Source organism: Anthonomus grandis, chromosome 12 (assembly GCF_022605725.1).
Source record: "Anthonomus grandis grandis chromosome 12, icAntGran1.3, whole genome shotgun sequence".
Taxonomy (NCBI): domain Eukaryota; kingdom Metazoa; phylum Arthropoda; class Insecta; order Coleoptera; family Curculionidae; genus Anthonomus; species Anthonomus grandis.
The window spans coordinates 14667446-14739534 of record NC_065557.1 but is presented as its reverse complement, the minus strand read 5'-3'; the positions used below and the strand labels follow the sequence as shown (position 1 = coordinate 14739534).

At 32.0% G+C, this 72089-nt stretch overlaps 2 protein-coding genes across 3 annotated transcripts; one reads left to right on the top strand and one right to left on the bottom strand.

The window, feature by feature from the left end:
• Positions 1 to 24713: 24713 nt before the first annotated feature.
• LOC126743260 (protein tfg-1-like) lies at positions 24714 to 27673 on the bottom strand. 2 transcript variants are annotated; one of them, XM_050450262.1, is made up of 3 exons: positions 27482 to 27673; positions 26900 to 27034; positions 24714 to 25069 (listed from the first exon to the last, which is right to left on the bottom strand). In XM_050450262.1, the coding sequence occupies exons 2-3, from the start codon at positions 26958 to 26960 to the stop codon at positions 24789 to 24791; spliced, it is 342 nt and encodes a 113-aa protein (XP_050306219.1). In that variant the 5' UTR covers positions 26961 to 27034; positions 27482 to 27673; the 3' UTR covers positions 24714 to 24788. The 2 variants fall into 2 exon arrangements, with proteins under 2 accessions (XP_050306219.1, XP_050306218.1); XM_050450261.1 differs by lacking the exons at positions 26900 to 27034; positions 27482 to 27673 and adding an exon at positions 25438 to 25606.
• A 21283-nt stretch (positions 27674 to 48956) lies between these two features.
• Positions 48957 to 50561, top strand: LOC126742981 (uncharacterized). Its single transcript, XM_050449878.1, has 2 exons — positions 48957 to 49028; positions 49094 to 50561. The coding sequence occupies exon 2, from the start codon at positions 49094 to 49096 to the stop codon at positions 50447 to 50449; it is 1356 nt and encodes a 451-aa protein (XP_050305835.1). The 5' UTR covers positions 48957 to 49028; the 3' UTR covers positions 50450 to 50561.
• The last annotated feature ends 21528 nt before the right edge of the window (positions 50562 to 72089 follow it).

Genomic DNA, 72089 nt, shown 5'->3' with positions numbered 1-72089 from the left:
AATTTGATATTTTCAGCAGTGGTTTTCCTACAGCAATTTTCCATTAATTGGGAAATAGCCAATATCTTTATAATAATTTATAATCTGGATTATATACATATCAGTACATGCATGTGTATCATGCTGTATCAGTACATGCCCCCCTAGGAACATCGGACCACAAATTGATAACAGTCTCTTGCCAGTTGGAGGTTAAAACGCAGGATCCTCCGATGCCGCGGAAGGTATGGCACTATAAATCAGCTGAGTGGAACCATCTTCGGGAATTTTATCGCTCATTCTCTTGGAAAGAAGTCTGCTTTAGAACCAATAATATCGCATGTGCAAACCAAATTACAGAGACGATCTTGGCAGGAATGGAAGCTTATATCCCTTTTTCTACTAAATGCGGATCAAACAACAAGCAATGGTTCAACCTAAATTGCAAAAAGGCAGTAAACACTAAAAACGCAGCATATCGCAAATGGCGTCAACATCCTTCCATCGAAAATCGGAGGAACTTTTTAGCCTCCAGAAATAGCTGCAAGCGAATTATTGATGAATGCAAAGAGAGTCACAACAACAGGATCAAAAACAAACTGCTAAACTGCCCAAATGGATCAAGATCTTTCTGGTTGGTATCGAAAGCCGTTAGTCAAGGATTTGCTAAGTCGGCCTTGCCACCCCTAACAGCAGATGATGGTTCTATAGCGGTAACAGCAAGGGAAAAAGCCAACTTACTGGGTAAACTCTTCGCGTCCAATTCTACTCTGCACTCGCAAGGCAAAACACGCCATATTTGCCAAGGGTGAATTCATCGATGGGAGAAATTTCGTTTCCTCAACGAATTATAAATAAAATTCTTAAAAGCGTAGACACCAACAAAGCTTCTGGACCCGATGGAATTCCAGCCCTAATAAATAAAACGTTGTGCAGACGAATTGACTCCTCCCTTATGTAGACTGTTCACGGCATCGTATAAGCAGGGCCAATTTCCAACAAGCTGGAAAACTGCTCGAGTGCAAGCTGTACCCAAAAAGGGTAAGAAGACGATGCCCTTCAATTACCGCCCGATTACACTAGTTCCAGTAATATCGAAGATTATGGAGAAAGCAGTCAACCAACAACTGTTCATATATCTGGAATCATCTGGACTAATCAGCCATCATCAATACGGCTTCCGAAACCTTAGATCCACCGGCGATCTTCTGGCCTACGTCACACACTTGTGGACGGAGGTCATGGAGAAGCACGGCGAGTCCCGCTCAGTCACTCTTGATATTTCCAAGGCATTTGACAGAGTGTGGCATGAGGGACTACTAACCAAGCTCTCCTCAATCGGCATACAAAACTCATTATTGAATTGGATCAAAAGTTTTCTTGAACAACGAACAAACCAAGTAGCCGTCGATGGATACCTCTCCGACAAATTTAACATTAACGCTGTAGTCCCTCAAGGATGCATTCTATCCCCCACCCTTTTTTTGGTATATATCAACGATTTGCTAGGAACCACTGTCAATCCAATCTACAGCTTTGCGGACGATAGCACATCTATTTCCACATTTAAGTCCGCCAAACCAACGACAGCCGCAAGTTCTCAGAATCTTAAGCAGCAACAAGTAGCTTCAACCAATAACGATATTGGAGCAATCTTGGAGTAAGGTGATAACAATTTGGTCAATTTTAACGCTAAAAAAAGGCAGGCTGCAGTATTTACGATAAAGACTAACCTTGGTGGCCCGGAGCTGGTTATGGCAGGGAAAATATTGCCAATAAAATCATCTTTACATCTTCTAGGAGTCGAGGTCACCAACAGTGTGTCCTGGCATGACCACGTTGCCGAGGTCGCCAGGGCGGCTTCCAAAAAACTCGGAGTGCTTTTCAAAACGAAAAAACTGTATACACCAGAACAGCTGCTGACTCTTTATAAGGCTCAAATACGCCCTTCCCTCGAGTATTGCTCGCATGTCTGGAGCTCTGCACCCAAGCATAGTTTAAACCTGCTGGATTCTATACAGAAGAGAGCTATTCGTCTTATCGACAAACCAGAACTGACAAAGAGTCTGGATAGTCTGGAGCACAGGAGAAAGGTGGCTGATCTCTGTTTATTCTACCGTTATTATCACGGTAAGTGCTCCTCTGAGCTGGCAGGCCTGATTCCACCCAGGGCTGTTCCGGCAAGAAGGACGCGTCTAGCAGTTGCGGCTCATCAAGATCGAGTCCACCTGCCTACCCCAAGGACGTCGCTGTATCGGGACTCATTCATCTGGAGAACATCTTCTTTGTGGAACGGACTTCCACCTCACATATTTCCCGACACATACAACCTACAGCGATTCAAGATAAATGCCCATAAATATCTTCGCGCAAGCACCACTCCAAGAGTGACATAGGACTTTCCTCTTGTGCTTGTGTTTACCATAAAAAAAAAATCAATGTAAGAACTGCAATGCTTTAGCATTAGTGGTGATGCTTGATCTACTCCAGTTACATTACTTTTTATGTTGTTTAATATTTTATGAACTGCCGACTTGTCTGTTTAAAATTATTTGTTCAATTAATGTCGTAAGAATTATTTCAATAAAAGTTAATTTTATTTGTGCAACTCGATTGATTTGGTAAGTATGTGGCAATGTAGTTTTTTATATGATTGGGATTTGCCGAATGTTATGGTATTTTTCAATTTTTGTTCGTGCAAACATTCAAGTTTTTTGGGGCTGCCCATGTTTTTTTTCTGAATTACCACTCATCGAGTCCAAGTACATCATCTTTTCTTTTCTTATTGCTGCTAGAGTGAAATTTCTTAAGTTTTTGTAAATTACCCAGTCCAAATGGAGTTTCGTGCTTTCAAATTTTCTCAAGGTCTCATCTCTTTGTCTGATAAATATTGTTAAATATTCGGTTATCCATGGAGCCTTAGACTTGGTAATAAGAGATTCTTTAACAGGCGCATATTGATTAAATGAGGCCGTTATTTGCAAAACTTCCTCTTTGCTATTTGATTTATTTTTCAGGAGCAACAAAAAATATTTCAGCTTTCATGTAAATTATATTTTCGGATTGTTATATTTTTTAACCAATACAAAATATTCATTATACTTCCTGGTCCGTTCCTAATAGAACACCCTGTAGTTGCTGCAAAGCGCTGACAGTACACTAAGTTTAAAGAGAGAGAGAGAAAAAATGCGACACCATCTCCGGCGGCCACCCAGCCATTCATTACGCTTCTTAGTGTCGACAGTGCATTATATTATTTTCATAATTTGTCAAGTGTTAAAAATGAAAGTTTTCAAAGGAAAAAATACTAAAAAAGAGAAGATGAAGAGGAAGTTAGAAAAGTTGTTAAAAGTGTTTTCTTCAAGTTCGTCAAGTTCAAGTAAGTAGTTATATTATACTGTCATAATTAAATGATTAAATTAGGAAGTCTTAATCAGCTTCAATTACTAAAAAATGCGTGCTAATCAACTCCCTTATAATAATCATACGGGTTTTCCATATAGTCAAGATACACGCATTAGAGAGATTCAATCATCTCTTGATATAAAAACGCGGGGTTAAATCACCCCATAAATTGCATTAAGATTTCGTGTTTAATAACAACAGTTGTGTTGGATTAATGCTGTTTTAATGATATCAAAAATTGTGGGTTAAATCACCCCTAATTGTAAAAATGGCACCATGTATTTTTAGAGAGACTAAATCATCTCTTGATATAAAAATGTGGGGAATCGCCCCATAAATTGCATTAAAATTTCGTGTTTAACGACAGCATGTGTTTAATTAATACTGTTTTAATGATGTCAAAAATTGTGGGTTAAATCACCCCTAATTGTAAAAATGGCACCATGTATTTTTAGAGAGATTAAATCATCTCTTGATATAAAAATGTGGGGAATCGCCCCATAAATTGCATTAAAATTTCGTGTTTAACGACAGCATGTGTTTAGTTAATGCTGTTTTAATGAGGTCAAAAATTGTGGGTTAAATCACCCCTCCCCCCCCCCCCCCCCAATTGTAAAAATGACACCATGTAATCTTAGAGATTCAATCATCTCTTGATATAAAAATGCGGGGTTAAATCACCCCAAACATTGCAATAAAATTTCGTGTTTCATGAAAGCAATTTCTAAATATTAATCATAAAATTGCAATAAAACACGAAAATAATTCAATAACGTTTATTTTATACGAAACGGTCTCAACTTAACTAACTTAGAATCTCCCCTTGCCTTTCTTGACCTGGGTCGTAGACATATATGGCGTTAAAATAAACAACCACCTATATCCGAAAGTAAAGCGATCCCTTTATGCTAAGGTTTTGGATTTATATAAGAATCAGTAAATAAAACCTTGTTTAAAATCTGTTTTTTAAGACGATGCCGGCGATATCTCGGATTTGGTCTCGGAGAGTTAAACGTAAACATATCGTATTTCACTAGCGGTTTCAATACAGCGAGTTCTTTTTAAGTGTTTAAATAATATGAGTGAGACCTAAATCCTAAATGAAATCTTTGTTTATAGGCGAGAGTGATTCGGACACCTCGGCAACTTTATCACCTCCTGTTAAAAGAAAAAGGCGCCGCATTATTTCGTCTTCCGATTCAGATGAAGAGGAAATAAATCCTACGCAGGCAAAAACTGCAAATTATGTGGAATTGTTAGGCATAAACCCAGATCAAGAAAATCCTAAAGGAATACCTCTTGATAAAGAAATTATGCTTCGGTGGTCAAGGTACCTAACTGAAGGATTAAGTACCGATAATAAAATAGATTTAAAGAAAAAATGGGCCATACCGGAAGACTTTACTATTTTAAGTGCTCCGAAAGTCAATCCAGAAATTCAACCTTTACTTAATAATACAGATGGTACCAAAGATTCTATCTTTGCACACATTCAGAATGAACTGGGCTTAGGTTTATCAGCTATGGGCACAGCCCTAAACAAATTATTAGCTAACGACTTGTCAAATGTCAAGGACGATATTCTGTCTGGCCTAATAGATTCCGCTAAACTTATTGCTCAGGCCCATTTTTTGTTATCACAACACCGAAAACATCAGATTTACCCAATGTTAAATGCACCTATGCAAAAAGTTGCACGAGAATGTAAATCGGATAGTTTCTTGTTTGGCAAAGATTTTGCTGAAAAATGTAAATCAGCCACAGTCATTAAGACATCCAGTATGGCATTAAAAGTTGCATCCAAATCTGGGGGCAGTTCTCAAACAAAACAATCCAGAAATGATTTAAACTGGAGGCGTCTCTTCACCAAAGCTCGATTCAAGAAGGGCCAAAATTACAAGAATCTAAAAAGTCAGGGGGGGGCGCAGAACCGTTCACATTGGAAGTATCAGAAGGGGCCATCCTTCCAACCTCGTCAGGCCCGTCAACGCACCAACTACAATCCCTAAAGGTAAATGGGAAATATGCGGGTAGACTTAAGGAATTTTCTGATAAATGGGAAAATATAACCAATAATTCATTTATTTTACAATGTGTTCGAGGATATCGTATACCGTTTATTTATAAGCCCATTCAAAGAAGATTCCCAAAATTAAAACAGTTTACTAAATTTGAAATAAGTAAAATTCAAGAAAATATTCAAAATTTGTTAAGAATAAATGCCATTAAAATATGTAGTTCTAGGAAAGATCAATTTATATCACCATTTTTTTTGGTTTCCAAGCCTAATCAACAGTTTCGATTTATATTAAATCTAAAAGCTCTAAATAAATTTATCTCACCACCACATTTTAAATTAGAGGATTACAGGTCTGTCAAAAATATTATTTCTCCAAATGTTTTTATGGCTACAATTGATCTTAAAGACGCGTACTTTAGTATTCCAATACCGTTGATTGAAAAGGGAAAAGATGCGCAAATACTGTATAAAATTTCGTGACCGCGGCAGCCAGCCGTTCTTTGCTTTATCTAGCAATTTAGAAGCTAAGAGGTGGCGCCCCCATACGTAGGAATGATGAAACTCGCTTGGCAGCCTTGGTATTAAAAATTACGAGACATAATATCGCAGAGAAATGGGAGTTTTCGCATTGCGCTATTTCTGTTTGAGGACATATTCGCATATTCCATAGCATAAATTTGGGAGAAAATATTGAAAGGTTTAGTTTCATATTTTGTTTTTTTTTCTAATTTTTAAGTATAAAATCTAATAAGTAATATAATTTTTCTTATTTTTATAGGTACAGTATATTATAGAGTTTGCCTACATTTCGGCAGAACCAGAGGCTGTTATTTTTTATACAAGGTGCAAAAATATACATATGGTAAAGTGTTTTAAGCTTTTGGGCCTACGGCTTATAAATTAAAAAAAAATACCTTGAAAAAAAATTAACCTTAAAAACATATACAGGGTGTTCCGTTGATCATGTTACAAACTTCTATGGCAGATAGAAAACGTCAAAAGAAAAAGAAAAGTTCATATAAACATGGGTCCGGAAAAGCTTCCTCAGGGAGCTAGAGTTCTTTGAAAATAACCTTTAAAAACTAGTTTTTTTTTAATAGCTCTGGAACTACTTTAGCTACCGCAACCAATTTTGGGAGGTAAATTATTGTTAGTACGTTTATTCTTTTGAACCTACTAAATAAAAAAAATATTTACCAGGGGCTTCAGAATCAGGGGAGTATTTGGTAAATTTGGGCCCATTTCTTTAAGACTTTAATTTCTGCCCGTTTGGGTATTAGATTATGATGTTCCTATGCTTTTTACATAAAAAAGGTGCTCTTAGTAAAAGTCGGTAAATGATAAATATCACCGTTTTTGTGAAAATTGACGAAAAGCAAGTTATGAGATACAAAAATGAATTATCTATTATTATTAATAAACAATTAAAAAAAAAATCTGGCGTAAATATAAAATAAATGTTTAAAAAAAGTTAAGGTAGCCACTTTATTAAATTGGTACTCAAATTAATTAACTGTCACTTTAATTACCTTGAGGCATAATATGTTTAAATGATTTTAAGTGTACTAAAAAACCAACAAATTAACAATTTTAGAAACGTAAACAAATTTTATTAAAAATTGATATTACAAAAATAAACTTAAAATATAAATTGCTCAAAATGCCGGCCGCCACGGTCGATACATTTATTGTATCTACGCACCATATTAAGGTTGACGTGGTTAAAAATATCAGGCGTGGTTTGGATTACTTCAGGAGCTGCGGAAATTCTGGCCACCAGGTCTTCTTCTGACTCGACTGGAGTTTCATATACGAGACTTTTCATATGCCCCCAAAGAAAAAAATCTAAGGGTGTCAAATCTGGTGAGCGCGCTGGCCAGGTGACAGGGCCTCCGCGGCCAATCCAGCGCCTTCCAAAATTTTCATTTATAAACTCGCGGACAATAAGTGGAAAATGAGCTGGCGCTCCATCGTGTTGTAGCCATAAGTTCTGTCGTATATTTAGGGGCAGATCATCTAATAGTTCTGGCAGTACATTTCTTAAAAAATTTAAATAAATATTTCCCGTTAAACGAGGAGGCAACATAATTGGACCAATTAAGCGTTCTCCAACAATGCCGGCCCACAAATGACCGAAAACTTATGTTGATAGCTGCTAAAATGATGAGGTGGGATGATGAATACCATGGGTATTCATCATCCACCAAGGGTTTTCCTCACTTCACACATGATTATTCTTAGAATTAAAAATGCCTTCTTTTGTAAATAAAGCCTCGTCAGTAAAAAGGACATATTTTGGAAATTGAGGTTTTTCTGTACACCGGTCAAGAAACCACTGGCAAAAATTCACGCGGGGCCTAAAATCATTGGGTCCTAATGATTCCACCTTTTGCAGGTGGTAGGGCCGAAGAAGCTGTTCATTAACAACGTTCCATACCCTAACATGATTTACATGCATCGCATCAGCAACTGCTCGAGTATTTACTGATGGGTTATCTTCAAATCGCTGAAGCACTTCTTCTTCAAAATCCGGGATTCGGATGTTCCTTTGCGCGCCATTATCTTGGCGTTTTATTTTAACAGAGCCAGTCTCCCTGAGCCGTCGATTGATTCTTTCAAAAAGTGTGTGAGCTGGGATTCGCCTTTCGGGAAACCACTCTTCATATAGTCCAGAAGCAGCTCTACCATTACATCGAACTTCCCCATAAATTAAAAGCATATCGGCGTATTCAGCAAAAGTGTAATCCATTACTTAACCGTAATAAAAAGGGAATTAATATCATGTAAAAAATACTGACAGTGACAAATTTAAAAAATACTGAGAGTGGCAATGAATTAGCATTATTATTATTATTAAAATAATTAATTCAAGATACAGCATCTTAGTTTGGTTTTAGTCAATTTCCACAAAAACGGTGATATTTATCGACTTTTACTAAGAGCACCTTTTTTTATGTAAAAAGTATAGGAACATCATAATCTAATGTCCAAACCATGTTGGGGCAGAAATTAAAGTCTTAAAGAAATGGGCCCAAATTTGCCAAATACTCCCCTGATTCTGAAGCCCCTGGTAAATTTTTTTTTTATTTAGTAGGTTCAAAAGAATAAACGTACTAACAATAATTTACCTCCCAAAATTGGTTGCGGTAGCTAAAGTAGTTCCAGAGCTATTAAAAAAAAACTAGTTTTTAAAGGTTATTTTCAAAGAGCTCTAGCTCCCTGAGGAAGCTTTTCCGGACCCATGTTTATATGAAATTTTGTTTTTCTTCTGACGTTTTCTATCTGCCATAGAAGCTTGTAACATGATCAACGGAACACCCTGTATATGTTACTCACCTTTAGATTGACTTTTATGTTTTATAGGGTAAGTTTTTAGCTGAAAACTTTTAAATGTGTTTTTTTTTAAATCTAAAAATGTCTATTGTAGATTTGATAAAGGTCAAGAATATGAAGACCGAAACGTTATTAAAATTATATGTTAAAGCAAGATAAATTTTATGTTTTAACAATTACCAATACCCAAGAAAATAATTGATTTCAAAAATACATAAGCAGCATACATAACCCAAAAACAATCCAACCCTATATATCCAACCAAAGAAAATGGTAAAATTGGATTATTTTTGGGTTAATATTCTGGTTTGATAAATAGCATCATATTTCTTAAATTGCCCGGGCATTGGGCATTATGAATAATTGCCATGTAAATTACATTGTTCATAACATACGAGCCCAGTCTCACTTCAGTTGGCCCAATTGAAAATTCTTAATAATTTCTGTTTATACCCCCAAAAAAAAAGACACATTTTATAGTGTTATATAGTTTTAAACAAATAATAAGCTTTACTTACTCTATAAACACAACAAAATGGGAAAGTTAAACTCATTTATATTGAACATATATTTATTTTTTAAAACAGTCGCAATTCTTTGAGGCATGGGGTTTATTAAGTTCTGATACTAGCCCTGATTAAAACTATCCCAAATTTCTTGCTAGTGGATTTCAGACCTAAAGAATAGAACCCTTGTATATGACTAAGTTAAAATAAAATAAAAAATAGAAACAAGAAATTTATTTCTACTATTTAAAATATGATTCAAAAATTTATCAATCAACCAAAATCTAATTTTAGAGATAACACATAATGCTTATATGAGATACTTTTTGGTATTGTAATATTGTGGAATAAAGATTCGATAAAAGAATAATAAATTCATTTTTTACTAAGCGGGCCAACTGAAATAAGACGGGGCTCGTATATATTTTTAGCAGAAAATTTTACATAACGAAATAATCATAAATAAATGGTAGTAAAAGTATTTAAATATAAAGATTATTTAAACAATCTTTATCAATATTTTTTATTTTATTTGTTTAAACATTGACTGAAGAGGCAATATTTAATTTTCAGTCATTGATTAGATATGATACGTATTTTGCTATGCGGCTTCTTAGAAGTTTGTTTTTCTCTCGTTTGCTGGTATTTTTCAGTTTCCCATTTAAAAAAACTAAAAGAATTTTCAAAAAACTAAGAGAATTGTTTTTTCTCTTCCTAGTATTAGTACATCTCCGATAAGCACACTCGTTAATTTTGCTGGAATTTGACATAATTCAAAACAATAATAATACAAAATAATACGCCAAACATGCAAAAACTCCCTTAGACGATGCTGGCGAGCTCCGCTAAACAATAATGAGACACAAACGGCAAAAAGATTTCCGCGCGCGTTTGAGCGTGGCGCCATCTACCCGCCGCGCGCTTTTTGGGTCACGTTTTTGCCCGTAAATATGCGTATCTTCTCGCCTCTTCAATCAACGCCAATACACAAAAAATATCAAAAGTATTTACGTTTTAAATTTCAAGGTCAATTATATGAATTTCGTTGCGTCCCATTTGGTTTAAATACGGCCCCTTTTTTGTTTACAAAACTTATGAAACCACTCATAAAATACTTAAGATCGAAAGGTCTGATGTCAATAAATTATTTGGATGATTTTCTGCTGTTAGGATTTACGAGACAAGAGTGTTTAATGAATGTCAGAATTACTATTTCTCTATTAGAATCCTTGGGTTTCATTATAAATTATGAAAAAAGTAATTTAACGCCTACCAGATGTTGTAAATATTTAGGTTTTTTATTTAACAGTGAAAAAATGACAATTGAATTACCTTTACAAAAAAGAGTTCAAGGTTTAGAGGTAATTAAATCCTTTTTAAAATTAAAGTCATGCAAAATTAGAACTTTTGCAAAGGTAGTAGGCAAATTAATATCATTTTGCCCTGCAATTAGATATGGTTGGTTGTATACTAAAGTATTAGAAAGACAAAAATTCATTGCTCTAAAAAATAATGGAGGTAATTACGATCAGAAATTAGTAGTTAATAAAAATATAATTCAGAAATTAAAATGGTGGTTATATCAAATTCCATTGAGTAAGAATAATATAAAAATAGAGAAATATGAATATGAAATATACTCGGACGCATCAAGTACTGGTTGGGGTATATCGTGTAATGGAGAAAAAACGCACGGTTTCTGGAATACAGAAGAGTTAAATTATCATATAAATTATTTAGAGTTATTAGCTGTATTTATTGGTCTTAAATGTTTTGCAAAACACAGTAGCAATTGTGCCATATTACTTAAAGTGGATAACACCACCGCAATTTCATATATAAATCGCATGGGTGGAATACGATACAAAAAATTGTCAGTGCTTACTAGGGAAATTTGGCAATGGTGCGAAACCAGAAATTTATGGATTTTTGCTTCTTATATTGAATCAAAAAATAACGTTGAAGCTGATTTTGAGTCTAGATCCAAATATATAGATACTGAATATAGTTTAAATACCAATTCATACCAAAAAATTACAACCTTATTGGGTACTCCAGAAATCGATTTATTTGCAACTCAAGTAAACGCCAAGTGCAGTCGTTATATTTCTTGGAAAAGAGACCCAGGCTCAATTGCCATAGATGCATTTACAATTAGCTGGAAAAACATAAATTTTTATGCTTTTCCACCCTTTTCATTAGTGGGAAAAGTTTTAAATAAAATAATTGCAGATCAAGCGGAAGGGTTGGTAGTAGTTCCGTATTGGGAAACACAACCATGGTTTCCGATTTTTAAAAAACTTCTAGTTTCTAATCCCATTTATTTCCCGCCGAAAAAAGACTTATTAATATCCCCTTTCAGATGCAGTCATCCTCTTTGGAAAAAGATTACCCTGGTGGTAGCGAGATTATCAGGGAATCTTTTTTACGACGAAACATCTCAGAGGAAGCTTGCTTAATATTAAAATCTTCTTTAAGTAAAAACACTGTAAAACAATATGAGACAGCTTATAAAAAATGGTGGAATTTTTGTAGTAATCAAAAGATAGACATATACAAGCCTTCTACTAATAATTTTGTACAATTTTTAAATGAACAGTATAAGAGGGATGTAGGTTATTCAACATTGAACACATATAGGTCAGCTATTAATTTTATTATTAGTATAAAAGTAGAAGAAAAAATAATAAATAGGTTCCTGAAGGGCGTTTTTAAACTTCGGCCCGTGTTCCCGAGATATAAAATTACCTGGGATCCGTCAATAGTGTTAAATCATGTAGAGAAATTGTTTCCTCTAAATTCAATATCTTTAGAACAATTAAGTTTTAAATTAGCAACCTTAATGGCACTTTGTACAGGTCATAGGCTTCAAACTTTATCAAAGATAAAAATTAATAATATTGTAAATCTAAATACTAAAATTGAAATATTAATTTTTGATATTTTAAAAACATCTTCACCTTCACGACAACAACCAAAACTCATAATACCTTTTTTCCCAGACAAACCTAAACTCTGTATAGCATCAACACTTTTATGTTACATGGAGAGAACCAAAATAATTAGAGGTCAAGAATCCTATCTTTTTATTACACATAAAAAACCACATAAAGTCGCTTCAATACAAACAATATCAAGATGGATTAAGACCACATTAAATCGAAGCGGAATCGATACAAAAGTTTTTACCGCACATAGTACTCGCCACGCTTCTACTTCAGCAGCCTTTAAGGCAGGTATTAGCATTGAAACTATCAGAGCTACAGCAGGTTGGTCTAAGGAATCTGAGGTATTTTTTAAATATTACAATAGACCTTTAGAAGACCAATGTAATTTTGCCAGAACTGTATTGGGATAAAACTATCTGTTGGCATTTTTATAATATTTATATTTTTTAATTTTATGTATTATTATTTTAATATTTTATTATTTAATTATAAATAATGTTGAATTTTTTTAAATACGTGTTAATTTTTAAAGTTTATAAAAAATTTTTTCTCATTTCTAGAAATAAAAGATAAAATGATCTTTTATTATTTCATTATTCTAAAGGGATAATATTATTTAAATATTATATCCTTTTTACCGAAAATCGCTAGTTACTTTAAACAACTACAGGGTGTTCTATTAGGAACGGACCAGGAAGTATAATTTAAGATTAAACGACTTACCTGTAAGGAAGTTCAATCGTAATTATACGACTGGTCCGTTCCGTATAGAACATACCCTCCACTTACTACTGTTATAAGAATTAAAAAAAAATTCCCACCCTTTTTTGCGATTTTCTGAGTTATACGAAGCGTAATGAATGGCTGGGTGGCCGCCGGAGATGGTGTCGCATTTTTTCTCTCTCTCTCTTTAAACTTAGTGTACTGTCAGCGCTTTGCAGCAACTACAGGGTGTTCTATACGGAACGGACCAGTCGTATAATTACGATTGAACTTCCTTACAGGTAAGTCGTTTAATCTTAAATTAATAATAAGTAATAATGATTGTAAATTTGAATCTCTTACAGTTTTTGAAAAAAATATATTTTTTTCTCAAAGAGAGAGTTTTGCAAATAAAATAATGACAGAAACTCATTAAAGTTTTTTTAAATATAAACAAGCCTTATCGCCTTTTAATTTGTTGCTTAGTGGTACTTCACCTGGCTCTAGGGATGAAAACGAACAATTTTTTTACAAACATATTTAGGCATTCCTGTGTTATTCAAGTAATTAATCTCACCTTGAATTAAAACTGTGTGTGCCTTTTTATTAAAAATAAATCATTTTGCGTTGCTAAATTTGAAATGCCAGGCTTCAGGAAGTTTTACGATTTTTTTGCTTCAGTTTTCCAGTCTTGTACGGTCCAGTCAACACCTATTTTTCTAACTGTAGCATGTTTACTTATTATAGCGTCGTAATGACTGGATTCTACAATAACGGGTATTTTTTTTACTTCCTTTTCTATTAATCCGAAAACTCTATCTGGGGGGATAAAAGAGTGCCCTACAATTGGAAATGTGAGCTCAATTTTTTTTATATTTTCTGGAGATTCTTTAAGAAGCCAGTAGGCTAACATTGTCATCAAAGTTGTGTTCTTGTTTCGTCCGCCGTACCTATCAGCGAACAAGTTAATTTTTGTGACAGAATGCTCAAATAGTTTGGTGTTTAATGTTTGGTCTGGTTATCGAGGCAGGGCCAAGTTTTTCTGGCAGTCAAAAGAAAAAGACACTGTGTTTGGTTTTGGATGTTTCAAGAGACGGAAGAACGCCTTTGCCTTCAATAAATGAATGCGATTCTCTGTTGTTAACTTATATCTTTTTTCAGCTGACGTTATCAATCAATTTTAGTTGCTCTTTGAACCGTATGCATGTTGAACAGCAATCTGTAGGTGGAGTTCCAAACTTAATATTGTAATTTGCATTCACGAATTTTCTAAAATAACTGATTCTAACGTGCAAATCCTCAGAAACGCGTTGTTGATAGTATGTATAAAGCTTTTTAAAATTTAAATCGCATGGTAAATAGACACGCACACTAGTCTTGCTCCTACAATAGTGAGATTCTGCACATGTTAAAGATCTTATAAAGTCTTTTATATGTTTACGTTTTTCATCGTTCTTGCGACCTACTCTATCCCTTCCCCTTTGTTCTTTCGGGGGCTCTCCATTTTTGGCAAAATTACGAAGTATTATTTGCACTCGGTTTTCACTAAAATTCGTAATGCCTAGAAACGCATTTTTGCACACTCTTATCAATTTTTCATCTTTCAAACAAACATTGTATTGAATCGAGACTTGAGCGTGATTGGATTTTCCTCTCTTTGGTTTATGTCCTTTGCAATAGTTCAGTATGAGATTATCCTGGTCTATTTTAGATCTAGATTCATACATGTATCCATGGAATTGTTTAATTTCATTCATTGTTAAATTTTTCCAAAAATACGGTTGTCCGGGTTTACCATCGTGATCACAAGTTGGAAAGTTTGGAAGCACGTGTGGTGTCTGAAAATAATATAATTAGTTACAGCTAATTAGTTATTACTAAACCGATTGAGGGCCTTTTTTAACCCATACCTACCCCTTTTTTTAACAGCCCTAGCGTAGTTTTCCGGTTGTCGTTCCGGTAGTTGATACGTTCCTTATTTAAAACCTGTTGAATCTGGCGAAAAAAGTGAATTTTAATTATTTTGTCGATTAGAAACTTTTGCAAATATCGGCCTCAAATAAGGTTAGAATTAAATTGTTTAGGATAAGTATTTTTTGGTCAATATTAGTTGCATATAATATCTCCTCCGATGATATATCCCTCGTATCAATCAAAAAATGGTTTAAATTAAAGTTTTTAAAAGATCGATGCTTGATAACTTTAGGTATTTTTACAGTTTCTGTTAAATTAAGATCGCAGTAAATTAATTTATGATCAGATATATTTTCGGAGGAAACCACGCCAGATTTTCATATTAAAAAGTTATTTATGACAAACATCGCATCAATTAATGAGCTAACAGTATCTAAAATGCGTGTAGGGTCATCAATAATGTGTACAAAATTATAACCTTCAAATAAGGTTACAATGGATATTGCAGATTAAATAAATTTATGTTAAAATCTCCTAAACAAAAAGACAGTTGGATAAACTTGTGAAAAAATATTTTCAAATTCGAAAATTAAGATGTAATTTTAGGTTTATACAAACCATAAAAGCAATGATTTTATTACATTTTTTTATTTTAAATATTAAATATTATATTTTTTCAGACCAGAACACTCGTCGTCCATACAATATATCTAAGACTACTTTCTCGAGGTCACAAAAATCGATTCGCGATTTTATACACCTTACGCATCTGGATTTAAGTAATTTGTGGTACATATTCAAATTTTGTTACAAAATTTGAGTCAGTATTTAATTTTAATTTCCATAATTTCATTGCATGTTACATATATAAAGTTTATTTTAAAGTCTATATAATTACGATTTTTTAATTCTTTAGTCTTTATATAAAAACGTAATCTCACTGTGTTATTATAACAATAATTAAAAAAGTTTTCAAAATATATTTAGAAACACTATTTATGCGCGTCGACACGCATACATTTCCTAGCGTTAAAGCATTTCTGAAATTTCTGAAAGTTGTAAATTAAAGCTATATATTATATCAAAGTAGTTGAGGAAACTAAGTTAACGAAAACCACATCCTCATGTTTGAGGCGGCACAATTAGTGCATAAAGATCCCCTGCTTGAACTTTAGGCAGGCCGCGTTATTTTGGCTACACTTTGAGTTAATTTGTTTTCCATTTACGGGTTTAAGCCGACCGAGTAGTTCACCGACTAAGCGCTAATATATAACTTTATTGATATTTACGATATAAACTTATTAATGAGTTGATTTAAAAAAATGCTTTATTTTATTGGGATAAAATATAATTTTCTGTCTTTGAAACAAAAAAATACTTTGCTACGCAAAAAGTTTTAATAAAATGCGAGAGACCAGTTCTTCCTCTGGGCCGTATCACATAAACTTTATGCGATGATAGCGGAGAGCGCAGATGGCCAGATAAAAACTTTCCTAACTGGCCATTCCAGGCTTAAATTAAATATATTTTAGGATAGACCAGGTTTTTGCAAAAATATATAGCGGAGAAGTGGAAAAGCGCTTTTAATATAGAAAATGATTTAAAATGAAAAAACTTATATACAGATGGATTAAGGTATACAGGGTGTCCCACAATCAACATCACAGGCTGAAACTAATTTATTTTTAAAAATAAAAATTTTTAAGAAAATTTATTTTTAATAGTTACAGAATCATTACCGAAAATTGCTTTAAAAAACTACTTCTGACAAGACAATTCATCCCCTAAAAAATTAAAATTATTCAAGTTCATAAAAAAATTCTGTGTTAACATCAACGTAAGGCACAGAATGTCTTTTATTGATTTTCTCATTAGTTCAATCATGCTTTTGTTAAAAACCTTAGCAAATCTTTAAATAATTAGTATTTTACTTAAGTCATTCAAACGTTAAAAAGAACAAGAGTATTTGTCAATAACGCTCCAAACACTGTTAACACTAGATAAAAATGATTAGCGGCATAACGTATTTTTGAATTTATTAACAAATAATTTAACTTGGTCTTCAGTATAAAATATTTAGGTATAAGCGATTTTTCAATACTATAAAAAATTTATGGTTAAATAGATGCATTCTTTAAATTGGAAATATCCGTTTTAGTATTCTGTTGTTTTCAACATTCAGTTTTGTATAGGTCATACACATTTTAGTTCCATAATTTCTATTATTTAGTTTTGCTATTGTCTAGCATAATGCCGCAACTTTCTACCCCAAATGAATATGTCTAGATGCTTCTTATTTACAGAGAGTACAGAAGAAATTGTCTTAAAGCAGAAATGGCTTATCGCGAACGTTTTCCTAATCGTCCTCCATTTTGATGCCAATTTGACCTATAGGGATAGAAAACACGTTACAACAATAATTAGAATGCGCACAGGTCATTGGCTGACTAACGCCCATCTATATAAGATTAAAATGAAAGATAGCCATTATTGCGACTGCGGTATATTTGATGACCTAAACCACATATTTTTTGAATGCCCTATTAATAATATACCCGATCTAGACTTGTATAAAATCTTTGTATTGAAAAAGAAAATATCACCATTATCCATAACTCAAATTCTGTCTGCCCCCGATGACGAATCAATAGAAATAATCATGCGATTTATAAACATCAATAAGATTAAACTTTGAAGCTCAACTATCCAATACCCCTCTTGTATCCTACAATCCCGCTTGTTTTAGTGCTTGGTGTGGTCCCTCATTCCTTTTGTTGTAATACTAACGTTTTCCTCCCGTATTATAGCCACAAACCATAAAACAGACGGCCGATACAAGACAAAGCTATAGTCACAAGCTAAACAGAACGAGCAAAGTTGTCATATAAGAAGATATTTCGGAGATTCCTGCATGGTCCAGAGCCAGACAAAGAAGGAGTCTCCCCCAAATCGGGCTGGCAATTGCCTTGCAGCAAAGCCATCAACTAAACAAGACAAGACAAGAGGTATGTATTACCTGATAGGGTTGAAAATGTATTACGTATTTTTGTTTGTATAAATCCCTATTTTAGGTTATTTTTTGGCTCTTGGTTCTTTGTTCTTAGTTACAACTTAACATAATAGAAAGGAAGTTAGGATAGTAACAGGCTGTATAAGGTTGTTTCATTAAACATATAATCAGGAGATATTTAGTATTATTATTATTATTCAAGAGTTCCACTATTTCCGCTATTGCTTAGCTAGAGTGGCAGAAGGAACTCTGACGAAATTAAGCTAAAATTGCGAAAAAGGAAAACATAATTTTCAGGAGATATAGAGATAGAAGTTAAATGACGGTATAGAAAAAATTGGAAAGTTGCATTTTTTATTCTTATGTGCCTTTTTTAGGCTAAGATGAGCATATAAAAATCTATAATAAGAAAGTTATATTTTTTCTAAGGAATTTACACAATTACTAGGCAATATTAGTAACTAGGCAAAGAAAATAAAACTTTTAGACGATTTACATAGCAGTTTGAATATAAATCGAGGATGTCGAAACTCAGATCATTTCCAATTTAATCCAATCTTTTTTTTTAACAAGCAAAACGCCCAATGTTACAAAAAATAAAACGGATTAAAAATCACAATTGCATGTCAACACCAAAATAAAGTGGACTCTATACATGCCAATAAAATTTATATATTACAAATTAACAACTAGGTGGTAAGCTTTTATATTTGGAAAATAAGATAAACTAATATTAGAAATTCAAAGCAACTATTTTAACATAATAACATTGCACAGACAAAACTTCAGCATCCTAACAATCACAGAGAGGTCTTTTCATTACAGGATCTATTATTACTAATACATTGCTTATTGAGAATGCATCACAAACAACTAAAATAGAAACTCTATTTCTATTTAATTTAGTAGTGGCCATAAAAAGTTAAGCATTATTCAGACCACAATATGTGCAGGATTATAAACAGAAATAGCTTGACGAGTCTCTCTTAATCGTATATGAATGGGATTATTTGGGAATAATTACGGGCATGACTTACAAGAATAGAGAATATCATAAAAAACTGACATGTCTCTCAGATTTCCTCTGGTTTCAAGAGTTGTTAGATGTAAAACCTCCCTGACCTGATTTTAGTTAAGTTGATAGAAGTTGGTCCCATATATATTCTGTATGCCATATGTCCAAGGAATTTTATTGAACACGCTCAATATTCTGGATATGGATATTGTAAAAAGGGGACCGCATACATGAACTCATGAACCATATTTCAAGTAAGAATGTACAAGGGAATAGTAAAGCTAATTTCAAGTGGCTTTGAAGTGATTTCAAATATGTGTGGTATAAAACTTAAATGGGTATCAAGTGTGATACCCAAGTCTCTTATGTGTAAAACAGATTTTAGGATAAGATTATTGATATAGTAAGAATGATTAATATTATACCGACTCCTAGTGAAGCATATTGAGTGACATTTTTTAACATTTAAATTCATAGAATTATCATGCACCAAGCAGCTAGCCTGTTCAAGTCATCCTGCAGCCGAGCTTCATCGTTATTTTTCTTTGAGCACGGTATCAAATAAACAAGGAAACAACCCTTAACAAGGCTATTAATATTAATTAAATCCAGTCATTTGCGCAACTAATCTCGTAATATGAATAATTATAGTATTTCGTAGAATGTCGAATTTATTTTCCAAATCTTTTCCAGTAAATTGGCCGGGCCCGCGTTATTTATTCAACCCTCCAGGCTGTAAATTATTCCTCTTATTAGATTTATTTGAACCGGAAGCAAAGGCGCTAAGATGCAATTAGAGGCCAGGCCGAGAAAGAGCTTTGCATTACCAACTGAATCTAATTTTGTCGGTTGGTTGCGGACTGTAAAGCGGTATAAATTTCGTAACTAACTCACGGCTTGAAACTACATGTATCGCAAAACTTTTACAACACAGCATAAGTAAAACAACTCGAGTAAAAGTTTGCAAAACAGACAGCAAAGAAATTTATTACTGAGCTTCTGTTTAAGGAGTTTTCGGGGAAACCTTTTATTATGTTACTTTTTAACAAGTGTTATACATATAAGTTTTATTTGAAGTCAGAGGTAAAAGTAATGATGGTAAGAAATTAGAGTTTTAAAAATATTTATTATCGAAGATTCTATTTATCGACGAGGAATGAAATTATCAAAATAAAGAGGAATCCAAGAAGGGGAACTAAAAACTCAATGTTATGATGATGGAGCTTGAATCACATATAAAATTTATAAAGTTATTACAAGATAAGCCTATACATCTTATGCAATAGTTACCGCAAATAAGAGCAATATACTTTATAGTTTGTTTGTCAAAAAACAAATAAGCTAAACTTGAGACTAATTTAGTTATGTGATATTTATTGACGAGTCCAGGTTTTTTCTAACTTATGTTTAAATCGAAAAATTTATCCATTATCCCAAAGATGCTGGTCATCCACTTTTATAAAAGGTAAAAACACGAAATCTACAGCATCACCAATACATTTAATAAAATGATTGTAAATATTTGATTGTAAAGAGATGATAGTAAATTCAGAGATGAAGTAACAACTTTCGGCTCAACTACTCTTAATAGATTACACAAGAAACTTAGTAACCTTAAAAATAAATATATAACTTCATTTAGACTCAATGATTTCCACGAATATCGCAAAAGTAATTTTAGTCATGTTTTTCACGATAGATTTATGAACCTTAGTGGTGTTTCTTTTTCTGACGACGAATTAAAATTGCTTAACAACAATTTAAAATTTAATCTTTCTACTAGAACCGACCGATGTGTTAGTGAAACATTGGAAACATTGGTTGTAGAGGCTGAAAATGCTCTACAGTCAACGGATATATCAAATAAGAACATTTTAAGAGCAAGAATAATTTCCTTTTTAAATAAAAATTGTTTCCTTAACAATAAACAGAGAATAAATCAAAACAACAACAAAATATTAATATCTATGAAAAACAAAATGAGGGACAACGATATATTTTTCATAAAAGCCGATAAGGGATCATGCTTACTTGCCTTAAAAAGAGACGATTACATAAATAAAGTAATAGATTTTCTAAACACAGACTTTGAAAAGGTCGACAGAGATCCGACAGGTCCATTCTTTAATAAATTAAAAAAAGTCTTAGACATGACCTTGGTAACTTTAGAATATTTTAATTCCACAAAACAAAAACTATATCTTATGAACCCTAAAACACCTCTATTATATGGGTTGCCAAAAGTCCATAAAACTAGCATGCCAATTAGATCTGTGGTTTCCTGTGTTGACTCCCCTTGTTACCAGTAATCATCTTGGCTTAACAACGTTCATAGAAATGTCTCATACTTTAAAGCGCCATATTCTGTAACAAAAGCATTCAGAATGTTCACGTTCCAGATACAGCCCAGCTTAAACTTAATTCACTCTTGGTGGAAAATCTACTTTTGCTCCTTTCTACTGTGTTAGATCAAATTTTTTTCCAATTTAACAACCGTTTTTTCAAACAAAAAGAAGGATTAGCATGGGCTCTTGTTTATCGCCATTTCTTAGTGAAGTATTTCTTAGTAACTTGGAAACAAAAATAATTAGCAGTAATTTTAAAAATAACATCATCTTTTATAAACGGCATGTGGATGATATATGTTTGATTTGGAATGGAAATGTGGTATTAATTTTATCAGACAACAAACAAACTATAACAAAACTTCTGGGTCGTTTACTTATTTTGGACCAATTTCGTCACAACTATCCCGCTTTTTTTCTCCCTTTGGCATAACCCCAGCTTTTAAAACCAATAATACATTAAAAAGACATCTAATTAAAACTAAAGATAAACTACCCCCGCTATCTTCTCCGGGAGTTTATGAGATTAAGTGTAAAGAGTGCCCTGCAGTGTACGTCGGCCAGTCTGGTAGGAAGATTTCTACTAGGATTAGTGAACACAAGGCCCAATATAATAAATTTAAAAATGCCGAAATCACAGTGACCAGATCGGCTTTTGCTAATCACCTCCTCGACTCCAAACATAATTTTTCTGACAGCCAAAATATAAAAATACTTCATCAATGCAACAAAAGTAAAAAACTAGACTTGTGAATGGAAATTAGTAAAGCTTTTAAAAGCCCAGATCTGTCCTGTGTTTATGAAAGGTTTGATTTTGATAGCCACCTAGTTTTTATTAACCTTAAGTAGTTCTAGACTTTAAAATGATGGTTAGATTTTTAAAATGTATAAAGTGATTTGATTGTTTAGTTGAGTTCTTTGTACATAGATAGTGCCACTTAATTGTAAGCTTTGTTTACTTATATGTCAGGTGTTTTGTGTATGTTATGGTAAGTTATTGCTGAATTTTTCTTTTTTCGGGTTACATAATTTTAAATATTGTTTAGGTCTGATGATGCTCTGTCGAGCGAAACATGTAACCTTCGTAATTTTATTAAATGTATTTGTGATGCTGTAGATTTTGTGCTTTTACTTTTTATAAAAGTGTATGTTTAAAGATGAGCTAGAATTTGGAGATTATCTAGCGGATGCCTTGAATACCGTAAATTTAAATTTTAGCTAGAATAACAGAAGCAGCATGGCCGATTACTACCCACTATAGCAATATCACGAAAAGGTAGGAAGTCGTAACAAATATTTTAATTAATAATAATTAATAACCCTAAACAGACTCTGATGCCTTATTGGTAATTAATATAGATGGTCGTAATTAATCATATTTTGATTAATTATAGCTATACGAAGTAAATTTAAACAATCTTCTTATTTAAAATAAAGCTATCTACATTAATGACTTTTTCAAAATTAAAAATATTATCAAAATTTACTTGCAATGGCATAGCTGAAGTGCCAACTATCTTTTTAAGTTTTTGCAATTCAAATAACTGATTTTTCTTATTTACACTACTGGGATGCTTAATACCAAGCTTAGCAAAATTAAGAGAATTTTTGTCATTTTCAAGTTTATAGTTTGATTTAAAACACCTTGAAAAATTCATTTTGATGATGTGTTACCGCGTTTTTAACAATTACACTTATTTGATTGATTTTTGATTCAATAGGTTTTTCATTTTTACATATTTTATTATTCGTCACATTAAATCTATATACAATACTTTTCGAAAGAAAGTTTTGATTAGGTATTTTAAAAGCCATTTAACTTTTATTTTGTTGTAATTTTTGAATATTTCTTTCACATCATTCACCGTGTAAGTTTCCTGCTATCGTCTAAAAATTGAGCCAGCAATATTTATCAAGCCTCTTTTATGCACATTTTTATCAGAATGTGGAATTAATTCCTTTATTTTATTCTCAGCTTTAATCCTAATGTTTTTTACTGCCTTCTTTATATAGGTACACTATAATGTTTAGTCTTCGCCAAGAAAAATTTCGAGAGATACGCTATCATGATCATAACACTATAATGTAAGGGTACCTTTTTTGAGAATAAATAAATCTAACATTAGTTCAAATCATTCCGAACTATTTTTTTCTTAAATTACTTAGGCAAGTTAGGAATATTAATAATACACAATATTATAATTTTCTAAAAAGTTATTATTAGGAAGGTAGTTTAACAACTTTGAAGAAATCTTGACTGCGGATGACTTAAATGTTTTTACCAAATAAAACTTGGAAATAACACAGTGAAATAATTTTATTTTTTAACAAAAAATATTTTAGTGGATAAATATGAACCTGTGTAAAAAAATGAACTTTGAAGACATACAAATGAGATCGAATTTGAATTTTACTTGTATAGTGGGTGGAATATCTTTAAATATTCGATTTGACCAGGTTCCTTGAAAATTATATGCAAAAACATATATATTTTAAATTATTTTCTCAGCATGATTACATTTAGCTATTATAATGCTAGATTTAAATCCTACCCAACTTTTTGAGATATACTGTATAAGTTCTCGGATCGTCAGTAACTAAGAAACCTGCAAAATATCCTGGGAATTTTTGTCAATATGAAATTTATATGACTGGCAAGTTTCCTTCTTGGATGTACTAGATACTGATGCGTTTTTTTTTGTTTAGAAAAACAAATTAGAAAATACAAAAAAATTATAAATTGTTGTATTAAAAGATTTGTAAATATTATAAATAAATTTTTCATTTTATAATTATTAGATTTTTTGTAAACCTTAAAAATTAATAAAAGATATTTGGAAAATAAAAAAAAGGTTAGTAAAATCTTACTAAGACAATGTATAAAAAGAGAAAAATTTTCTGTTGATATGTTTTCTAAAATCAGAATTGATGACAAGTTAAGTGCCAATCTTGCGAAATACTTAATGTAAGGATTTTTTGAGTATTTTTATAGATAATACTTTATAGAATAATACTGAAGTATTTACCTTGATAATAAAAATTCTCTTATTTTAAGTAGTAATTTTTTTTAAGTCGTAGTTATAAAATATAATAATAAAGATTTACTAAAGTGCAGTTTCTTGATTTATTTTACCTATTTATTTTTACTTAATTTTTACTATTAACAAAGAAAAAATAAATAAATATACTGTAAAATAAAAGTGTTTGTTGTCAATTTTGGAAAATTAAAACTTCTGGGATTAACCAATTTGATTGTGCCCCTTTAAGTCATTAAAAGACAAAGTTTCTTTTTTCTTGTAGAAAAGCCAGGCCAAAAATGTGAAACAGTTCACGACAACCAACATTCTAAAATTTTCATTTTTTAACTATAAATCTTTTACAACAGCAATATCTAATCAAACTTTTAATCTGAAGACAGCTAACAACCACTTTTGCAAGGAACATATTAAGCTTTGACTAACTTAGCATCGCCTCAAATTTAATTTCTAATTTTAGTGTACAGTCTCTTCATAACAACCAAAATAATAACATAAATGTAAAATACATACACATAAATTTATTTATTCACAATTTTAATGTCTAAGCTAAACAGACCATTTAAAATAAAATAATTAACGTGGAGGTCCGCCATGACCACCGGGCGGTGGCCCCCCATGACCACCAGGTGGTGGTGGAGGTGGCCCCTCATGACCTGGAGGTCCACCAGGACCATGGCCAGGAGGTCCGGGCGAAGGTGGACCCCCTGGACCTCCTGGAGGACATCTATTATGATGACCGCCTCCGGCCACAGCCCCTACTATATCACCAACACCTTGGAGGGTACCTCCTACTACTTGAGCGGTACCATGAAGAACGCCTGCAACACCAGTAGCTACACCACCAATAACGGAACCTAAAAACAATATTAATTTTTAGTTCTTCAAGTTTATGTTTCTTACAATTTTAAATTAAAGAGCCTAATAGATAGTTAAAAGTGACTAAACTACTTGTAAACAATTCATAAAATTGCAGTAAAAATATTTAAATGTATTTTATTAGGCAAGGTGTTCCTTAGGCATATTCCAAAAGTGAAACATAGTAGGTAATTCCATTAAAAATTCTAAGAACAATTTTCATTTCATTGACTTCTTCAAATGAAATTTTTAACAGAAAGGATTTTTAAATGTCTGTATAAGCCTTAATTTTACAGTTTATGATCCCTTGAAAACTTACTAATGTATCTTTCCATACTGTGTAATATTTTCGTAAATAAAGACTTACCAATAATAGACTTATGATGCCTCGGTGGACATTCCTCAGGAGGCGGTGGAGGCCGATTCATTTTTATTTAGAGTCTATTTTACAAGTCAAAAACTCTGTACACAAGTTCGGATTGCAGTTTAAATGCAATTGATTGATATTTGAAATTTTAAAACTCATATGTCCTTACTTTTACTATCTTATCAATTATTGTGCTCCCACTTGCATTCAGATAATTATTTTTAAATGTTTTAAAGATTACTAACTAAATTTTCAAATAATATCTTAAGTACGTCTGCTAAAATAAATATTACGTAATGCAGTAAATTGGATGTAGTTTTTTTCAAATAATTATGTAAATTAACTTGTTATATAGTGTGGCCCTATGGAAATTTAGTTTAAATTTATTTTGGTTTGCTTAAATATTATACAAAAAAACATACTTACTAATAGATTTTTTTATTTTTAAAGTATTTTTTAGTGATAACAAAAATTAATCTAGATGTAAAAGTCCGGTAAAAAAACAACTGCAAAGAAACCGCATATATGTAAATTATCGTTTTTTATTTAAATTGGATAATTGTAACATGTACTAATGTAATTCGTGTAATACAAATAAATTAATTTATATACAAAACTATAAGTACTAATATACTTAAATGCAATCAATTTTAATTGAGACACGAATAAAATTGTAAATAGAATTTGAAAAAATTACCACACTGTCTATGTAAACGGTTAGAAAACATTTATTTTTTTATATAATTGTTTAGATTAATTTATCATTTAATGTGGCTCAATGGAAATTGACGGTTGTAGTTTTCTTAAATATTATTTAAAAAAAAAATTACTCAAACCATTGAATTTTTTGCTTTGAAAAAATTCGTTTTCTTAGAGATACAAATTACCCTAACTCAAGTACGATTGTCTGTTAAAAATCGGCTGGAAACAAAAATCAAATGTCGATTTATTATTTAAATTATGTAATTTGTGTAACAAAAATAAACTAAGTAGAAAATAAAAAAGTAGATAGCGTTCTAAAACTCACAGAAATAAGCTCGTGGTTTATGTATGGCTAATATTGGATGCTTTGGCACCTAACAGTAGTGGGAATGCCCTGACGAATCGAGATACATATCGGATCAGAGTTTCGTATCTAGGTTTTATTAATTTGTGATCATAAAGATAACAAATTAATAAAAAATCATAATACTTGTGACTCCGATCGATAATCATAATTTGAGTCTTATGATAAGTTATTTTTGGACCTTAATAAGTGCCAATAGCTTAAATATATTTTTTTAAGTTGTCAGCATAATAATATTATATTCGATATTTTTTTGCTTTTGTTGAAACAATCTTTTCAAACCAGATCAAAGGAATACTTACTCCTACATACCTGGTGAAGTTAATTTTTTAGATAATTGTAAGTAGTTACTTAGGAGGAGACTTACTAATGTATTGTTTGAATTTAAATACTTACCAATAATAGACTTATGGTGCCTCGGCGGACAATTTCTAGGGGGCGGTGGATGTCGATTCATTTATGTTGTTCAAATTTTATTGACTAAAGTAAATTTAGCACTTGAGTTGTGGTTACAATTAAAACGCAGTTGATCTAAACAAATTAAAAAAAAAATTGGCATATAATATAAATCGGTCCTTATATTTGCTATCTAATCAATTATTGAGCGTCCATCATATTATTTTAATTTTTAAGTGTTTTGAAGCCTACTGGCTGGTTTTTTATATATCAAATAAACAAAATGAAATATTTTTTTTTATAAAATATAATTTTATATAATTTCAATTTTTTTTATATATAGAGTGCGCCAATGAGAATTGGTATATGCTAGTTAAATGCTAATCCATACATAAGAAACTGGATTCAAGTCCTAGCATTTTCATGATATTTTAGACAAAGTAAACTCAGAAACGTAATTTATACAGCTAATCAATAAATGGATCGACATAAAGTTATAAAAATCCATATTCAAAATGATCACTTATGTCAGGCATTTAAAGCCATTTGAAACTTCTTATTTAATTGTAGCATTTTAAATACCTTTTTGGATTTAAAGCCATTCCTTTGAGGCAGTTAAATTAAAGTTGTTTCTTCCAAGTAGTTTTTCCCAATCCATGATTTACAAAGAAAACATTATTCCAGACTTAGGCAAACCATTTTAACAAGGTTTTTTGACAATTATTAACGACTTTATTTCATTCTGGAAGTGAAGTGGTATTTAGCGGGTTGGGAAGGGTGGGAAGACTTTACTGCACAAATGAAAATTATTCTTTTGTCAAAAGTTATTTCGATGAGTACACTTATCATCATCAGATTCTTACACTACATAGCTTCGATGTTTACTAACCATCATCATCAACATTTTGTAAACATTACAGGTATGTAGTATAAAAGTCCGATGATGATGAGTAAATTCATCGAAACGCACACCTCTTGACAAAAGATTAGCATTTCCATTTGTGGAGGAGTCTTTTGCCCTTTCCAACCCGCTAGATTTAAATAATAACTTTTATTTCAGAAACACACTTTTTTATTGACAACGTCAAAACTTCCACCTGACACGCATTGATTATTGTCACGTCCTTTAATTATTTTGAAGATAAACAACAAAACTTTACTAACAACAAAGGTCATAAAACAAAATCCCTTTTATAGACCCATGGAACAATGTGGAAATGCTTACCATATCGGCATATTGCGTCCTAGAACAGCACTTCAGCTATTGTGATTACTACTAGGTTTAAAGTGGGATAATCCTCGAGCCACTAAAGTAATCCACAGCAAGAGCATATCGATTTTCGAATCTGGTAGTAGGAAAAGGTCCTGCTACGTTTATGACAATTCGTTAAAGGCGTGCACCAAACAGATACTGAATTATTTTCCTTCTAATCTTCATAACTGTTCACCCACTAAAACCGTTCACTCACTTTTGCCAAGGTCTTACTAATTTCAAAATGTCCTCCGCCAACACCACCATGGATAGCTTCAAGAACTTGTGGAATCCATTTTCGAGGAAGCACTGTCAGATATGTCTTTTCTTTTCCATCTACGGTCTCCCAGGCTCTTTTTAACAATACATCTTTTATATTTAATTAATTTCATTGAGACTAAGCTTTTAGTTCTGCATATTTCTCAGGAATATTCTAGCCTTGAAATTTGTCGAGACTCAATACTAAGGAAAAATACTGGGTCATAACACTGATCCTAGATTATACAAGCTGCGTCCCTCTTTTTAGACTGGAAAGGACAATAAAATGACAAGCAAATATCTCTTACTATTGTTTCAATTATTTCTTTTTAACACAATGTTAACATGTTTCAATACAAGGTCGATAAAGCATTGGCATTTTAGTGATGTTCGCTTTTCCTATATTCTATAGTGAGATGTTAGTCTTGCAGCCATTGAAGCCACCTTCAAGGTTTTTGAAGGGCAATGTCCTTGCATCTGTATTCAAAATGATAGACTTTAACCAGGAATCTATTTTTAGCTCTTAAAACGTTTCGTCAAGTCTGCTCAATACCATTTTGTCCTGCGTGATCTTATGTAGAGGATTTGCAGGGTTAGAGAAATTTCTTATTAAAATATATTTCTATAATCTATCTTTCTCATAATATGTACAAAGATCCAGAAAGCTTCTCAACTGGAGTTTGTTAGTGGGTTGTGGCTAAATTTTCGATTACTTCTATTTTATCTGGATCAGTATAGTCAATATTTTTTGGTATTTCATGGCCGAAGTATCAAACATCTTTTTGAAATAGATAAAATTTTCTAGACCTTAGTTTCAGGTTGGTTTCTCGGAGCTTAACAAGTACTTTTCGAATATTCTTTAAATGATCTTCGAATATTTTTCTCGTAATATTAACGTCATCCGGATAGGCAAAGCGTGATTTCCAAGAGATTTTACGTAACATAGTTTTCATAAGACTTTCAAGGTGGGGCTAGAGTATTTCAGAGTCTAAAGTCCGGGTCTGCTTTCTAGTTCCTTGAACAGTTGCCTTGCAAGATTTAATCGAAACTGCACTGGTTCTATTTGCTATTTCTCGCATTTACATCTCATTTTATTTAACGGCCAAATAAAAGCCCAAATGACACTTTTTATTATTTTTAATAAAATTTATAACTTTCACAAGCAATTAAACTCATTACACTTAATATTTTATATTTTATTATTTTATGAGGATACTTATTACTATAGTTAAAAGATGACTTCTTTATCAATAACTTTTTAAAACTATTATAATTTTGTGTAATATACTGTTGGTAATATATATTTTTTTTTTAAATTTTGCGATTAAAATCTTAAGAATTTTCGGAAGCAAAAATAATATATTTCTTGTATTTCATTATGATATGATTACTTATATTTCATTATTTCTTTTAGAACGGGTGCTATAATGATGATCAAGCTTAGTGAAAAAATGTTTTATTTTTTTGTAGAAATAAAGACTTGTACTTACAAACCCTTAGGTTTAGAACATTAAATTCAGAATAAAGATTAATTGTAGGATAGTGGCTATTTTTATATAGAATTATCTTTATGATTTTATTTTGGCACACGTTTTAACTCTGCAATGCAAGACCACCCCAAATTGGTAATCAGTGTCTTAAAATAGACTCTACAAAGGAATTATAAACTATTTTTATTGTTTTTCCATTTAGAATGTTTCGAAGGTGGTAAAATTTGTAATATAGTTTTCGAAGCTTTTTCGCCGCTTCGATAGCGGTGCCCATTCCAGCAAAGATGTTGATCAAAATGTAAGCCTAAATCTTTAATTTTATTCGTTTTCGGTATACTTGGACAGGTACAAGTAGTATTTAATAAATTACAAGTTGAGCATGAATTTTAATATCAGATTGTTTGGGTTGATCGGCAGCCGTTAATCAAAATGCTATAAATTTAGTTTTTACAACGTTTAGGCTTATTTTATTGCTACTTATCCATTTTTGTAAAATACTACGGCCTTGTTCAGTTTTCAAAAATACAATTTCCCAATTGTTCTGTTTAAGTGTCATTGCAGTGTCATCGGCAAAGCAAACAATCGAATCATTCTTCAGCAATTGTCCCAATTCATTAATATAAACTAAAAATAAAACTGGTCCCAGGACTGAGCCTTGAGGTACTCCAGTACCAATGACCGTCCCGCTACTTAATGTATCATTACATCGCACTCTTTGGATATGATTTTCCAAATATGATTTAAAAAGATCTAACATACGGCCTCTCATCCCAATACGGTCCAGTTTTCTTAATAGCAAGGAGTGAGAGACCGTGTCGAATGCTTTAGCAAAATCCATATAGATTGTGATGCATTTTTTATTTTGCTGCATTTTAGATAGGCATATCCCGGTACCAAAAAAACACAGCATCCTCAGTGCCTTTGTTTTGCTTGAACCCAAACTGTTTACTATAAATGAGATGTTGTGATTCAAAAACGAGGCGGGCTTTAACACATTTTTCCCATAATGGAAAAGTTAGAAGTGAGATTGGGCTATAATCTATCATTTGATATGGGTCGCCACTTTTAAAGACTGGAATAACTATAGCAGTTTTCCATTCTACAGGAATTTTTGAAGTAATAAAAGTTAAATTAATTACATGTACTAAAGGCTTTAAAATACAGGTATGTATTGATTTTATTAATTTAGCGCTTAAACCGCCTTAACCCGGAGAAGCGTCTATTTTTAAAGAGTTTATATGTGATGCAAGTTCTTTTTCGTTGACTGGTTTTATAAAAAATGATTTATTTATGGCATAGTTACTTTTGTTATCTTCATTCGTGAATGTAATTTTGCTAGCCATTATTTCCCCAATTTTTGCAAAAAAGTTGTTATAATGTGAAAATGTTTTTTCTTTATTTTTTATAATCGCTCCTGTTTCGTCTTTTTTTATTATTTCATTTTTATCATTGGTTGTGTTTATAGATTGATTAATAACTTTCCATATTTTTTATAGTTCCTGTCTGTTACGTTAATTTTATCTTTGTAGTAATTATATTTAGTTTTTCTAATTAGTTTTTGTAATACGTTTCTATATTTCTTGTACTGCGCCTCCCTTTCCACTGAAAAATTTTTTAGTAGTTACTGTATTTTTTTAGTAGTATTAGTAGTAAGTAGTATTAGTAGTAAGTAGTAATATTAGTAGTATTAGTAGTATTTAGTACTTTTTTAGTAGTTAGGCTATCCCTATGTTTAATGGATTTAATTGACCCTACAGAAATCCAAGCTTTTTTCCTAGTATATTTTTGTTTAGCAATAAAAGATTTGGTAGACAAATTGAAGTAATTTTCTAGGACAATCATAATATTTACATATACGGGAAGAGAGGGGACATTGCGGAGAGTGAAGGTAGAGGAGATTTCTTAGAATAAATCTCGATTTGTAGGCACATTTATGCTTATTGACTAATGACTATTTTTGTGATTTATTTATTGAAAATACGGAACAACTCCAGTCCATGACATAAAACCAAAAATTTTTATAAAACAATTTATAACACTTTTTTCCCAAAACTCTATCATGGCGAAACAGTAAACCAGAATTACTAATCGAATGTTGCATGCGTGTGCAACATGTTATTTTCTTAACCATAGAATACGCCATTTTTATTTTTAACAATATGGCGGCCTAAATAGTCCTAGAAGATGAGCAATACTACAAAAGCTCGAGCTTTTGTACTAAAGAGAAAGATACATCTGTGGCTTGAGAGTAAAATAATTATTTTTCTTATACTAAATGATTGGTAAAAAATTGGATTAAGATTCAACCCAACCCAACCCCACTGTCTCAAAAGCTATTTAAGTTCATAAAAGATTATCAGAATTTTCTTGAAAATAAAGTTTTTTATTAAGCAGATACAGGAATGGGTAAGAGTACATAATTTAATTTGTAAGCAAAAGTCCATTCTTGAAGTGGAGTGGCAATAATATAGCGGGTTAGGATGGGCGGGAAGACTTTTCTCCACAAATAAAAATGCCAATCTTTTTGTTAAGAGTTATGCATTTCAATGAGTTCACTCAACATCATCAGACTCTAAAATTTATTCTTTCTTACACTACAAAGCTGTGATGTTATTATTATGTTTGTTTTTCATTTAAACATCACAGCTATGTAGTGTAAGATTACAGTAGTATCAATTTGCTACTTTCAGGAAACTTGTAAGAATACCAAATTGAAAATATTGGCTAATTGCTTCAACAAGTGTTTGAACAACAACATATGTTATACACAAAAAATCTTTATTGACTTTTCGTCATAGGTTAATTGTCTTGTTTTTTAATTATCCCTATTTTTTATTTAATGATATATTATTAAAAGTAGAACCTCTTGTAGAATTTTTTATAAACTACAAAACTGCAAAAAAAAGTAAAGCAGTTCTATAAGCATTTCAACTAACTCCAAAGTTACAAATGCCCAAAATAGGCACTTTATTATTTATGAAAAATAGCAAAGTTCTAAAACGTGGCACTTATTCCTTTAAAAAAATTCCCTCTTCTAGGCAGAAATTATTTTTATTAGCATTTCGCAGCAGTGCTCGGGACCTTTTTAAAAATGAACGCTAATTTTTTCGTGGTGAGTAAATAAGATTAGAAAGTGCAATCTGGAAACTTTTTAATTATTCAAGAAATTCAGAAAAGTCGCTCCCCACGGTAAAATAAATTTGACTTTTCCGGAGGCTTTTTACATTTTAAGTAAACTGTAAATCTTGACTAGCGTCAAATGAAAAAAAGAGAAACGTCTATAATTAATTTACAAGTTACATTCAAAGGAGTTTAATCGAAACTGTATTGAAAAACTATAGGATATTTAACATTTAAATTATCCCCAACGGGTTAATTGTTCTACGAGCTTAAGCCACTTAAACACACAAACATTAACTTGTTACGTTGTCTACTCCTATCAAGGAGCTATCAATTTCAAGTTTTCCTAAACTTAGTGAACTTAAGCCACAGTACAGAGGTTAATACTTGCCGGAAGTTAATTACTAAAGTTTTCAAGAAAACTGTTAACATTTTGCCAGTTTAGCTAGTTCTATAATATAATTTTCTTGTTTCCTAAATAGTAATTAGACAAAATATTCTTATTATCATTTATCTCATTTTAAAATCCATTAACTCTAATTGGTCTAAAAACACTTAATAATAATAAAGGGCTTATTTAAAACCCACTGAAAAATATTTGGCATAAACATGCAGGGCGCATTTTTAATATCCTGTTCAGACGAAATATATTGTTAGGGATAATACGGCAAAAATATTAAAACGCCGGAAAGCATATTTTCATACACGAAGTAATTGTGCAACACTGCAGTTGGGCCATAAATTTTGAATAAAGGCCTGGGCTGCCATATAATCCGTTTTTCCTATTTTTTGCAATAGGGAGATGGTATTTTGGGTGTTATTTCACAATATGTCACGATGCGACGTACAGCTTTTGAGGAAAGGAATGTTTAATGGTATTTTGAAGTTTGCTCTTGAATGTTTTATTAGACATTACAGCCAAAAAAGTCTTAGAAAATAGCAAGAGCCTTATTGCCAATTTTAATGAAGGGATGTAAAAAATTTACCTATTTTACTTATTTCCACTAGGCACGGTTACTACTACGGCTATAATTTTAGTCCACAAGTCAGAAGAACAAAATGCTATAACTTCAGACTTTTATGAAATTAAGAGTATATGAAATTAACTGTCTAGAGTACTGCAAGTATTGTCAGAGGACAGAGGAGAATGATGCTTAGATATTAAGAACCACCTTCGTCCATAATGCTTGGCAAGATGGATCTTATGAGAGACCAAGAGAAAGATCCGGCAATCCAGACAGTCCTAACCTAGATAAAGGGAAAGAAAAAGCTAACTTGGGACCACGCTAATGGTTGCCCTCGTTCATCTTTTCTAAAATTATAGCAAAGATAAACTAAGGCAAATCGTTATACCTTAATGTCGGATTTCGAAGTTACTAGAGGAAATTTATGCCGGTGTGTCAGGAGAATATATTGGAGTAACAAAGACCCTGGAAAAAGTAAGACAAATATTTTACTGAGTTTATAGCAAGGCAGACGTAAAGTGGTGCAGAAAGTGCAGTATGAGCGGCAAGTAATTGGTTACAGAAAAAGAAGAAGGATATGGTGCGTTAGTACAATGTTGGAAGTGCTTTTGAAAGAATTGCCATTGACTTTGCCAGTGCGTTTGCTGAATCAGACCCATATAATAAGTCCATCGTGGTCATGTTGGATTAATTTAGTAAATGAATTGAGAGATATCCTTTATGAAGCCAGGAAGGTTCTATTATTATCGATGCCTTAATAAAAGAATCAGTCGGTTTGGCGTATCTTTCCAGCTGCATTCAGATCAAGGACGAAATTTCAAATCCAGCTTGTTCAAGTGTGGTTGTCCGCCAGGAACGGATGTTACTGGGAGGACTACGTCAGTGAGCTGCGTAGAACAATGGATGTCAATCATAGTCAAGTACGCGTTTCCATTCGAGATGCCAGCAATCGGATGACGAGAAAGACCAGAGGTATAACAACGGTCACTTAGTTTGACTTTATGACCCTAACTGGCGGAAAGGTCTGTCCACAAAACTTTAAATATCCTAAAATGGGCCATAAAAAGTTCTGGAATCCATCAACGATGTTCTTTACAGAATACAAAAGGTGACGAAGAGTGAAAACCATGAAGACGTTGAGCTGCAGTAAATACACAACCAGAGTAGGATTTGACATTGGATGAATTTATGGCACATCATTCTAATGGCGAAAAAGTTCGTACGGCATGACCTGTAGAGTGCAGCAAGACCTGTATACTGCTTCAACTAAGTATGCACTACCTACATTGCATGGCTAAAAATTTACAAATGTCTAGAGGAATAGTTGAGGTTTACTGAAAATTCGAAAAAAAAATTCAAAAACTGCGGCGTTGTATGCCTAAAGTAGGGAAGGCACTAAAGATAACTAATAAAGAGGCTGATAGGAAGATTATCTACGTGGTTAGCAAAGAGGCGTTACATGAGAAGCTAAGGACATATGAGACTCTTTATATTCTCTTAAGGAGAAGTGGGTTGCCAATTATCTGAGAAGCCTAGCAATTCTCAAATTTACATGCGGACCCGATCATTTGGACTGGAGGATGATTTGCAGTATATCCAGAAGACCACAGACTTATAGGCGTTCAAATTCTGGGGTGCTATTTATACTTCCCAACGTCGTTCTCTGGGAAAAAGCGTGGATTGTTATTTCTAGAAGAGATTCTGTTGCAGGAGAGGAGTCTTATGCCGATATCGACATCCATCATTTTAGGAATTATTTCGGGACAAAATGAGCTTTGAAAGAGAGCGGTATAACGATACTATCAATGCCAGGAATATCAGCTGTTCTTCGTCATTAAATAAATATTTCTAGTAGTCTTTAGTGTGTACGTGTAAGATAAATCAGTTGACTCTCTTTGAACAAGAGTATTTTAATTCAAACTAGCGAATGGTAAAAACGCTAAAATATATTTTGCTCGATACGCTATTTATACATTTTGATTTCGCGATATACGTACACCCTCATGGCGTTGGCAGTATTGGCACGACATCCTCAATCAATCAATTTAATCGTGTTGTTAGTACTATCTTTGACATAATCGCAATTTGTTATTTTAATAACTTCAAACCCAAAGAAAAACATTTGAATGTCTAGAGCATTCAACGTCGTTGAATGTCAAGAGGCATGGGTAAATAATATAATAGTTTAAAATCACTGTTACAAAGTTTCATACTTTTATTAATCAAAAAGTCAAAACATGCTATCTAAGTCTTTAAGATCTTTTCTCTTTTTCTCAAAGTGCGGTGTAAGACAGGGAGTACCGATACTCTTCAATATATACGAAGAGTATCTTGTATAATCTCAGATATGCAGATCTTAGTACTAGCTCATTGAGAAGAAATAGGATCAGTAGACAACATAGTCTTACGTTAAACAAAAAAAAGATGAAAATTATGATAATATACCGCAACCCTGCCAATGTTAGATAGATCAATAGTTTTGAAGTGATTGAGAAATTTATCTATTTAGGTTCACTTATCGCGAACAAAGGCGGTTCTGACGTATAAATTTAATGTAAACGGGCCCTTAACTCAACAATAAAACTAATTCGAATATGGACTCGGCAATCTGTCAATGCAACAGACTGAAATTATTAAACTCCTTGATTTTTCCTATTGCCACATATGCCTCTGAGACACGGACTTTAAAAAAGGCTAATCGAAGATTAACATGTAAAACTAAAAATGATTATGAAATGTGGGCCTACAGAAAAATATTGCGAATATCATATATAGACCATCGTACAAACGTGTTTCAACAAGTCCGTAAACAAGGATAAACCAATCATACCTACGGTATTTCGGATACATTTCAAGAAGAACAAATCAGCTGGAAAAATTTATTGAAAAGGAGAAAATCAATGGTAAACAAAGTAAGAAAAAGGTGGATCAAACCAAAGAAATCATTGGTCACGTTCTGCAGGAAGCTTGCAGCTCGAGATAGAGAAAGATGGAGAAATACGATCTGACTGAGACATGATGATGTCAACATATTCTGTCGTGAGTAAAAGGGTATGAAAGAGCAATCTGTTTTAATATATGTGCATAAATATTATTAATTTATGAATATTAAGAGTGTAGACAAACTAAGAAAGGAAAAAAAATGTGTTGAGAAATACACAGAAAAGTTATTTTTGTATATTTATCCTATAGCTTTAATTTTGATTTTAGTACATGCATACCATTTTATGTAAATTAAAATAGACGTAAAAGCATAACAGGCATTATTTATATGGTACCTACAAATGCATCAAGTTTAATGCAAACTACTTTAAATCAGGCTTATTTTGGAAAAACTTCAAAAAATTCACAGAATAAGTAAATCACTCATAAGTAAATAAAAGATGTTATGTTTAAGAGGTTCGTATTGAATTTATAGGAATAAAACAAAAAAAAGCAGTATTCTTAATGGGGAAATAATTGAAGCTTTTGGCTATTTAAGCCTGATAGCGTGTAAAGATACTATAATATACGGGGTGCTTCAGTTTCGAAGGCGGAAACTTAAATGGTAAATAAAAAACCTCAAAATAATATCAGTTTACAATGAAAACTATATTCTTTGTTACAAAAGGACAGGCTATCAAAGTTTTAATTAAAATATATAAATTTGTTTATATTTTCAAAACTACTTTAAATGTCTAATTTAAATTTAGTATATTTGGATAGGTAGCAAAAATGCATCTTTTTATAAAAAAAATATTATTACCAGTAGCATGCGTACGAACCCGTCTTTGCACAATTTTAATGAAAAAAATGATATGCCACTGGTTTTTCGAGTATCAAAAATTATTCCTAAAATTTTAAGTTTACAACAGAAAATCGTCTTTGAGTTTTTTTTTTGTTTGACTTGCTGTTTACCACAAAAAAATAAAAATACATATTGACCCCCCAAAAAAAACTAAACAAAAACGAAAACAAAAAAAAAGATTAAAACTAATGACAACAACAATAACAAAATTAAGGAAAATTTACCGTAAAATTACAAAAACTGCACAAAATGTAGTCAATCTACTATAACATATTTTTGACATCTTCTAACTAACCGATGTATTGCAGCTGACACTTCATGACAATTTTCTCGCATTTCATTGCAGGCTTGCTGAATCCTTAGAATTAAATCTTCCCTTGTAAATACAGAATAAGTGTAAAGTTTATTTTTAATAGTACCCAATACGTAATAGTCTAGCGGAGTTTGATCCGGTGACATAGGTGGTCACCCTACTGGGCCAATACTATTAACCAATTCATTATTTAAGTAATTTCTCTCCAATTCATCTTTACTAAAAAGTTGTCTTTAACAATTTAGTCACACCTAATTCAAAATTTCGGAATCTCACTATATTTGTTTTACATACTTTAAAGACATTACATTCAACATAAATATTTTCGCTTATATACACTACTAATCCATCGTTTTTATTATTTGGAGATTCATTGTAAATAGCATCAAATCCCCCAATCTTAAAATCATTTAAATTTCCCACCTTAAAAGATTCAGATAGCACTATAACATCTATATTATCTAATTTTGTTTGATTTAAATAAATAATTAGTTCTTCACATTTTTTTTGAATACTACGGAGATTAAAGTACAATAAATTAAAAGTATCATCCTTTAAAAAATACTTTACCTCTCGAATTCCACCAAAAACCTACGCATCCAAGCCACCATATCCATCCACCTAGCTTAGATACTCTTCATACGTATCATATAGACAAAAATAAGTCAAAAAAGTGATTTCTTTAAAAAGAAAAAGAAAACAATACAAATCAGTATAGTGTTCATACTTAAGCCTTGCATGAAAATATTAATTTGAGAAAATCCTACATCCTACTTACATAATTATATAAAATTAAAAGCAATATTTTAATGATTTTTTGTGTTTTTTTTTTAATTTACAAATCCGAGATTTTATTAATCATCTTAATTCTATTATCGTTTTTAAAAAAAAACAGTAGCAAATCTAGTGAACACCAATCTTCTATCGTGTTTCTTGATGGCTTCTTTATAGAGTTGGAATTTTTTTCGTTGCAGATCCTCGGCAATTTTCGTGCCCCTTAAAAAATTACAATTTTTAAATACTTGGGCTTTATGATGGTATTTTTCAAACTTCACCATAACTGGCCTAGACTTTTCTTCAATCCTATAAGCGTTTATCATATTCCTTAATGTTCAATCTCATTTTGGTGTTAAACAAGCATAATATTTTGTTTCACAGTTTTTCACCAATCTCCTAGTCTAAATTCTATATTGAACAGATATAGCAGAATTCTGTTACTAGATCTATACCTCAATTCCATATGAAATGATTTTTTTGGTTAAATGATTTCTCTGGAATTTTGATATGCCTAAATATGGATATTATGGTAATTTCTTACCCCACGTCTCGTAAAAGAGAACTCATCCGTTCAAAGAATTAAATAAAAAATTTTGGTGATATGCATGTTTATGATTATTGTATAGTGTTCGTAGTATTTTAAACCAAGATATCTAAAGATGCTAAGCTGCTTTGCGAAAGTTAAGCCTTAGATTAGGATCAAAAATACGAAGTATACACTTATTTAGATTAATATTTCGACGGTTTCTATTTGGTTCATTATTACCTCGCAGGCAAAAGTTTCGAAAATTCAGATGAGTTCTAATAAAAACGCGAGCATTTGGCAATGCTAATAATAATAATTTTGAAAACAAATAACCTAACATTCAAAAAACTGTCATAATAAATTACAAAAATACTGAGACAGTAATAATATTTTTTTTCATAACCTAAATTACTTAAATAAAAATTATACCCAAATTACTTAATAAGCAAAGGTATATAAAGTAAAATAAGTATTGTATAAATAAATATATATTTAAATTCAAGGGAACAGGAAATTACCTTTATATTTTCAAGGATACACTTGTAAAAGGTCAGGCTTAAAATTTATATTGCAAACCTTTAGGGAATTTTAACCCGCATGCGAAGTTTTTGCAGTTTCTGGACCTAATGATACAAATACAGTTAATAGCCCTAACACATTACTTTATTCTAAATGAGAACCCGCAAAATAACTTCTCTTGAAAATACGTATTGACTATAATTGTAAAGTCTAAGTAAAATACTAAAAATAGAAAATACAACGAATTCACAGACTTGTAATTAGTGTGGACAATAATTTAAAAAAATATAAACCGTTAAGATAGCAGCATTCATATACGTTACGAAATTCATACTGCAATAATGACACTCATATAGATGAAATGTTTAGCGAAAAACAAAAATATGCAATCTTTTACAAACAAACAATTCTATATCAATAATAAAATTAACGGATCCAAATGTGACTGCTGTGGAACATCAGATTGACCAAGCAAGCAATCTCAGAAAAAATCAATAACACTCTTTCCAGAACCAAAGGCTTAGCCTTAAAAGTTAACCCTGTTAAATGTTTTCGAGAAGTCTCTATACACAGCATTAATTTGTAAACTATTGCTTAAATAGTAGATATCTGATCTTAATGGCATATCTAATTAGTTACATTCGAACAACCTACCTGAAAATGATGTTGTTTGCTAATGATTGGGTTTTCACATTGCTATACAAATTGCTTTGTTACTATACAAACCCTACGGTACATACATCTCTTATATCTTCAGATTTAAATTTAGTTCTAATATTTATTTATTTATTTATTTATTTACACCACATAAACAAATTACAAAATCTAATTATTTAATGGGAAAAATATCATAATTACAACTTAAAATTAACTATCCAAATACAAAACTAATGTACAATGAATAAAGATAACAATTTAATGAACTTAAACTACAAAGTTTACATTTTTAATATTTCTAATACTGCAGCTAAATATATCACACTGGCTCTGCACAGCATTATATATATCCCCAGCTCTGCGCAAGGGAGAAAATTTAGAAATATTAGTTCTGGCTCTTGGTAAGTAAAAGGTAGGAGGATTTCTTGTTAAGACCATTGGTAGGTGAAAGTTTAACATTCCCAACAAGTCTGGTGAGTCGATCAAGTGGTTTACCAATTTATATAAAAACTACAGATCAGCTGATTTACGTCGAACATTAAGCGGTCCTATGGAAAATCTGTCAAGTAAAGTTTTATGTGGAAAACCGATCTCCCGATACACTTTGTCACATTTAAATCAGAGATATTTCAAAAATTTTCGTTGGACATTTTCAATATCTTGAATATGACATTGATAAAAAGGAGACCAAACTTGCGAAGCATATTCAAGAATGGTTCTAACGAGCGAAAAATATAATGATTTTAACGTAAATATATTGTTAAAATGCTGTATATTTCGAATAATAAATCCCAAGATTTTATAGCTTCGGCTCACTATATCTGCAAGATGTGAAACAAAAGAGACTGGTATCGAACGTAATCCCTAAGTCCTTAAACACCTCTGATCTAGGAATAGGTACATTGTCTATAGAGTATTCGTAGTGTACGGGATTTTTCTTCAAAGTATATGAGATCACAGTGCACTTGGCAACATTAAGAGGAAGATTGTTGTTTTTACACCAGGTGTTTATGAGGCTAAAATCATTTTGAAGTACAAGGCAATCAGATATATTGTTGATTTTAAAATATATTTTATTATCATCAGCAAACAATAGCCTTTCCACTTTAAGATGCTTGGACATATTATTAATAAATAAATAAAAAAATAGTGGCCCCAAAATTGAGCCCTAAAATTGATATAAAAAGACATGAAAAAGGTTTTTATTGGAAAAATAAATAAAAAATTAAAGGTATGCTTCATAAAAAATTGCAGATAAAACTTCAGAATACTTCGAATTTAACAGGTTTAAAGCTCCTACAAAAATATGGTATACTGTAATAACATAGAACCTATAAGCCCATTTAAAAGTAACTAAAAAACTAATATAGTCTGTTGTTACATTGATGATTACATATAGCAACTCTAACCACTTGCCCAAAACTACTTATACATCTCTCATGTATATATTATCTTATGCTCTCACAAGCAATCCTTTAAACCAACAATACTATAGAAATCTATGTTTCCTCTGTAACATGTATCTCATGATAAAGTACAGCGTAATGCACTGATCCCATAAAATAAGTAAAGCGCGCAGTTGAGGAAACTAACTTAACTGAAACCGCATGCAAGCATACCAGAATTTGAAACTTTACGAAGCTCGCTAAGTATATACAAGGTTGCAACGCCTTTGTAGACCTTAAGGCATTTCGTATATATTATAGTAAATTTGTAAAATTAGCCGATTAGGAACCAAAACATGAAAATTGATTTAAAAAAAATTTTTAAACTTGCTGGGTACATTAAATATTTTAAAAACATAAAATTCTCTTTTTTCTTGTGAATTCCGCTTTATTAACTTTCATATTTCCTTTTGAATATTATATTTTCTTTAAAACTTTCTATAATAGATTAAGCATGATTTTGATTTGACATCGAAAAATATTGTTTAGTTTGCTATAAGTGTAAGAAATGCCTCTAAAGACTGGATTTGCAACATTTCCTTACCTTTATAACATAAAACATCTTTCGATTACAAATAGCTAGTTAGCTAGTAAATTATATTAAGATAGGCAGCATTAAAATTTCTAATGAATTAAGGAACGCATTCCTTAAATGAATTCATTGAATAAATATCTTAGGTCTTAAGCTACAGGTTGAAAAATCTTGTATTCTTGTGATCTATTTTTTTTTCATCTTAACTAACTACATCTAATCAAAAACTAACTCGGAACTGATTTTTTATGAAAAAAGTCAAAAAAATATTGCCCAGAGATACCCGAAAAATTAAAAATCCCAAATTTTGACATTCGGTAACAGGAGACCTCTGAGTTCTTTCTTTATATAAATTTTAAAGTAATAAAATTAATCACAGATACAAGCTCATATTTCTGCAATATTTTAGTGATTTATAGTAAAAAAAGATCTATCCACTGGTATCGTCAAAAATATTAAATAAATTTTTGGTTTGACGGAACTGACATGTTTCTGGATATTCATACTTTGTACAAGTTAATTGGAGGAAGAAATCTTAGAACAAGTTGGCTTGAATCATCCTATTATTTGTTCTTTAGAAGATTTATTAGGAAAGTTCTTTCAATAGCGTTTTATACCATCAAAATAAACTACATCTAGTTCTAAGGTTCTTTATATTTTGTAGGTTCTTCTGGGTGAAAAGGATCCATCTGAAAATCTTATAGTAAACAATGTCATCGAGTATTCACTAATTTCTTGTTTATTTTACCTGATATAGATGTTCCCTATTTTACTCATCTCAGATATGTGCAAGCAGCCCTGTTCTATTTCTGTGATTTTTAGTCTTTTAGGATTGGCTAAATGTGTACAGTTACACAAGCATATGATCTAACCCTTACCTGCAACCCCTTGGACAGGATGACCTACACCACCAAAATCTTAACTAGAAAGATCTTGAATCATTTGAAAAACACTTGCCAATGATATAGAAACCACAGAACTATAGAAAGCCACATTTCAGAAAATTCTTCTCTGTTTATTTAGGTAAACAATAAATAGAAACACTATTTTGAAATTTTCTTTATTATTTAATTAAATGTTGAAAATTATTTCCGTTATTTTCAAGACAATAGTAAAGCTTACTTTCAAGTTTTTTAAGAACAATTGCAAATAGTTCTCTGGATATAGCACGCTATTCCTGAACTATTTTATGCTGCACTTGGTCTCGTGACTTAAGTTTCGTTTTAAAAATCACAGATTTTAAGTGACCCCACAAAAAGAAATCAAAAAATTTTAGGTGCGTGGATCTAGATGGCCTTTAATCAATAGATTTTAACTTCTTCTTTCAATCCATTGGTTAGCATAATGATCATCCTTTGTATAACTTAAATACTGCCTAATGGGACCTACAAAATGAGGAGGTGCTCCATTCTAATGGAATTTTAGTAAGCGTTCTTCTAAATATAAGTTTCCATGTATGCCGTAAAATATTTTTTTTTATTTTAAGGGACTTGACGCTTGCTAAAATAAAACTTTAAATAATCGAGCTCGAATCTCGAACACCAGCGCGGCGACGGTGTTGCAACATCTCGCCTGATAGGAACTTTATATGTGTAGTGATCCATTCGCCGATCTATGTCTATAACTGTGCTCACTTATTACTTAAGAACCACAGTACAGACACGAGTCAAGGATTACGCAGTTTTTACCCTCGGACGGTTATAAGCATGGTTTTATTTGCAAAACTGCTATCAATTTTGCAGCAGCTGATCATGTGCATCAGAACAGTGAAATTGGTAAAGTGGAAAATATTTAATACTAGATGCCGCCGTAACCACTATGTCACTTTCACATTATTTACAAATCCAAGTATTTTGAGTGGAAACGTTAACGTTGATTTCTAGAAATGATAGAATTAAGAGATTTACATCTCAGTATGATTGGTTCGTAATAATAATAATAATTACACTGACACGTTGTATAATACTCATTCAATTACAACTAACAAATAATAAAAAAAATTATAAAAGTCTAAATTCATATTATTACTTAATTTACTCTGAACAACCAATAAGGCATTCAAATAAATCAAATTCAGTAAAAAAACGTTAAATACCCAATTTGCTTACCATCAAGGAAATGACGATAAAATTGATTCAATATTTTTATTATTTATCTTCTAGAATACGTACAGGTCATGCGATTCATGCTAGATTGCAGTTATACGTGTTCCGCTTGATTTATGGCAAAATTATTCAGATGGATTTTTACATAAAATATAGAGCTCTGGGATATGAACTAGCGGAGCGTAATGCTTTGGCAAGTTAATTAAGGCAATACCTTAATAGGTATTTTTTTAAAGTAAGATATGACTCCGAACTCCGATTTTAGTAGGGTTATAAAAAGTAAAAGAAGAGTGAATGAACAGTTACTAGACAAAAAATTTAATTTCTAGATTTTACTCTTGTCATCAGCAATAAAATTGATTTACTTAGGATTTAACACCAAGGCATAACCTGACTCTAACCAATGTTTTTTAAAAATATTTGTTAGCCTATAAACTAGTTATATTTACACTATAATATGTATGGTATGTTAATAAGGAAAAAGACACAATTAAAGCAATAGCTTTATTCAATAATTATATTAATTAAATTATTTATAAATAATTAGACACTAAGAAATCTATTAATAATCTAAGAGAAATCTGAGAAACTTGATATTTAATGAAATCTCACATAAATTAGAAAATTTTATGGAGAACTCCAAAGAAAAAGTTCTAACAACTGAAAAATTAAGAATCTATGAAATAAGTTGTAACTATTTAAGCAAGGAAAATATAGAGCAAACGGAGAAATCAATAAAAGTTTTAAAACTTGAACGCTTAGTTATGTAAGAATCATAAAAGTAATTCTAAATAAGTAAAAAAGAAAATCATTCATGTTGTACAAGTTAGTCAATTAAATACTAGCGTTTTCATGCTTTAAGCGTAAAATGTATCCGCTTTATTACACTTATCAGGTATTTATGTAGGCTAATTAGTTTTATCGTTTAATTTTAATCTTTATCTGAAGATGAGAACATGATTAGAAAAAAACCTCAAAGAGTTAAATATAGTAGTTCTATGGTTGATACCTTTGGTGTACACGCAAACCACAAAATAGTTTTTCCACTAACCAAAACTCTATATTTTATTCTCGACACGTGTTCGCTAAAGATGTCGCTAAGCAATAAACTAAACTAAAACTACTTACAAGCGACTTTATATAATTACTAAAAATTTAACTAATAGAGAGAAAAATTGAATGAAGCATCGGCGAGCGAAGTTTAAATACTAATAGTGAAGAAGTAGTCGTAGTGGCTGCAGGGGAGTCGTAGGTTAAGGTAAAAGGAAAAACACACAATCTCTCTCCACTCGTTTATTCTACATATAGCTTAAAATTCCCAATATGTTTCGGATACAGCAGTGTCTATCATTATCAGGCAAATACTAAAAGGATTTGGTCCTGAACAAAAGAAAATAAGAAACAAAAAAAAAGACAAAAAAAACACAGAAAAGTGTTTAAAATCAATATAACTCGTACTTACAAATGTATAAAAGTCACAATTAAGTTAGAAGTCACTCACACCAGGACTTAAGTTTGTCAAGTTGGTTGAATGATAACGTTTGACAGAACTGATTTTCGTGTATAGTGGGCGAATTATTCGATTGTAATAAGGAAAGTTCCGGAGCCTGTAAATTGATAAAATATGGAAAAAATATAGGGTTCGCGGAGAACATAATAAATGGCGCGACTAACACAATATTTAGTAAACTGTGAAGTAAAGTAATGAGTGCTATAGGAAAGGAAATAGTAAAAGGTAAGAGCAATATATTAAAAGACCACAAAGAATTTATAAAGTGAGTAAGTCTGAGGTATTTGATCATTAACACAGTAATGGTTGCTGTATTGTTTGCTTTATTTATTTCTAGTATTTCCAACAGATCAAGTTTAGTGCTTTTGTGGCAGAACTATAAACACTTTAAGTCAGTAGCTGGTAAATATTAGGAAGTAACTCTTATTTTTTGTTCTGGAAGGACTTTGTCCTTACAATTTATAACAAATAATTTCAATGTATATCTAATTTTAAATGTAGTATTGATATTGCAAGAATCAAATTTGTTTTTGATTTGAATTAAATCGAATCCTAAAAAGGAATAGGAAAATATTTTGAGTTATTTGGTTGTTTGACTATTAGATTTTGGTTTACATGTTTACACAAACATTTCAAATAAATTTTATTGATTAATTTTAAAGAAAACTGGTTGTTTGAAGCTATCTGTTTTCTATTGTTTAACTTTGTGTTCAATTCAACCTTATCCAGGGAAATCCAAAAAAATCTAGAAAAGTAATACTGGAAAGCTGCGCAAATCTCTGGTTATTAGGGTAATTGAAGTTGTAAGAGTCAATAGTGTCTGTGAATGTGGGTTTACGATATCGTGACTATTTGATCTACTTGTTTACGCATGTTAATTTAAGATCAAAAAACACTAAAGATTCATTAATTTCAATTTCAAACGTAAAATTAATGGATAAATGTAAGGAGTTAAAGAAAGTGATGGCATCTTAAAGGCCTGAGAGATTACTCTTAAAAATGTCATCCACATATTTTCTTTAGTCTCTAACTAAAGGTAAAAAATAAAAGGCAAGATGAACTAGGCAGAATAATATCCTTTCACTCTTAAAACAGTTGAGAGAAATTTGTTATAGAAACGGAACTTTTAAAATTAGTGAGATAAAGTAATATGTGGTTGAGTCAGCAACTCAACTTATTATATAGGATGCCACAATAAATAACCACTAAACGATAGGCATTATGCTTATGGATTTTAGGCAAGCCATACAACAAAGAGTTAGACGCATTAATAGGGGTTGATTTAAATTTATTTGTCGTAAGAAAGTTAAATTTACTTCTTCATGTGTATTTTTGAATTTAAATAAAAATTTGTTAGTAAGACAGTAATTGAAAAAAAAGAAAAAAAAAATGAAAGATTAAATAATGTCAGATTTAAAAAACATGTAGAAATATGGAAGAGTTAAAAAATCAAGTTTGACTTAACATGTTTGAAATACTAGCTACTTTGTAGGTTATTTCTATAAAACAATTCAAAATGTCTTAAACCAGTTAATAACAATTGAAAATAAGACGGAGATGAAAGTTAAGTAATACTCAAAAAATAAATAACCATTCTTAATAGGGATAAAGGTTCAATCACTTATAGTCAATTATATAGTTCAGTTAATATTTACACTTTGCTCGGCCCTGCTTCATTAGATTTTTCGCTCTATTAGTTACATCTTGAGTACATAAGGACACACTAACAATGTTAGCGAAACACGCGTCAAGAATAAAATAAAGAGTTCTGGTTGTTAGTAAAACTGTTTTGTGATTTGAGTTAAATAAAGTGTTTTGGTCAAGTTATACTGCCAAAGAAATCATTTAGAGTAAGCACTACAATTACTACTTAGTAGTTTCGTTTTGAAGTTTCGGTTTATTTTCAGTATTAGGATACGTAGCCGTTAGGATATTAAATATTATGGGATAATAATATTTATTTATTTATTTTTAAACAGGCAAAGGCCTATTACAATTCTGCTGGGCTTTTAAATTCACAACTATATTCACATCAGTGGCTCTAGTTGTTCTTAGTGGAGCATAAATATTGATTTTTTAAAGTAGCTCTGAAGCTCCAGATTTTCCATGTGGGATATCGTAAAAAGTAACAAGATCTCTCCTCTTATGGGAGCTATATGTAGCATTTTAAGTATATCTGCATCAATATTATTATCCAAGATATCTAATTTATATGCAATTTATTTTTAAAATTTGTGTTGTTGAAGCTGGTGAAACTAGTGGAAGAGCATCAATGTACCACACTCCAAATTAGGACGGGCACAGTATAGGGTTTTCACAGCGGCAATACTTGTAAATTCTTGAGTACATCTCTCAACAAAACCAAGCATCCGGAAAGTTCTATTGATAACACTATCTAAGTGATGAGAAAACTGTAAGCTTGTATCGAAAGTGACAGCCAAATCTTTAAAAAGAGATGCTCCTTGACGGTACAGCGAGTAATCTTGTAGTCGAAATTAATAAGTATACAGATATGATCATTCTAACTTCGCCTATAGGAATTATATATCGCGGTAGGTCTGGCAACGTTGTGACAACATACTCGAAGTAGCGGACCCCGCCGAAGCCCGAAACCTTTCAGTCATAGAGAAATGAATATTAACTATACTTATATCTCACGTCCATTCCGAAGATATATTTAACTAGGTAGTACGCCGCTGGTGTACTTCATGCCACACAAGTTTAAAGAAGCTAGAAAATTCCCCATCCCCACTACATCCCAGGGTCATCCGTCTATGCCGCTCATTCGTTGTTTTGTGTGTGCGGTGTGCTACACGCGTTCTTAAAAGATCGTTGAAATTTGCGTTTTATTTTGCTGTTACCTTTATCCAAAGGTTTGTAAGCTTTATTAGCGCACGTAAGTATCATTTCCATCTACTTGTTTTAATATTTATTGCAGATGGGAAAGCACAAAAGGTCTAAAAGTAGATCTAGGGATCGTAAATCTCGTAAACATAAGAAAAACGATGACGCAACTGAACGTCGCTCGTCTCGCCACGAGGAAAGGCGAGCCGCGCATGTACATTCTCGTCATCGTCGTCCCTCCCCCTCGCATAGTCACGTTTCTCGCTCCCACAATCGAAACTCTCACATCTACGATTCTCGGTCTCGCTCTTATTCTTCTTCCTCGTCCTCAGCTCGCTCCGATCCCGGGCGTTCGGCGGAACGGCGGGGAAAAGTTATGCGGCGAAACCAGAGGCGGCGTCGAAGCTTGGACAGCTCGACCCGCGTAACAAATGAATATACTAACGGGCACGCTCAGCGAGTCTTGAACGGCTCGACTAGCGATTTACATTCGAGCATTGGGGTACCGTTAAACACGGCTCCTGATGTCTCGCCACCGCCCGGATCTCAATGGGATGATGATGCGATTAGTCTGCACGACAGATCCATCGTTACTAGTGTCAAGGAGTCTGACAATGATGCCTCAAATGTGTTTGATGAGTTGCCGGAGACTGTCAGAAAGGTTTTAGGGGTGGATTTGAATAGTTCTAAAAATGAGTCTTATGAATTACACGAGGCTATTAAATCTGTTTGGATTAAAAATTTATTACAAGGCCTGTCTAAAGAATCTCGTGATCAACTTTTGGAACGTCATAAAATTCCTAAGAACTGTTCTATTCTATCCCCTCCAAAAATAAATCCTGAAATAAATCCTATTCTATCACAGCCGTATACAAAACGTGACGAATGTCACACTAACTATCAAAATTTAGCGAGCAAAGGAGCATCAGCGCTGGGAAAATGTTTAACTTACGTCTTGGATGAGATTAAGAAAAATCCTGAATCGCCATTAAGCTCTATTCTTCTCCCAGATCTAGTAGATGCCGGAAATTTTTTCACAGAGATATTTCACGAAGCTACTTCTACACGTCGTAGCTATATTTCTCAAATTTTGTCAAAAACCATTAAAGAGGCGGTAAAAGACACAGTTCCGGGCGAATATCTCTTTGGTCCGGATCTAGGCGAGAAAATTAAAGCGTTAAAAAATTTCGAAAAATCTGGGAATGAAATGAGAGAATTTGCCTTCTCTAACAACAAATCAACTGCTTCAGGTATAAAAAGGGGAGGGGGGCAGTCAATGCGGCAACCAAACAGATTTCAACATTCTGCTGGGTATCAGCGTTCACAGAGTTTTCCGAACACTCGTAAGCCGGAAAACCGAGTACGCCCCTCTCATGTGACAAGAAGGGACATGAGATCGAAAAGGGGACAGCCTTCTGCTCGACGGGACTATCGCCCGAAATTTCAATAGAGGTAAGTAGAGAAAAATTGGCTGGGAGGCTCTCTTATTTTATTAGTTCCTGGTCAAAAATTACAAGGAATAAAACAATCCTATCCTGGATTAAAGGTTACCAGATTCCACTTGTAAGCGAGCCTTATCAAGGATCTGTCAATAACCAAATATATTCCAGGCAAATGTCACATAAAGATCTTTTATTAATGAAGCATGCAGTCAAGGAGCTTTTAAATCTTGGGGCCATCACACCTTGTTACAAGGACAATCAACAGTTTATTTCACCAATCTTCTTAGCAGAGAAATCCAATGGCAAGCAACGTTTTATCCTAAATTTAAAGGAACTAAACAATTATGTAGTTTGTCCCCACTTTAAGATGGAGGATTTTAGAACAGCGCTTAAACTGGTGCAGAAAAATTTTTGGATTTCTACAGTTGACTTGAAAGATGCATACTTTTGTATTTCAATTGATAGTTCCTGTAAAAAATTTTTAAGATTTTATTTTGAAGAAAAATTATATGAGTTTACATGCTTGCCATTTGGACTCTCATCAGCACCACACTGTTTCTCTAAAATAATGAGACCTGTATTAGAATTCTTTCGATCTAGGGGAATTTTGTGTGTTGGATATTTAGATGATTTTTTTATAACAAATGACTCATATGAAGGCTGCATGAAAGATATACAATTTGTTGTAACTACTTTACAAAACTTAGGCTTTGTTATAAATTTCGACAAGAGTTCACTAATACCTCAACATCGTAAGAAATATTTAGGTTTTATTTATAACACGAGTAATATGACAATTGAACTTCCTTTGGAGAAAAAGAAAGTCATAAAAGAACTAGCCAAAAATGTTAAAAGCAAAGATTTTTGTACTATTCGCTATCTTGCCAAATTTATAGGAATTTTAACGTCGGCTTGCCCTGCAGTAAAATATGGCTGGCTGTATACTAAACGCCTAGAAAAATTTAAATGCTTGGCTTTATCAAGAAACAATTTCAACTATGATATTTTGATAAAATTAAGAAATTCTGATTTAACGGAAGACTTGTGTTGGTGGGAACAAAACATATTAGAGGCCAATAATGAAATTTCTCAAAGGTGTTTTGCCATGGAAATTTACACAGACGCTTCTCTCACAGGTTGGGGGGCATGCTGCGCGCATGAAAAGACTCATGGTTTTTGGAGTGACCTAGAAAAATTAAATCACATAAATCTTCTTGAGCTGAAAGCAATTTTTTATGGCTTAAGATGTTTCGCTCCCAACTTACATCATTGTCCGGTGTTAATTAGATCAGATAATACCACTGCAATTTCTTGTATAAATCGTATGGGTAGTATACAGTCAGAAAAATTGTGTAATTTAACAAGGGCCATATGGCAATGGTGCGAACAGCGCAATATCATTATTTTCGCATCATACATCAACTCTAAAGATAATCGGCAGGCTGATGCAGAGTCTAGAGTTATATCTACGGAAACAGAGTGGTCTTTATCTATATCAGCGTTTAAAATCTTGGCTAAATCTTTTGGCACCCCCGATATAGACTTGTTTGCCTCTAACATTAATAAAAAATGCAAAAAATTTTGTTCCTATAAAAGAGATCCTGAGGCCATGGCGGTGGATGCTTTTACTATTAACTGGTCTACCTTTTATTTTTATGCCTTTCCGCCATTCTGCTTAATCCTTAAAGTACTTCAAAAAGTAATCCAAGATAGGGCTACAGGTATAGTGGTGGTCCCAGACTGGCCAGCACAGCCCTGGTTTCCATTATTACAAAAACTAAAAATCACAGAACCTATTATTTTTAAACCAGACTTAAACCTGCTTTCTTCTCCTTTCAGCCTGGTTCACCCTCTAGCCAACAATCTTTCATTGGTAGCCATGAAACTATCAGGAGAGCATTTATTGCCAAAGGACTGTCAGAATCTGTAGCTGAAACAATAATGTTTTCTCTCTCTGACGCCACTATAAAGCAATATGGCGGCACATACCAAAAATGGTGGAAGTATTGTCAGGAGAAGCACGTTTCTTTATACAATGCATCAGTTTTTCAAATAATGAATTTTTTACAAACTCTCATAGACAATTCAGACTGTAACTACAGTAGTTTTAACACCCATCGCTCGGCTATTTCCTTAATTTCCTTGGATAGTATAGGTACAAACCCTTTACTTAAAAGATTTTTGAAAGGTATTTCCAGAAAACGACCTCAAGCCCCACGCTATAACTACACATGGGATCCACAACCAGTTCTGAAATACCTTGGGAGTTTAGAAGAAAATAGTCTTAAAAATGCAAGCAAAAAACTAGCGACGCTTTTAGCCCTTATAACGGGAGGACGCCTTCAAACTCTATCTTTAATTCGATTGTCAAATATACAAATTAAAGAAGAGAAGATTCAAATCTTCATTTCAGATTTTATAAAAACTTCTTTGTCTCTAAAAAATCAACCCCTATTAAACATACCGTTTTATAGAGATAATACTAAAATTTGTCCTGCAACAACTTTAATAAAATATATAGAAATGACAAAACCTTTACGAAACCCAGAGGACTTCCTCTTTATTACTCATAAAAAACCACATAAGAGGGCCACTAAGCAATCAATCTCTAGATGGGTAAAACAAGCCCTTACGGACTCAGGTATAGACACCAACATTTTTAAACCTCATTCAACTAGGCACTCTGCTACTTCGGCAGCCTTTAGGGCAGGTATTTCAATGGAATCGATTTGCAAAACAGCAGGATGGTCTACTGCAACTTCAACTTTTGCAAAATTCTATAACAGGCCGATAATAAACTCGGAGGAATTCGCTGTTAAAGTGCTAAATAATTATTCTAAAGGGAAATAATCTTTCTTTGTTAAATTACCTATATACAAAACAAAAACTGTATTTTAGTTAATGAAACGATCTTTAATATTCATTTAATATATAGGACTGAAGTATATGTTTGGTTCTTTTCCTTAATTGGATTGTATCTGAAAACCGACATTCTTTAAACATCTACCTAGTTAAATATATCTTCGGAATGGACGTGAGATATAATTAAACGATTAAACGAACTTACCTGAAGTTCGATCGTAATTATATCGATCGTCCATTCCGAAGATATACAAACCCACCCTACCCAAAAATCGACTTCCAGGAAACCTTATATACATACTAAAGAACTGTCCATCAATTTTTATGCCCTTCTTTTCAGATACAATATTTTAGACTTTAAATAAATGAGCGGCATAGACGGATGACCCTGGGATGTAGTGGGGATGGGGAATTTTCTAGCTTCTTTAAACTTGTGTGGCATGAAGTACACCAGCGGCGTACTACCTAGTTAAATATATCTTCGGAATGGACGATCGATATAATTACGATCGAACTTCAGGTAAGTTCGTTTAATCGTTTAATTATATTATACTTTTAATTACTCTATGCACTGCTCTGTGGCAAATTAAAAAAAAAATGGTTTCGTTTGAGTCTTTGCTGCTGCCTGTCCTAACAGCAAAAAATAAACTAAAAACCGACTGCAATAATGTTGTAAAGATAAATTAACTAAATATTGGACAGGAAATAAAAAAAATTATTCAAAATAAAGGAAAAAATTAAGTTAATTTGATAATAAAAATTAAAATTATCTTATGTCAGATTCAAAAAGGCCACCCTGTTTAGCAGTACGTCAATCGATCATAAAACGACCTTCTCGTGTTCGACAACATTTTAATGGAGATACTATTAAATGCTTGCCTAATTTTAACACAAAGCTCTTCTAAATTAGTAGCCCGTTCATTTTCGTGCCTATAAATTTGTTCTTTTAGGTATCCCCAAAGAAAAAAATCATTGGGGGCTAAATCGGGGCTTCTGGCGGGCCATAATAGTACCGTTTCCACTGATTGTTCGATCAGGGAAAGACGTTTTGAGAAATTGACGTACCACTAATGCGTTATGAGCGGGACAACCATTTTGTTGAAACCAAACTTGTTCTAAATTGATATTGAGCCCTCGAATAGCAGAAAGAACTACATCCCTCAAAAGATTAAGGTATTTGTTGGCATTAAGGTTTCCATCGATAAAATAAAAGCCTATAATTAAATCATCTAAAATGCCAGCCCATACATTAACGTTTTGAGGGTATTGTGTACGTGTTGGTATGCTTATGTGCTTATTTTCCCTCGAATAACCCACTCTAATGGACGGATTATGTTTACCACAAATAGAGAAAGAGAACTCATCTGAAAACAAAATGTTACTAATAAACATTTCGTCCCGATTTGCCCTTTCCAATAGTTCATGGCAAAATTCCATCCGTCTCTTATGGTCCTATGGGAAAATTTCTTGGGTTTTTTGCAACTTATAGTACTTGTACTTATTTCTTTTTAAAATTCTTCTATCCCTTAAAGGCTCAATACCCGTTTCTTTGGCAATGGTTGTACTATTGCAAGGAAAGTTCATTTCAGCAACAGCACAAACATTAACCTCTCGAAGCTCCCTTTCTTCGCCTAGCGGTCTAACAACAGGTGGTTGCTTATTTGCGTAGCATTTCCTGCAATTGTGCAAGCACCCATAAAGGTCTCAAATCTACGTATAATTCCAAAAATTGCGCTGATGTGTCGATTTTTTCAATTCTGCCTGATATTTCATCGACAGAACTGCCGGCATAATACCACTTAATAATTTGCTTTTTTTCCTCAAGAGAACACATTCTAACAAGAAAATAGCGAGCGGTTTTAAATTTAATCTTTGCTGATTAAGCAGGAAGCTAGGAATAAAAATAACGTTAAGTTAAACGTTTAAAATGCAATCTCATATTGGCGGTGCAGTGTGGTGGGGATAAGAATTGTCTCGTTTTTGGATGAACGAGCGGAGAGCCGTGCGGCAGAAATATCAGTGTTGCCAAACGTATTAATTTGTAGCGTTTTGCGCCCTCTGTCTGTCTCATGCGGACTCGATATGTCCCCTCTCGCTTACGCTCATAGACTATTTCCTATAGGCGAGGTCTGAATGATTATATCTGTATAAATAAAATAGTATTTCTAGATTAAAGATTAAGTTCCATACCATTTCCTTCACACCAAACTACCAAATTATTTAGATCCTATTGTAGTTTGTCACAATCATTAGGTGATTCGATTATACAGCTGAATTTCAGATCATGGGCAAACAAAAGGCACCTAGTAAATCATTCATTTATATCATTGATAAAAAAATTAAAAAGAAGTGGCCCGAGATCCTTGAGATACTCTCGATGGAATCTGAATAGTTTTAGAAAAAAAGTTACTAATTTTAATAATCAGTCTACGATCAGATAAGTAGCTCTTGAACCAGGACAATAAAGGTTCACTAATATCAATCATTTTTAGTTTATGCAACAAAATATTATGAGGTACCTTGTCGAATGCCTTAAAGAAATCTGTGTATATTGTATCCACTTAATATCCCTTCTCCAAGGCATCCAACAAAAAGTGCACTTGAGTAAGAAGGTGCGGCGCCGTAGATTTGCATAGTCTTAATCCGAACAGGTGATAATTAGTTGAGGTTCAAGAAGGGGGGTGATGATGAACTAAGCTTTTCAAATATGTAGGGAATTGCACTAAGTGATGGGACGACTATACTGATGGGACGATAGTTGGTAGCACTGGTTTTGTCGCCTGATTTATGAATAGACTTTAGGAAACTCCCTTTCTAATAGTCTGGGAACAGTCCAGTTCAAAGGGAGAGATTGATGATGTGGCATAAGGGTCTGGAGAGACTAAGCTACATTTTCTTAGAAATAAAGTAGGCACACCGTCTGGTCCAGGATCCTTATTAATATTCAAGGATAAGAGATTAGTAAATATTTCTGATATTCTAATGTGAAAGGTGATAGATATGGGTATTGGATGCAGATAATTCATGAGTGGGGACTGTAATACTATGATGTGAGTATAATGTAGAAAAATAATCAGCAAACATGTTAGCAATCCCCTCCTCAGCACAACTTGTTTTGTCTAAGTATCTTAGTGTATTTAGCTATTTTTCCTTTTATGATTAACAAATGTCCAAAATTTTTTTATGTTACAGCCAATGGCTGCTTCACTCCAGTAAATATACTGAGTGTAACATTTTTGTGTCAGATTCTTGCATAGCTGCTTCAATATTCTATGATATATTTTTATACAGGGTGTTTCTCTGAGAACTGCATGAAGGGTGTACATGGAAATAATATCTTCTAATGTACGTGAACAGAAAATTGAGAACTTCTAGCATATTTTAATAGTTTTATATTTTCGGTTATACTGGATGTAGATATCAACTTTTAGTTGAAAAATGAAACATTGGTACAATTTCAGGTTCTAAGTAAATGTAAGTACATTTTATCTACAATATACTTGTGTTACCTGTGTAGATATATTTTGTGACTTGTGTTTATAATTTTTGGGATATATTAAATTTTATGTAAAGAATTACGTTTACCTATGGCCAAAATAATATTTTTTCGTACACAAAGATTTTCTCTAAAATTTTGGCTTGATCTCTAAAAGAAAAGAGTGCATTATATTTAAATTTACATAGAAAAAAAAAAGATTTGTTGACAAACTATAAACGTATTTTTCTTACATAAATTTTAATATATCTTAAGACCGCTTGACTTAGTAATAGGACATATTACAAAAACTCGGGTTAAAATTTACGTACATTTAAAAAATATAATAATATCTATGATATTCCATTTTAATTAACGAAGTTAACATTTACTTCAGGTATAATCAGAAATGCCAATACTATCAAAATATTTTAGTTGTTACCTTTTGACCTGGAGGTATTACTAAATGTTCAATATTTTTCTATTTAGAGTTTTGCTTCGATACACTCGGAGAACCCTGTATACAGTCACTTTTTCATTTAATGAAAGCAAACAATAGTTTTTGTATAAGTGAAAATAATTTTTTGGAATTTTTGACCTACATTTTAAGGGTAGCTGCGGGAACTTATTTATAAAGAAATAACAAACTTGTCTGCCCCGCATAAAAATGTATTTGCCCTACAAAAAAAAATTACCACAGGATTAAAAAAAAGGTACTACAAATTAATTATGTCTGCTAAAAATCGTCCGGCAGTAAAAAGTGCAAAGAGGTAACATTTATTGAAAACTGACTTTAAAAAGTTTAATTAATTAACTTGTTATAATTATTTTAAAATTTACAATTTAGGAAATGCTTCTTTTACAGGTTTTAAATTTATAAATTTTGAAATAAAATAAAATTATATTTAAATAAGAAGTAAATATTTTTCTATATATTACTTAATTTTATTATAAACACACCAATATGCCGAAATAACGATTTTATTACAACCGTCTAATTATTCGAAATAAAGAACAATAAAACGTAATAGAACACAAATAAAAATTGATTGTACCTATTGTTAGTAGTAGTAAATGCTTACAGTTTCGTTGTTGACAGACATTAACATGTTTGTTATAACTGTGATTTTTGTTTCTTTTGTATTCATTGTACTATAATTATACCAATTATTTTTTATGGATGTCAACAGAATGAATGAATGATTTATTTATGAATTGTTTGGAGAATAAAGTTTAGTTAGTTTCTAGAAATAAAATCAAATTTAGAACTTAATCCTACTTTAATAAAGATATACGTGTTGACTAGACTTTTTTTAACCATAAAAAATGCAACTTAAAAGAAATATTATTAAGCTAGATTAGCAACATTTAATCACTATTTTACTTGATATTACCGCCGATATCACATCACAAAGGCGCTTGTTTGTAGTACATATCTGCTTGCTTAAAGTTCAAATCTTTATCGCTTCGTGTTTATAATAGAATTATTATTTTATGAAGAATGGAAAAATATACCATATGGAAAAATATATCTTGGGGCGATCTAAAAACAAATCTCAACACAACATATTTATTTGACAATCGCCCTGTCCTTTTTTATATTCCCAGTAAATAAAAGCCAACTTAGTGTTATCTGTTATCTTGTAGAATATGTTCGGAGGGATGGGATTCAATGACAATTGCACCATGGGGAAATTTGAGAAAAGAATCTTGAGAAATGAGTTTGTTGTAACTTTTTCTGTTGTCGCGAGTCCAATTCTAAAGCACGCGATATCGTACGCAGGTTTCAGAAAATATTTCCAGATAGACAACAACCAAACCACAAATTCTTCCAAAGAATTTATAGCCGACTAGGAGAAACTGGATCATTTCGGCCAAAAATGCCTGTTTTGGGCCGCCCAAAAAATATTTCCTAAGAACAGGAAGAAGAATTTTTAGTCCGCGTAGCAGAAAATCCTGAGTTAAGTACTAGGCGAATAACGGCAGCTACGGGAGTAAGCAAATCATATGTTGACAAAGTACTTCAAAAAAAAGGCCTCTATCCATACGTCTTTACACCAGTTCAGTGTTTGATCCCACCAAATTTGCCGTATTCTTCGAGGAGGCAGAAAATGTAGTTACTGTGGACAGCAGACCCTATCGTAATATGCTCACTAAATTTTTATGCCCTTATTTGGAAATGAAGCCCGAATTGTGTGAAAATGTAATTGAAAAATTCTCAAAAAGAACAAGAGTCTATCGCTAAAGTGGAGGCGGCTATTTGCCACATATTATTTGTCGCGTTACTTCGTAGTACTTCTGCTTTATATTAAAATATTAATAACACTCAGTTAAAAATAAAATATTTTATTATACATTTAAATTATGCACTTTTAATGGGACACCCTTTATCTCTGTACGATTATCATAGGTTTTTTCTCCTTTTTATTTAGAACAGCCACCATCATTAAACTTTAAGCTATATAAGCCCTTTTTTATTGTTTGCCAGTCATGAACACAAATCACTGAATCAAACGACCTTCATTTATTTACGCTAGTAAGCACACACGATGGCTAATTTTCTGCTTTGCCATTTTTATGCTCGTTAAACGAAAGGAAACATTGTCCTGTCAGATTCGTTTATTCGGAGGCAATAAAACTTAAGACCCAATTAGTGCTGCTCATGAAAGTGTATATAAATGGGTGAAACTTTCATAAAATTGAAGTTTATTTCAAATTGGAAATTAAGGGCATAATCCCGTTTTGAGCAAAATTGCAATTGGAAGCTGCAAGATATGCATATCCATTAACATTGTGCTAGAGTTCGGTTGCACATAATAAAAGTTTGATACCTTCCTATTAACTGTGTTTCAGGTCATTCTAACAAATAGTATCCATAATCAAATTGCTTTGGTAAGCCGAGAATAATTATATCGTAAAATACCAGGGAGTAAAGTGTTACTTTTTTATTTGCAACTTAGTAGTGGGTAGTAGTGTATCTTGTGACGAAAATCATTATTTAAGTTTAACATATTCTGTTAAATATTATCTTTTTTATATTCGCATGAAATGTGGAGTAAGCAAAATCTTTCATCCCAAGTTTGTTACCGTAAAAAAATACGCATCACTTGATGGATGTTGTCCATTTCAAGTGTTATGTGGGTATTCCCACTGGAGTGAATACTGGCTGAGTTTCCTGCATAGAACCTATGGTAGACTGTTGGTGTAAGGCCTTCATAAAGTTCTTGGAGTTGTGGAGCTTTGGCTTGATTGAGAAGGCTTTGAAACTTATGACAGATGTTTGTCGGCTCAGAATTTTGCCACCCACGGTTGCCATATCATCATGCCTAGACAAGACCTGGAAATCCTCTGGCAGTAGCCCTTCAACAAGGCTTCCTTTAATCTCTATTTGTCAAGATAGCCAAGATTATTTATCACCACCTTACATATTAAAGGAAATTTTAAAATTAATGTAAGATGTGTTTCCTGAGCGCCTGAAATCTTCCTTAGTGAGTCCTTTATTTAAGTCTGAACGATCCATCAAACTACTTCCCAATCACTTAAGTAGCTACTATCTTTAGTCATCGAAATTTATGATCAAAATTAGGAATATCAATTTTTTATCTAAAGTTTGTTAGAGTCTAAAATAAAAAACATGCACGGAGAACACAGGGATTGTCCAAGTGAAAGTGTAATAAACTGGTAATAATGTTCATTTAGAGAGCTCTTTATTTCAATAAAATTATTATATTGCAGTAATTTTCCTCTATCCCAGTAGTGCCCGCGGAACGTTAAAAGTCGTAGACTGTATGAGACGTATGTCTCGTTGTGAGTTTTTGTTTACGAAAATGGCGGACAATAACAATAATAATTTAAAAACCAATCAGAATGTATGATGTTGCTTACAAGATGCGTTTTCAATCGCACGAATTTGAAAAATTTTGGGAATGTAAAAGGCTTAAGTGTAGGGATAAAGTGAATCCAAGTAACAGACAAGCTGTTTTTAATTATTCTAATGTTTTGGAGTCAAACAATGACCAAAATTCCTATTTGTGCTCGCTTATGTCGATAACTATAATACAACGTCGAAGTAATACTACAAGTGCACCAGAATACTTGGCAAAGTATCATAATAGTACCTATAAGTACAGGGTAAGAATTAAAAAAGAAAACACATTTAAGGAGGAAGAAGTGTGTGCGATCTTTTTTAAGGCGGTACATGGATGTGCTGGAGTACTTACAGGGTTCTTTAAAAAAGTTTGGTGTTGCTTTAAAAGACAAACGCGAAGGAAAAAAATTACAAAAAAATTATAAGTCATACTTAGTAATCTATAAAGTCGCACACTGCTTTATTCAAGAAGAGGTAAAGCCACTTTAGCTTAAGGGATAATAAAAACAGGTCATGTCTTCCGGAAGATTTTGACATTCAAAAGATGTACAGAAACAAAAAGCATGTTATCAGTCCTATAGGAATATATGTCGCAATTATTTTAATATTGGATTTGGATATCCTAGATTCTATACTTGCAGTCAGGGCGATCAGCTTTCCCCTTAAAACTAAAGCAACTGAGAATTTTTTCACAAGTGGCGCAGAAGTCATTACGCTTAATGCCGAAAAAAAACTTCACTTGCAGAAAGCGCAAACTCAGTAAAGCTAGAACAGATATAGAATTTGAAGCCATATCAATGGATAATCAAAAAAACATTTCCCATTTGAATATATCTGCCAATGATGTATACTGCAATCGTCAACTCTCCATGTTCTTTCCAATGCTCACTTACATTTTTACACGTATCCTGAATACCACGCAAGAAAAAGATCCAATGAAGTGTGTTCTTTTCCTTTTGATTTTTGAATGAATTTTCTGTCCATGAAAGTAAGAAAAATGCAAATTTTCTACAATGCTGCAGGGGAACAAAATACACCTTCGTGCATTTTACTCACTCCACACACAGGTTATAAGAAGTTTCGATTTAATACAAATGACATATCTGGTGCGTGGGCATTCGTACTTAGAAGGATTAATAAATACAAAGCTGAGAATGAAATGTTCCAGAGATTGGGAACAAACTATGTTGACTTCTAGGATAAAATCAATGCTATTTACTGCATTTTCGGTAAATCAGAGTTATTTTAAGAAGTGGATTGAGTTTTTCTATAGAAAATTTGCAAAAAAGTGTCCATTCCCGATTTAAAAAATGACGAAGTTTAAAATGACTAAGGGATATGTACGACTTGTATCTCATCGTGATTCCTATATTTCACCCAAAATCAATCTACGCAGCACGTGGTTTGAATTTAAATTGCCTTCACAACCTAGATAAAAAAATACAAAAATCTTATGTTCTTAATAAAATTATGTCAGTGTGATGAAGTAAAACTTTTTATCTAAGCCTTCCACATGTTGAAAAATCCGGTCACACCCGAAATAAAAAAAACTGTTGCACAAGCCAATTCCTCTCAGGAACCTAAAGGCAAACTTAGTGCCAGCGTTAGAAATGATGAGATATCAAGCCGGAGGATAAAAAGATCTGTTAATGTTCAAGATCTATTAACTACCAAGAAAATATGGCATTTATAAGTTATGCAATAAAATAGTGAAAAAAGTATTCATGAATTCGGAAGAATACTTTTTCTTGTTACAGATACACTGAGTCTTTTAAGTTATTTCATACACCCAATACTTCAACTCAAGGATTGTTTTTTTACAACTACATTGGACTCTAGCCGTTTTTACCCAAACAAGAAAGACGTTACTCCAAAAATTTCCCTATTTTGCCAGAAGTTTTACTTTTTAGTTTATTTTTGAGTGTTTACTAGTTCTGCAATAATATAACATGTTTCTGAAACCCCTATACTTTTATTACCTCTTCAAAAAATCAAGTGATGACGTTTTTAAACAAAAAACTGTTATAACTCAAAAATCTGCTTGCTGGTTTTCATCTAATACCCTTCATTTATTGTAAGCTAAATTAGGTTAAAACATCTGCAGCAACATTCTGTGATCTGTCCAAGGCATTTGATGGCGTCAAAAACTATACAGTGTGTCCACAATAAGGATGTCTATCATGGGGATATCGGCAGCTATAGGAGATACGAGGTTGATTAAATTAAAGAAAAGTTGCGCATTTTAGAGCCTAACAATACGCCGTTTAGAAAGTTTTAAAATTTTGAGTAGGTATTCGAGAAAAACCGAAATTTGCCGATTTCGTTTTTATTTTTTTCTGGCGTTATTTAAAGAGATTCGTATGACGTTTCGTTTCGAAGAAACCATCATCAACTTAATTTTTTTAAATGGTGCGTAAAAAAGTACACCCTGTATAAAATAGCCTATTTTATTACGATTATAATGATGTATGACATAATATGTTCCTATAATATAATTTAGATGTAGTAGGTGGTGAAATAATGACGATGAGTATGGTGTAGTACAGGCTGCTATTACTCATATTTTGAAATACTAAATAAAAATCACGTTATTGACAACTTAAAAACTTTATTCATATACCTTCACGTAGCTAGGTCACGTGATTAGTTTAAAGAATTAAACACATTATTAAATTAAAAAACTACCCACTAGAAACCCAAAAATACTAATTTAAATCATAGTAATAAATGTTCAAACAAATTACCATTATTCTCCAAACACAGATAACATCTCTTAACAGTCGAGTTTAAAACACTTCTTACCATATTAGGTGTAATGCGGTCAAATGCTTCAAGAACTATTCTCCTCAGCTAATCCTCAGATTCCAAAACACGACTGTAAACAAAATTTTGGCAATAGCCCCAGAGGAAAAAGTCGCACAGAGTTATGTCTGGGGAACGAGGAGGCCGCGGAACTGTTGAATGTGTTCCTATCCATTTTTTCGGAAATCTGTTCGATAGATACTCTTGCAAGATTAGGGCATCAAGTGCAAGCGCACCATTCTGCTGACAGCAACAGTTTTTAACCTTGGTAAGCGGTAAGTTGTCCAAGGATTCTTCCAAATCGCGTTCCAATAAGTTGCGATACCTCTCCGAGGTAAGGGAATTGTTGTAAAAAAAGGAGCCTATTAGATTTGTTCCAAAAATGCCATTAACACCGAAACGGTGCTGATGTCTAGCCATTCGATGTACTCGGGGATTATCTCTTGACCAATAATGGGTCTTCTTCCGGTTAAAAATACCATTTCCTATTTGTAACCATGCTCTCGTCGGATGTTTCATCCTCCAGACACTTCCTGCTGTACCATTTACAAAATGTTCTGCGCCTTTCTTCGTCACCAGGTCTGAGGCCTGGACAGATTCTGAATATAAACGGGTGGTTTTTATGTTTTTTCAAAATGAAATGGGCAGTAGATTTTGGTATTCCAGTGGTATTTTCAATTTTTTTAACAGATATTTCCAGATTTTCAGTTACAGCTAATACCACATCTTTTTCTTCATTGCAGGGCTTATTTCTTGACAATACTGGCTTCTTAAACGCACCATACTGCTTAAGATTAAAAACTAATCGTCCGAAAATTTTTGTACTAGGTTGCTTCCTGGCTGGATAGTTCTTTAAATACATACGACCAGCTTCAACGGCGTTGCTGTAGCATAGAATATAACATTCCAACATACAACTTCATCAAACTTTTCCTCAAGTAAAAAAGCGTCTTCCATTTTGTAACAAAAAAACTAGCAACAAGACGCAAAAACAGAGTTCAAAAACACAATGTCAACTAAATTTATCAAATAATTAAAACTATTTACTTCACTTAAGAAAAAAGAATAAAAAATAATGGTTATAATAAAAACTACTTTATTTAGTTTTGACAATTTAAATACTGAAGAAGCATATAGTGTCATACATCGTTGTAATCGTAAAAAAAATATGTTATTTTATACAGGCTGTACTTTTTTTACGCGCCATATAAAAAAATTAAGATAATGATGGTTTCTTCTAAACGAAACGTCATACAAAAAATGTTATTTTTTAAAGCTTAAAAAGTGACCATCAGAAAGTGTCTTTTATTTTTTCATATCTCTTTAAATAACGCCAGAAAGAAATAAAAACAAAATCGGCAAATTTCGGTTTTTTTCGAAACTCTTAGGACTCTTATTGTTAGGATCTGAAATGCGCAACTTTTCTCTAATTTAATGAAACTCGTATCTCCTATAGCTGCTGAGATCTCCATGATAGACATCCTTATCCTCCACACACTGTATAGGACATATGATTAGGACAAAGCTGGGCCTTTAACTTAAGACATCATGACTGTCAAGCTAATTAAGAGGCAATTAATAAGATATTTAATTGTTATTCCTTCTATATCCAAATAATATAAATTATTTTAAAAAAGGAAATGATTTTTAAGAGAACTGTGAATAAAGAAAATATCATTTGCTTCACATATGCTGAAATATATAGACAATTAATATTTGCGGCAAAATAGTGGAATAATAAAAAGGTGTTAAAATTAGAGGAATTAACGTCAGAAAAATATATTAAAAAAATCTTAAAAGTATAAACAATTGTTATAACGAAACATATTTAATTAATGTCCAATTAAACAGTAATATATTAGTTATAAATAAACTAAATAACCCAAACTGTCATAATTAACAGACTAAAATAAATGCGTATGACAAATAAAATCGAATTATTTAAATATAATACTACAAGTGTCCCATTAAATATTTTGAAAACAATTACGATGGTTTTAACAGTGAAATAAAATTAACTCCGTAAAATTTGTTTCAATTACTAAAACCGCACAATACGGTCAATTTCATGTAGCCAGGATAAATTATTATCAAAGCAAAATTTTAAAATAGTCCGGGGAGGGCATTAGTAAAATTAACAGTAATTTAACACATACCCACTTTAGGTATAAATTTTCATTTTATTGGCATTACAGCACCACTTACTATATTAAAATAAAATTATAATATTTTACATTTTGTTATGTATATTATGTTATTTATGCATGTTGTAAAAATTTTTAAAAGATATTTCGGAAAAATTATGTTATGGCGAGATATAAATTTTGTATGCATATGTTTATTTATATAAGGTACAAACCATTTCATCATATGCAGTAAAATAAAATTAAATAATTTAAGATAAAACTATGAAGATATTATTAACTATTAAAACCAACAACCTAATTTAATAATCATATGACAATTTTTTTTTTATTTGACTGATAAATGATGCTCTGCTAATATAAAAATTTCCTATTACGATGATCATGAGGAGTTGCTTTTGCAGATCTCAACATATGAGTTAAGGAATAATTTTTGCTATAGCTAGTTGTATAAAATGGTACAGAAAAAATACCAACACGTGTACCCCATCTTGCAGTGCAATTAAAAGGTACAAAATATAATAACTACGCAGATTTCTGATGCCGAGATGTGGCCATGAATAAAGTTATACAAAAAATCAGCTAGATGCATATTTTATAATAATGTTGTCAAACAATATTCATTATCTTTTTTGATTCCAATAATCAGCGACCAAGCTAGCAATTTAACTATGAAAAGAGTTCCTAAGTCCACTGACAAGCGTTGTTCAAAACTCAACAACTTATGAGCTTTTAATACATTATTTCGAAGATGAGGTTAAAGTTAATTTATTGTCAAAAAATACTTCAAGATCTCTGGGGCATAGTACTGCATATTTACCATTTAATGTGTAATCAATTGTGCCCATCAATATAGTAAATGCTATTTTAAAGCATATTGATGTATGAAGTTTTATCCTGCTTATTACCAGAAAAATTAATAAATAATTTTCCAGCAAGAAGGTTAAAAAAATTATTTCTTTGCAATAACAGCTTTGAAGTGTTCCGGAGGGACCTTTGTTTCAGGATCCATTTAAAGCTAAATATAGCTATCTAGACAATATAAAACTGGACATAAAACCTCTAGGCTTCATAATAAAGGCATAGTAAAGCAAGATTCTATCAAAGGTACCTATTTGAAAAGTCTAAATATAAAATCACCTATCTCTATTTAAGCATTATTTCCCGATTTGAAAATTGCCTTTAAAAACTATTAAAGAATAAATGAAGTGGGTGGCCATTAAATATTGATCGTTTCTAAAAAAAGGCTATAACTTAGGTAGGAAAATGACGTCTTAAAAAGTCATTTTGATCTCCTTATGACCTTAGACTGACGTACAAATATCACATTCAAAATGACGTTTTAGGAGACTTTCAAAATAAAGATTAAAAGACATCAATGAGACGTATTTAATAAAGGAGTCTTACACGGAATTGAAAAATATGCCCGGAAGCCGTCAAATATTACGTACATTTGTCACACTTAAAATGACGTCTTAAGAGACGTCGCTGAGACGTCCTAAATAAAGGCTGAAAGACGTCTTAAAAGGAATTGAAAAAGCCGCCTGGATGACGTCAGATATTTATATGGGACGACATTTAAAGACTTAGGATCGTAGGTCATTTAAAATGACCTTTGAGGACTTTTTAACATTTTTACTTAAATTCCAAATATATATTTTTTTATTCATTTGCAAGGATAACAAAATAAAACATTCATAACATAATAAGACATTCTTTGGTTAATTTTCTTGACGGTAAAATCCTGTATAAAAATACTGACAATTTTTAATCTTTATATATTTCGGGAGGACATTTCCTTCTGAGTAGTATAAATATCACGTTTTTATAAACAATGAAGTTTTTTACATACACTTATGTAACAAGTCCTTAAAACTAAATACTGTTCATAAGTAGTTGGGTTACAAAAACTATGTGACCCAAATGCAACCTGAAAATGACGTCGCTTAACGGCATTTAACGTCATCTTGCTACCTGGGCAATATATTATTTAATTTATAAAATTTAACTTTCCTATGTCTTCAGCAAATTCATCAAAGCTATTATATATCCAAAAAGAAAATTATTACTGTAAATTTACTTTAAAAAATAATAAATATTTAAGCTTCTATGTAACATAAAAATAATACCCGACCCTGATATAGTTCCTCAAAAACAGGAAAAGTACATTATACACTAGAAAAGCGTTCGTTCATAATTTAAACTCCAGCATTGCTGTAGCGTTATACAATTACTACGTATATATGCTTTTCTGCATTTAAAAATCATGGAATTCCAAAAATGACAAAAGAACTTTACTAAAAGGACATTTAAAGTGACGGCATTGTTAGGCTATACCAAAATATTACTTTATGCCTGCACGCCTAGCAAAATCCGGAGTTTTTCGTTTTGTTTATGTTGAGTTTTGAAATTGCGGGTTAAGCAGTTTTCGGGATGTGATTTTTGTCTGTTTTTAGAAGAAGTAATTTTTTAATAGTAATAAAATACAAAATAGCATAAATTAAAAATATGAATAATTGAGTATTTTTTATTTCTATCTCCAAAAAAGAAACCATAAACAAAACAGAAAGCCTACAACAGTATCCGTTCCAAATTCTGCAGGGAAATTTGCTGCAAAATAAATCAATTTTGGCATATTAAAAGCAAGGATAGAGGAAACACTTATATAATATATTTATGCGATATGTTTGACGCAATAGGGCTACAGGTATATAAAAATATTTTAAGCTTTGTTAATATTTTTAAAGCTAAACAAGATAAGCAGACATTATGTAATGTCCAGCAATATTCCCCTTTTGTTCACATAACACCGATTTACAAACCTAATATAAGCTTAAAGCAAATACAGGCAAATAACTAACAGTCTAACAGGAAATTTACCCTAGTAAAATTAACGATTTGGATGTAAAATTAGTTTTATTTCGAAAATAAATGGCATATGGAAAAGGGAATACAAATTAACTTTTAATTGTTTGCGGTAAAATAGCGCACACATTTGTAGCAGCTACAACGTTGTAGGATAATGAGTAATTTATCTCGAAATTGTATTGCTTTAAAGATATATTGTTTTGGGATTCCCTCATTTGTGCGGTTTTCTAAATCAATTACATATATTACGGAATTAAAAAGGTAGCTTTGGTTCATTATTGAGGTTTTAATAGGTTTCATAGTGAAATGGAGTAGCTTTTGAAAGGCTTTATACTCCTGTTGATTGGTTATATAAGTGTAACCATTAGAAATGTAAAACGGAGTAAATTTAGTAGGTCGTATAAAACAAATATGCTCTCGGCGTCTCTTTTATGTGTCGTGAAAGAGTAATAATGTGAGCCTTAAACTTTTATTGAAGGTACTTGAAGATAGGCAGAAGTGACTTCTTAGTAAAAAGTTTATGTGTAATGTTTAATATTAAATATATACAGGGTGACCAAGAAAAAATCACTGTAACAGCTTCAACTTAAAAACATTTAGATAATAACGATGAGGAGGCATCATACTGATCGTCAGTTGCTATCATAAGATCAATAAAAATAATACATTTTAATTTACAAATAAGTAATTATCATAAATGCATTTCTATATTCTTGTATGTCTAATTACATTTTAAAACACGATGGTTTTTCTTTATAGATTGATTAAGTAGTTGCATGGCAGCACTCGGTTATAGATGTCTTAAAGGATGAAATTATGGTACACATTTAAATTAAGCTTAGCAGTAGCACTCATCACACACGACAAAATCACTGTCCACTAAGTATTACAAAGCCATAATCTTTATCCAATTAAGCTTCGAACCGTGCAGCACCTTGTTACTGGCGACGCTATTTGTCGACTTGAGTTTTGTGAATGGGTTTTCCATCAAACTGTACGAAACGCCGATTTTCAGGGTTTAATAATCACTAAGCGACGAAAAATTATTTTCGTCTGACGGGTCGATCCTCACAATAATCACGAATCATCCGAATAATCAGAGGGTATCAGCAGAAGTTCACCAGTAACGTTTGTGCTGGTATTCTTGGCGACGACTTAATTAGGCCATACGTTCTACCTGAATATCTCGACGGAAATAGTTCATTGGTATTTTTTCGAGGTGTTCTGTTCGGTCTAATAAAACAATCCCCCCAGTTGCGGAGAGTATCTGGCTCCAGTACGATTGCTGTTGAGTGCATTTTGTTCGCACTGTAACGGCTTTACTAGAACAGACCTACAACAACAGATGGATTGGTAGAGGTGGTCCAGTCTCCAGTCTCTTGGCCAGCAAGATCATCTGATTTGATACCTCTAGACTTTCTTATCTAGGGAGCGATGGAACAGCTTATATACGTAACTCATATGCCCACCAGAGAGGACCTAGTTGCCAGAGTTGTGGTGGCTGCAGAATGTCTGATGAACTATCCAAGCGTCTTTGCTCACGTTCGGGCATCTTAGAACCGGGCATTTAAATCTGAAAAATTTCATTAAAAATCTCTATAATAAAATAGCTTTTTTAATACAAAGGGGATTCACCTGTATTTTGGAACATATATATTGTACATCGGTGTCCTATGTCAAAGGTCCCTAATAGAGAAATACTATGAATCCTGTAAGTAGAAAAATGGTTGAAATATTCATGAAAAATAAATACTACAAGAGCGAAATGAAAAATAGTTGTAAAAGAAAATTTGTATTAAGAATTCCCAAAACAAGATTCTTTTGAAACTTTTTTTAATACGACAATGTATTTGTAATTGGGTTGCTCTATTCAAAGATTAAATAACAATATAGACTCATTTTCTGAATCATTTTCTTATCCTATATTAGTACGAGAAAATAGTTAATTAGGCATTTAATAAACCATCTTGGGTTCAAAATATTTAAAATATTATTTGTTATTAAATTACATGGATATAAATAACTTAGTGAAAGTAATAAGTGGTTGAAAATAAGTATATAGTAAGTATATAAGTAAAATCTATATTGTTGTGACGAATTCATAAAGTTACTTATTTTGTTGGGTATTGGAAGAATCAATTTAGAGAATACTATCTCTCTATTTTTGTAATACCCATTGGACGTAAAACGTAACAAAATAAGTAACTTAGTAAGTATATAATTAAAAAAATATAAAAAATAGTATAATGACGAGGAAATAAATAGATTTAACTTAAATGCATTCAATTTTGTACCAAAAGTGTTAAAATAAATTACAAAAAAAAATCTTGTCTATAAATATCCCACAAATAAACCAAAAATATGCTCAAATACAGTTATGCAAAAAGTTAATTTAATTTCATCATTATTAAGAAAAACTTTTGTATTTATAAACGTAATTTATTGGTTGCAAAATCGTATTGTGTAGTTTTTTTTTCAAAAAAGTTTTATTCTTGCAGAATATTATAATTCTCTAATAAAAATAAAAATCTGGATTTAATATTCTAAAATGAAAAAAAAATTATAAAATCAGACAGAAAATGTAGAAAGAGCGTTTATCTGAAATAGAAAAAACAAAATGAAAATGGAAAAAGTAGAAAATATCTTACTGCAATTGTCAGTGCCGAACATTTTTAATTCTTTTTCAAAAAGATCTTGGAATGATAAAAACTATAAATTATGCATCAAAAAAAATATTTTTTTTTTAGAAAAGTAGATGAGATCTGGAATAATATGTTAAAAGCAGAAATACAGCTAAAATTTTTAGACCCAATAAATATAGGACTTAAAATATATGTTATATGCGATTATATTGACCTTATGTAACAGGTCACGATCCCACGGTGTCGCAATAGCAACGACCGCCGGAACTTATTCAGCATATTTGGAAATATGGAATTTACCGTGAGATATGCCAATTAAGCAATCAATTTTAAATATAAATAGGATGTTTTCCAATAAAAAGTACAGTAGTATTATAATAAATTTAAGCACGTTACTCTGTCTGTTTAATTTTTGAATAAATATAATTTAAAGTAAAAATATTGTTTTTAAAAATATAAAATAGTTTTTCAAGTTTTAACAACTGGCGCAGTCGGTAGGATTCTTCAACGTCATTAGAACAAGGAAAAGGCCTAACTAGTGACGGTGGATTCCAATCCTTTAAAGAAAACGAACCAGAAAGAAAAGACGTCCTCACTCAGAGAGCTGTGGAAGGAACACCGAGTGAAACCCCTGACAGCCCGATCTAGAGAACAAGACGATCAATGTTGCTGATTCTGTAAGTAATCGAATCATCCCGTTATTTTATTATTATTGTTGTATTATTTTGGTGAAATACTGTACGATTTAAACCATACGTCATTTAACAATTTGCTAATTTTAACCTTATTATTAATAATTTTCAATTTTAATTAACTTTAGAGAAAATTGAGTCTAAATCAATTTCCTTTACAATAAGCAAATTTAAAAAAAAAAAAATAAACAAATAAATAAATTATAAGAATTACTAGAGAATTTTACAATAATTAATTTTAATTAAATTTCAATTTTATTATAAGAGCTTTAATAACATAAATAAATAAAAATGC

Coding starts and splice junctions, on each gene's coding strand:
- LOC126743260 (XM_050450262.1), bottom strand. CDS start 26,960: ATGAATCGACATCCACCGCCCCCTAGAAATTGTCCGCCGAGGCACCAT. Junction 25,070..26,899: donor GCACCATAAGTCTATTATTG/GTAAGTATTTAA, acceptor TATTGTTTTTAG/GTTCCGTTATTGGTGGTGTA.
- LOC126742981 (XM_050449878.1), top strand. CDS start 49,094: ATGGGAAAGCACAAAAGGTCTAAAAGTAGATCTAGGGATCGTAAATCT.